At 31.3% G+C, this 72,089-nt stretch overlaps 6 protein-coding genes and 1 non-coding gene across 12 annotated transcripts; 4 read left to right on the top strand and 3 right to left on the bottom strand.

Moving 5' to 3' along the window:
- Positions 1 to 8,343: 8,343 nt before the first annotated feature.
- Positions 8,344 to 14,190, bottom strand: LOC100783504 (receptor-like protein 4). Its single transcript, XM_003555405.5, has 8 exons — positions 12,899 to 14,190; positions 12,663 to 12,813; positions 12,031 to 12,102; positions 11,512 to 11,580; positions 10,986 to 11,054; positions 10,359 to 10,436; positions 9,784 to 9,989; positions 8,344 to 8,963 (listed from the first exon to the last, which is right to left on the bottom strand). Exons 1-8 carry the CDS (start codon positions 14,025 to 14,027, stop codon positions 8,857 to 8,859), a joined length of 1,881 nt encoding a protein of 626 aa, XP_003555453.1. The 5' UTR covers positions 14,028 to 14,190; the 3' UTR covers positions 8,344 to 8,856.
- Positions 14,191 to 20,204: 6,014 nt separating this feature from the next.
- LOC100788481 (30S ribosomal protein S16-like) lies at positions 20,205 to 22,233 on the top strand. 2 transcript variants are annotated; one of them, XM_041013052.1, is made up of 5 exons: positions 20,205 to 20,411; positions 20,613 to 20,658; positions 20,998 to 21,146; positions 21,229 to 21,301; positions 21,983 to 22,233. In XM_041013052.1, the coding sequence occupies exons 1-4, from the start codon at positions 20,279 to 20,281 to the stop codon at positions 21,270 to 21,272; spliced, it is 372 nt and encodes a 123-aa protein (XP_040868986.1). In that variant the 5' UTR covers positions 20,205 to 20,278; the 3' UTR covers positions 21,273 to 21,301; positions 21,983 to 22,233. The 2 variants fall into 2 exon arrangements, with proteins under 2 accessions (XP_040868986.1, NP_001348030.1); NM_001361101.1 differs by lacking the exon at positions 21,983 to 22,233 and having other exon boundaries at positions 20,233 to 20,411; positions 21,229 to 21,536.
- Positions 22,234 to 23,520: 1,287 nt separating this feature from the next.
- On the top strand, positions 23,521 to 23,592 carry TRNAD-GUC (transfer RNA aspartic acid (anticodon GUC)). The gene has a single exon. It is a non-coding gene; the product is annotated as a tRNA-Asp (tRNA).
- A 6,827-nt stretch (positions 23,593 to 30,419) lies between these two features.
- LOC100787944 (uncharacterized) lies at positions 30,420 to 30,958 on the top strand. Its single transcript, XM_006606214.4, has one exon. It carries the CDS (start codon positions 30,555 to 30,557, stop codon positions 30,693 to 30,695), a length of 141 nt encoding a protein of 46 aa, XP_006606277.1. The 5' UTR covers positions 30,420 to 30,554; the 3' UTR covers positions 30,696 to 30,958.
- Positions 30,959 to 37,787: 6,829 nt separating this feature from the next.
- Positions 37,788 to 42,626, bottom strand: LOC100787422 (NAC domain-containing protein 8-like). Of its 5 annotated transcripts, none has more exons than XM_006605280.3 (6): positions 42,533 to 42,626; positions 41,422 to 41,557; positions 39,848 to 40,034; positions 39,280 to 39,764; positions 38,202 to 38,597; positions 37,788 to 38,099 (listed from the first exon to the last, which is right to left on the bottom strand). In XM_006605280.3, exons 1-6 carry the CDS (start codon positions 42,598 to 42,600, stop codon positions 38,043 to 38,045), a joined length of 1,329 nt encoding a protein of 442 aa, XP_006605343.1. In that variant the 5' UTR covers positions 42,601 to 42,626; the 3' UTR covers positions 37,788 to 38,042.
- A 7,251-nt stretch (positions 42,627 to 49,877) lies between these two features.
- LAR1 (leucoanthocyanidin reductase) lies at positions 49,878 to 52,412 on the top strand. Its single transcript, NM_001365121.2, is given in 6 exon segments — positions 49,878 to 50,140; positions 50,296 to 50,359; positions 50,362 to 50,435; positions 50,918 to 51,155; positions 51,272 to 51,475; positions 51,889 to 52,412. Coding segments are annotated over 6 exon segments (1,095 nt in total). The 5' UTR covers positions 49,878 to 49,933; the 3' UTR covers positions 52,197 to 52,412.
- A 2,220-nt stretch (positions 52,413 to 54,632) lies between these two features.
- On the bottom strand, positions 54,633 to 61,921 carry LOC113000756 (uncharacterized). Its single transcript, XM_026127503.2, has 14 exons — positions 61,482 to 61,921; positions 61,000 to 61,090; positions 60,810 to 60,894; positions 60,596 to 60,665; positions 60,145 to 60,214; positions 58,448 to 58,517; positions 57,348 to 57,393; positions 57,007 to 57,259; positions 56,694 to 56,899; positions 56,485 to 56,559; positions 56,011 to 56,071; positions 55,780 to 55,860; positions 55,509 to 55,588; positions 54,633 to 54,989 (listed from the first exon to the last, which is right to left on the bottom strand). Exons 1-14 carry the CDS (start codon positions 61,616 to 61,618, stop codon positions 54,911 to 54,913), a joined length of 1,404 nt encoding a protein of 467 aa, XP_025983288.1. The 5' UTR covers positions 61,619 to 61,921; the 3' UTR covers positions 54,633 to 54,910.
- Between the last annotated feature and the right edge of the window lie 10,168 nt (positions 61,922 to 72,089).

The following is a 72,089-nucleotide window of genomic DNA, read 5'->3' as shown; positions in this document are numbered from 1 at the left end:
CATAAAAAGTGTCTTACTCACATTAAATATACAAAAGAGGTAAGTGTTTGATTAAAAACTAGAGTAAATATATCATTTAAAAAGACTTAGGTTGGTGGGTGTAGTTTTTTCTTTTCTTCTTTTATCTCCCTCTCTTCTTTCTATTCCATGCACCTCATTTACCGTGCTCATGAGATAACACGCTTTTTATTATGATTAAAATTTATTAGATATCACAAAATTATGTGTAATTTCTACATTTTATTTAACCACTTTGGTTCATAATTTTATATATTTTAATAACTTTTAACCAATATGTTATTAACACTTCCCTTTTGAGAACGTCTTAATTAATAATTATAGAGTATTGTTATTTCCTTGTATACAAATCCCCTAATTATCTTGTTAAAAAAACTTTATATTATTTTATAAAGAAAATAACAAATAAAAAAATACATTTAATATCTTGAAATTATAAACACATTCAATACTTATTAAATAAGAAAAATGAAAAGATTTAGAATTATTCATAATAATAATGATTAAGTTTTTAAAAGCATATTAATGCTATTTTATAATTAATATTTTTTAAAATCATAATGAAATAAGTTAATATATAAAAATAATTTTTAATGCAAAATAATTAAATTAATTCATTATGGTTTTTAATTTTAGTTTTAGAAGTAATTAAGAAAATACAAAAAACCTGAGTTAGTCCCAATATGGGATGATAATCTGTACTAATAATGAAATAATTTAATATAAGTAATTCTATTTAGCTTCAGCAAAATTCTCTCTAGTAAAAGATGCATATAATCTATAAAAAAAAAAAACTCAAATTAAATATAACTGGAGGTAAAATGACACTTCCATTTGAAACCTGCAAGAGTCACTTTATCACAAGAATTTTGTCTATATCCGAATAAAAATTAATCTTACAAAAAAAGATATATAAAAACATTTTTATGATCTTATCTTGAAAAGGGTAAGGATAAGAAATTTATATATATGTATATATATATAGCATTACCTCATAAATTGGGCACTATCTCATTAAAGCAGTAAAAGTACAATTTAAATAAGAGAAAAATAATAAGTTACACAACTAAAGGAGGTACATATATTCATGAATATTTTATAGAAACAAGACTTATTTGGTAAATTTATAAAATTTTATCGTGTAGAGAATTGCATGCATGCCTTGGAGTTGTGGGTTGTGTATATGTGAGGAAGGACCCACATGAGGGAGGGGTGTGGACCATGAGTTGGTGAAGTTCATATTACCCAACATGATGGGGTTCACGAGGGTTGTGGACCTTGATTTACTGATGAAGTTCATCCCCCCTAGCTGCTACTGCCATGGACAACCACTCAACATGCCTCTCTCTTCTCTTTTTATATTCTTATCTTAACTCAACTCTTTCTATTTCAAAATATTTACAATAAATACATTAGCTTCATCAAAATCTGCTCTATTATTTGTTGTTTGTTAGGACGATATACAGTGATATATTGAAATTGCAAATTACCAAACAAGAAGGAGATGTAGTGAAATAAGCAGGCAGCACCCAATTATTTGAGTCTAGCTCTCCATTATCGTGCGTAAGGAATTATATATGAGTTCCTTTCCTTTAACTTTTTAACAAGTTTAAAGTAAGGAAAATTATTCTTGGACATTCAATATGGCATTAGATGCTTAGTAAGAAAAACTAAATAATTTAACATAACTGTTTAATTTGTTGAAATCAATATTAAATCATTTGAGTAGGATATCATCGAATATAATCTTTTCATGAAAATAATTCTTAATCAGATTTTATTTATTTGTCTTTAAACTTCAAATCAATTAAAATTTTTTCCTTTAATGAATGGAAGAATTAAGAGAAAAAAAAATTAATAATAGAAATTAAAAAAAAACTATTATAAGAGATAAAGATAAATGATAAATATTAATTAAGAGAGTTTAAAAAAAATTCCAAATATCATTGCTATATAATTTCTCAACGATCTTCTCACACCTAAATAATGTGAGAGTTTATCTTTGAATTTTTTTGAAATACCTAAAACAACTTATACAATAGAGCTGGAGAGGGAATTTATTATTTTATATTTAATTTTTGTTTATCCGTGAGTCATGGATAGACTTTAAAAACACCAGTTTTTTTTTTATTTAATCATTTTTTCTATAAATATTATCATCATCGTTATTAAATAATAATAGATGGGGTATTTATTATTATTATTATTATTAGTGTCCAATTAAATTTTATTTTATTTTTAACCTAAAAGATACATGCTCTCAGCCAAAAACAAATTCTTGCCCATCCATCTGTCCCCACCTAATTTCACATCTCAGTCCTTACCCAGTTTGAGTTTGTCTTTTCGACCAACTTCCCTGAATATTTTTTAACAAAAATAGAAGAAAAAAAAGAATAAAGAAAAAGCACATCGATCCATTGCACAATCCTCCTTTTGCTCACGATAATATTGATGATCCATTTCTCTTGTTTGTCCCATGATTTCTTTATCCAGAATCTTATTTCTTAGAATGACTAGGATTGTGTTAAGACACAGATCATTCAGACAATTATTGCCATGCTCTGTTACTAGCCAGCTCTATATAAATAAATTTTCTCTTTAACTTTTTGGATTATACAATTGCATTACGTACTATCCTTACATCACTCACAATTCTATTCATATAGTTCAAATAATACTAGTGAAAAAAAGCTTAATAAATATATACCTATACTTATTGATTCAACTATTATTAAGAAAGATTTTTATATTTTTCATTATTATTATTATTATTATTATTATAGTAATTAGTATTGGTTTTGGTAATATAGGTATGTGATGAGTTGTGCAAAACATTAATGTAGTCAATCATATATATAACAGCCAGACCCAGACATGCGATGAGCACGGGAACAGTTTCAATCATAGCATGCCACTGTAATGTAAATATATAGTACGTTGATTTTGATAAAAAAAAAAGAATAGAAATCCATGTTAGTAGCATATAGAACAAAGTTCCGTTTATTGGGCATATACATGGTGTACGGAAGAGTCCTTATAGCATTGCATTGGAATGGACCACATATATAGGCAAGTTGATAAAAACCCGAGAGCTCAAGACGGTGGCCCAGTTGTTTTCTTTTTTCATGAATTCTTCTTTGATGGTTTACTACTTCACTGGTTTTGGTTTTCTTCTGTTTTTGTGAACCCTCCTATAATAAGAGAATCCCATAATATTTTTTTAAATGTTATTTGAAATGATATTTTTTAAAATACTAATTTCTAATTTTTTATATTTTTTTCATTTTTATGCTTAATATATTTATTCAATTTTCTAGTTATATTTTTTAAATAAATTATGATTTTATTATTTTTTATCATTTTATACTTTTAAGCTACTTCAATAGTTTATTTTATCAAACATTTATAATTTAATAAATTAATTTTTCAATTTCATATTATCTTTTAACGATCATTTAATTTTTCAGCTTTTGAACTAATTTTTATCTAATTTTAGCAAACATAACTAAGTCCTTACTCACCTCAACTAGGAGCGTTTATTAATTTTAATATGTGGCTATTTCTATCCATTTGGATTTTGCTTGCTTCTATCGGTCTCCAACTTGTGTTTTTTAAATTCCGTTGACACGACGCATCCCAAACCAAAAATAAATTTGAAATAATTTAAAAAGTAAAATAAATAAAGTGTTAATTAATCGATTATTTATTTTATTTCAAAATATGATATAAATATATATTGCAGATGGGATGCCTTCTAAAAGTCTTTGACGATTGCTTGGTTGATTTTATTCCCACGCGGAAACAGATTATTGATGGTCAAACACGAGCATAATGACCTATGCAATGCGCAACACATTAAGCCTTTAATTAATGGAGTTATTATTTTGACACTTATCTTAATTCTTAGCGTAAATCATAGTACTATTATGAGATTAGGCTTTTATGCAGCAAGATACTACTATAATAGTACTGCCTCTGTTGTTTTTAAATTGTTGAATTTCAGGAAAAAAAATTCCATTAACGAATAATACATCGTTTGTAAATTTCAAGCTTACATTAATTAAATTATATAGAGAGACTTAAATGTAATTATGATTTTCTTATTTTATTTAATCCTTTATTTTAGTTCTTTCAATTTAAAATTGATATATTTGTTTCTCTTATTTTTTAAAAATGTGTAATTTTAATCCTTCCATTTAAATTAAAAATATTTGTTTTTTTGTTTTAGAAGATTTATAATTTTAATTAAATTCTCAATTTTATCAATATTTTAATCTTTTCGTTCAATTAAACCCTAAATTAACATATTCATTTAAGGTATTATCTATAAATAATTTAATTATTTACAAAATAAGAAATAAAAGGAATGAAATGTATGCAAAATTAGATATTAAATCAAAATTATAGATTTTCTAAAATATGGAAATTAAAATTGTATTTTTTTAGAATATAGAGACCAAATATTTGTATTTTCAAATAGGAGGATAAAAATTATGAATTTTTTTAAAAAAAATAAAAAACCAAATATCTCAATTTTAAAATAGAGGAATCAAAATTGTGAATTAAATAAAATAGAGGGACTAAAATTACATTTAAGCCATATATATATATATATTACCAAACTACACTATTGCTTTAATTATTTTATGTACATGTCATAATAAATCAATTGTAAATCCTATTATATATAGTGCAAAATACAACCTTCGTTTTTTTTTTTTTATAAAAAAAATTATAGTATAAAATAAACTATCACCTAATTCAGGATATATGAGATAGTAGTTTTTTATAAATGAATTTATCAATATTTTAAAAACTATTATATAATAATTTAAATTATTTATTATAAATTAAAAATATAATTTATATATTCAAATATATTTACTTATTATATTTTAATTATCATTAAAATTATATATTTAAAAATATTTATTTATAATTAAATTTAATTATATAAAACAAACATTTAAAAATAGTTTATTTATGTTTTCTTTATTTCTCTCAATTACTATTATTTAATAATAATTAATCTCAATTTAAATCTCAATTGAATTTTAAATTCTGATACATCATATCAAATGAATATAAGTAGAGAATATGAATCTTAATTAAAAAAAATTCATAATTTGTCTTTGATTTCAAAAGAATTGTCTTTTTTCATTTAGTTATAGAATTAGTTGATAAAATAATATTTTGATCAGTTCAGTGTTTTTTACCAACATTTATATTACTTTATCTAAACTTAATGCTGACCATATAATAATACACAACACACTTATGAACTTAATGCACATCATGCACAAGAAACCTTAGAAAAAAGAAAAGAAAAATTAAGACACAGAGTGTCCTAAAGAAAAGAATAATTTTAAACACTCTTACTATTATATTTTAAAATTTTTACATGGTAAATTTAAATGCATTTTATATTTTTTATCATTAAATATGTTTATTTTTATTTAATACTTTATTGATAACTAGATCAATCTTTACTGATAAAGAAACAATAATATGTAAGTATATAAACTAAAACGTAAAAATTATAGATCTATATTAACAAGTCAAATAGTCAATGCAAGGAGGAGACAAATTACAAGTGGAGTAACATTGGACCCTAAAATTATGTTGCGGACATGACACGCATTCGTACGTGGAATCAAAGTCAAATAAAATTTGGACAAGTGGAAACCGTAGTTAATTGTTGTCGGACACCTTTGTTGTGTGTTTGCTACTTCCACGGACTCACCCAATATAAAACCTTTTATTTTTTTCCGTCAAACGTCGACATATCATTGCTCAAGTTGCCACTAGTCCATTCCAATATTCCATAGGAAATTTTCCGAATATGTGTATAAATTTTATCTTTCAATCCTTATATATATATATATTCTTAAAAATCATTCACTTTTAATCTCTATACGAACACTTTTGAGTGACTTTTGGTTCTATCATTATAAAATAAAAGAATTATAAGATAAAATTTATGTAATGCATTCAAAAGTACAAGAATTAAAAAAATAATTTATAAGTATATATAGACACACTAAAAGGTAAAATTTGAGCGATTATAAAGATTAAATAGTTTTTTTTCAAAAAAATAATAATAACACGTTTAGCAAATAAAACATATGAGAAAGAGCTTTTCAAATAAAACATGTAGATTTTTGTAAGCCGGTGCTTGGACGTAAAATGTTATAAACGCGTAATGATACACATTATGTATAGCTCAGGAATTTGTTGGCATTGTTCTAATATATAATAAGATTAGGTTTGACAATGGTACTTGATATATGTTGACACCATTAAAAACAATGTGTTGCAAAACAAAACAAGCTCTACAAAGTTTATGTTTAGCTGACACACTTGATGGTTTTTAATAACACATATCTTATTACATAATGAAGTAGTACACTTATTGAGTTTGAATCCGTCTTCCGAGTCAAAGCATGGCTGGAAGAGAATATGCATGTTTGGGACAGAGGAATATAAATAAACAAACTATTAACGTATTGCATTGCATCTTAAAAATCAATTTACACTCCATAGTTGGAATCCATCTTTTCAGTCAAAGCATTCCTTGAACGTTTGTTAAAGTCAATTTTCACATTTGTGTTAGTGACTTGAATCTTGATATTGGGCCTGACCAAAAGTTGATGAATACTTAATTAAAATTCTTGTATCTAATTTGTATTGTAACTTCCAAATGTCGTTGTACATACGCTTTTAGGTACACGTACGATAAACTCGGTGGAATGCTATTACCAACTACCAAACTACTTACGCAAAGAAGGTCAAATAGCGATTTCAAAACACGCACATTTAGTTTCCCATGTATCGCAACTCTTGGACAGTGTTCAAAGTTTTATATTGTATGTTTGGTACAGAGGTGGGTTAAAAAATAATTGGGTTTAGTCTCACATTATGAAATATGGTATCTAAAGTTACTAAATATTTATATTCAGAAGTGAACTTTGTAATCTATAATAATTTTACTATCGATTTAAACATGATTGCCTGCTTCCAACAAAGGATATATTTGTCCTATTCCAAAAAAAGTCATTCGGTTCGTTGTTGATAGTTTCATGTTTTTTTACCCAATTTTGGTGCAGCCACAGCCAAACCAAACATGATGATAGTGTATTTGGATTGGCCATAAAAGTTCCCATTCACTATAAAATTATGATGAAATCAACACAAAAACAATTGGAGAATCATGGTGAGTGCAAATTACTGTATTACCAAATATGCTGCAACTAATGTTTATGATTTCGATTCATGTTTTGAGCGCTAGAAAATTTAGATGATAAATAGTTTAGCATTGCAATCAAACATACCAGAAACACAAATTTGTGACTTTAGATGTTTATTACAGATAAGGCATTATTGGATCATTGCAGTAAAACAAAGCGTTCCGGAATAGTCGGGTGATTCACATCTGATAACCATTAAATTACGGAATTTGTATTGTGAGTTGGTGATGGTCGAGAGAATTAGCCGATGAAAGGGCCAACTGAGACAAATCAAGACAGCCCAAAACAAAACAAAAACTGAAGCATGGGCTGGATAGTAAGTACGTGGTCCATTCAAGGAAAGCTCAAAGGCCCACAATTATAATGAGATTTATTATCATTTATATAATATCTAATATAATTTGCAACATGACATTATCTCGTTAGTCAAACATGCAAGAGTATTATGATATACAGCCTACACACAATACAAATTAATTACAGTATTAACAATCTGTCCGACAACTTAGACACACACAACTTATCATTCATTTCTTAAGGGGGCTTTTGTCGGATGAATGGCCCAAAGGAAGGACATTTTTTTTAATAAAAAAAATGATAATTGAGCCAACCATCAAATATTGCATTTATTCCTTGGGAATTCGAGGAAGAAAATGAGGTGTTTACAAGTTTTTTTTTTTTGTTTAAAATATAAGTGATTTAACACTTTAGAAGAATTAAATCTAAGTTTGAAGAAAAAACTTTTTAATTAAGTAGCCCGGCGGATCCAGTTCTCTTCTTTGTAAGTAACAAGTTTTTACTAGTCAAAAGCTTTCAGAAGAATCAACATGATTTACGAAGGACAACAATGATGAAGCATGAAGACAATTGAGTAACCGAAAAATAGCCGTAGTCCTTTTTCCCCCCTTAACAATCAAAAGCAAAAAAAAAAAATCTATAAAAGGGTGTGTTTGTTAGACCTTTACAGGGCAGAAATCGACTAAGGTTGCAGATTAACAGAGCAATATTGCCAGCAATTCTAAATTGTAGTTTAAGGTAAAGCGAACAAATAAAATAGAAGTATTTATGTGACGAAAGGTACGAAAATATCTGTATCATGCTTTACTTGGTAAATGAATGGAAAAGATTCGACGGTACATTGTACAATAAAACTCGCTGATGTTTGGCTATATGAATCAGTATAAAGGTTATGTATGAACCAAGCAGAATTGATGTAACAAGAACAACTGGACACTAAGTTGTGGCTCAAATTGTATACATTGATGGGGTTATTCCTATCAGGTATATTCGTCAAAAGATGGCTAGTGATACAACCAGGTATATTCCTTTTTATGATGATTCAGGAAACTATTGTCACAGTGCATGGCAATAAGTATCCTGCAGAATCCTCGACATGACAAAGTTGTAGAAGAAAAGCAGACCCGCACCCCATAAACCATTTTTTTTCTTTCATTCTAGTGCGGCCTTGCCTCATGGCCGAGCCGGGTGCTGCAAGCCTGTAACATTCTATTACTTTCTCTAAGCAATAATTTTGCATGTTTAGCCTAAACCTATAAAATTCAATCTTCCATTTCTATTAAAAAATAAACAGTTATTGTGGAGTAAAAGGTGAAGGCAATCCCTTGGCATGCTGACTCTCCAGCTCAAGAAGCATCAATGATTTCTGCCTCTGATAGCGATTTCTCTTGGCAGCTAATGCTGCAAAAGAAGCCACAAAATAATCGACAATTAGCATAGGATTTAAATATTCATCAAAGTCCGAACATGACCTTTTAATTTTAAAATTCATATAAAACCGAATATCCTATCATTTAGTGGAATAAGCAGCTCAAATTAAACACTTGCTGGTTGGGAAATTCAGTGAGAGGATCCATTTCTATGAAAAGACAAAACATATTATGGCAGCTGCTATATATGAACAAGGCCACTAAAAAAGCTTTGCTTGGCTTCTACTTCTTTAGTTCATTTGACCCAACCCCAATTTGAGATGTAAAATTGAAGTTATTCATAGAGAGAGAAAAAATAATGATCAATAAAGATATGGTACATCGATTCCAATTTTAACTCATGTTTCCAAATTCCTATTGAACTTGTACGTGGACTAACAAGTTATTTTGCAACCTTCGGAAAAAAAAATGAACATATGGTGAAGATTTGAATAATACACATACACATGACAACCGAAGTAAAATCAGGTTTATTCAATGTTCATGACAGGGGCAGTTAGATATGATTGAAATTTCAACCAGTAAGCGTTTCCCAGTAGAAGAAAAAGTAATATAAATACTGCACAAAAATCATATCCTATTTTTTTTTTATCAGTAATCAAATCTTATGTGTATAAAGTAGTATATTTTTATGGAGTTCAAGAATAACAGAGAAGAGCAACTAGTACTCCGAGAAAGCAAATCAAACAACATTAATTTACGTTAGCCCCAGAAAGTCAATACACGTTGCCAGGAATATTATAGATAAAAAATACACGACAAGCACACAATCTCATTGAAATCATACTTACACATTAGTTCATGAGGCAGAGCGAAATCATAATCGTTCCTTTTCCTCCTGATGTAGATATATGCCACCAGCAGTACCACACAGAAAACAAAGAGACATGACAAGGCTATTGCAATTTTACCCCGAGTGGATAATCTACCATGCTCCCAAAACATAGGACATGATGGAAGAGATGGTACGCCGCACAATCCCTTGTTGCCAGAGAGACTGAAAAAAGAACAAATCAAATTGAATATAGAAAATAGATTATTTCTAATTCGATTATATAATTGTTATAATGTATCACACAAAATTTCTTTTTGTATTGCTACCATAGCAAGTTAATTAGATAACAACTAATTTTAGTGTGTCTAGCATTCAAAGCTGATGAGGATTGAGATGATTGACATTTCATGAGTCTGGATGTGCCTTGTGTGAGAGTTAAATTTAGGTTCTCACACACAAGAGACAAAAATAAGCCAAATAGGGATTAGGGAGTATTATATATACAAGCTAAGTTATCCAACATTTCAATCTGAACAAACCATTATGCAGAACCAGATGATAGAGTAGAGCTAGAAGAGTAAAATGACATACTCAATAGCTCCACCATGCACACCAACCGAATAAAGTTGCTCTGGAACTCGTCCTTCCAATAAATTACCATTCAATAGCCTGGCAAGATTGAATAGATTAGAAAAACAAACAGAAGTATGTAGTATAACTTGTCCAGAGAATAAAAGGGACACCCAGTTAAAACTGCACTAGAGGTCAAGTGTTGCCTATCGTTACCGTCCTAAACATAAAGGAAAATTAGGCTGTTGAAGTGACTAAGTGAGCATTTAGATGCCAAATTGACGAATGAAAGAACAGAATATAAAGGAAAAATATAGTGACAACAACACGATTTTAGGAATTTAATAAAGAAAACAAATTGGCTAGGAAAGATTATTTGAAATCAAATTACAGGACTTCATAACAATACTGACATTTTTCATAAAAGCCCCCAGCATTTTAGCATCCCCATTTCTGACAGAAAAGGATATTTAACTTGAGAGAAAATAACTTGAATAAGTGCTAAAACTAGAGGAAGGACCATACCACTTGCAAAACACTGAAACAGCAAAAGAAAATAACGAGGATTATAGAACCTACTTTTTGTCACGACACTATGCAAGTTAAAGACAGACATATTAATTAATTCACTGGATACTGGATACTTACACAAGCTTCAAATTCGAAGATGCCAAACTATCAGGTATGAATCCCATTAACTGATTGTTGGATAAATCCCTACAGAAAACATTACATAGAAAAATAAATAGAATTTCAATTTTCAAATAAATAATTTAGATTTTCTGTTCGGTAATAACAAGATTCTTCTAGTGAGTTTTGAACCCTTGCACTGTAGGTGAAGTCAGCCCACAAGAGTTTGGTTTACTAATTGAGCCACATTTCATGGTTTAGTTACTTTCAATATAGGTGGTATGGATGCATCATAATATTATTACAAATGACTTCAGAATTTTAAATGGCATGCCTTTTAATCTATCAAAGCATCGTGCAAGAGAAACATATAGAGTCTAACTATATACCGTATTCAGTATATGATGATAAAAGTATTTGACTTTTAAATGGATAAAGATACTGAAAATTGATGAGGAAATAATATAAAAACATGTGGATAACATCGAAAAACAGCACAAGTCTGTGAGAATTTGTAACTAACAGATACAATATCTGATCTTACACTTGTATCAGGGATTTTTGACCTAGTCCCGGTGGTATTTCCCCTCCCAAGGAATTAGAACTCAAATTCCTGTAAAATTAAAGAGAAGTTACCAACAATGGAAACCAATATGAACATGAGAAGCAATAATCTAGGAATACAAAATTGTCGCCTACATTCAAATAGAGAGCAACACTTAATTATTAAAAAAGAATGTGGTATAAGACTGAGTCCTGCACTAGAATTTGTAAGGAAATCCAATGCCAATATCAAGGACAAACAACAAATTTAAAAATAGCCTAAGTATGAAATATTGAAATTCTTGCACTTGCAGAGGCCATAGTGTTCATTCATGGGGTAGAATGCAGAACAGGTGCCGCCTACACTACAACATGATTCTATCTAGATGGTTTAACATATCAGAACATAAAATGCTGTATAGCCACCAAAATGAAAAAGAATAAGCTATGTAGAAAGTACAAAGCTGATCATTGAGTGGTTTAAGTTAGAAGAGACAATGATTTGGCAGCTGATACTTACAGGCTTACCAAGTCGGACAAAAGACTAATCTGGTCACTTATGAACCCTTTCAAGCCTTGACTGCCAAGATCTCTGAAACAAAAACAGGCATCAAGACTCATTCTTGCATAAAACCAAGGCAAATGCTAACCAATATCCTAAGGACATTGATTAAGGAACTTAAAATAGAAATATTTTTATTAGGAGGTGGAAAAGTGCACTGCCCATGATATTTTTTACGCTCTCCTATAATTTACACAATAAATACATTTCCCTTTTAGTTCTTTAATTAATGCCCTTAGGGCATTTGGTTAGCAAGACCCTAAAACCAATTAGCAAAGTAAGGCCTTGTTCTTGTTTGGATAAAGGCATAAAGCAATATGCCCTTGTAAAGAAGAAACAAAAAAAAACAAGTTAACATGAATTCAGCTTCTTCCATAAGTTATTAAAACCAATTTAACTTTTATAGAAGCTCTCATTTAACTTATCCAAAGACTGAAATGCGTAAGTTGATTTTAACTCTATAGGTGAAACTCAATTCATTTTACTTTGTTAATTTCTTCTCCTATAATAATTGCTTGTAGATATAACTTTAATACTTTATCCAAACACAACGCAGAAAAACAGAAGAGTGGAAAGAACAGTTACATTACATCTGACTTATGACATGAGCAGTTTTATCATTAGTCATGCGGCAAGTAACCCCCTCCCAAGCATCCCAATTAGTAGGAGCACAGGGATCACCATTCCAACCCATTCTATCAGGAACACGCAGCGACTCTTTCAACGCCTTCATTGCACTCACTACAAACACATTAGAATTCACACAACTGATTACGTTTTCAAATTGGTACGAATGAAACAAAATTAGAGAGAGCGAGAATGAGACCTTGGAGAGGGAGAGTGGAAGGGTCAACAGGGACCAAGGCGTAATTCTCGATGGCACAAATGAGAGGAGCCCCAACAGCTGGCACGAGCTTGAGTGTCAAGACGTTATCGCTCAAGTTCTTGACGGTGAAATTCAAAGTCAACGCGGCGAAAGCACCGACGTGGTTGTATATGTCAAGCCTGGTGACGTTGTCGTCGTTGATGAAGATATCGAAGACCCTCTCCCCTGCTTTGTTGACGCTGGAATCGATCTCCGCGAAGTGCAGCCACACCGTATAGTCCAATTTCGCGTCCACACTCAATTCGTACCCCAGCGGCCCCTCCGTGGTCACCGCGGACTGATACAACTTCATCGGGAAGTAATTAGGCGCCTCGTCGGCGCCGGAGATTGAGTTATCCGTCGAGAGAGAGCGGACCTCGTCGCGATCTTCCGGTATTGTTCGGAAGTCGTAGTCCGGCTGCCAGGAGCGGGAGAAGCGGTCGGTGTGGTTGGTGAAGCCGGCGCCCCAGGGTTTGGCGGCAGCGCCGCAGGAAATGCGGCCGTAGTTAACGAGAATGAGGTTGTTGGAGTTGGTGTAGGCGGCGGGGTGGACTTGGACGAGTTCAATGGAGGAGACGAGAGGGGAATCGGTGGCGAAGCCGTAGAAGCAGAGATCGAGGGAGGAGGTGTTGGGGAGGGAGGCGAAGAGGTCGGAGTAGGCGCCATTGCGGGCGGTGGACTCCGGCCAGGGGGAGCGCCAGCTGAAGAGGACGGTGGAGGAGAGAGAGACGTCGAAGGAGGGAGGGCGGGACTTGGCGTCGTAGTTGTCGTAGACGGTGAATGTGCGGAGGAGGTAGCGGGAGGGGGAAGGGAGAGAAGGGAAGGTGTAGCAGTTTCTCTTGCCGGAGGAGGAGGGAGGGAAGAAGCGGAGGGTTTTCTCGGAGGGGAGAGGGAAATGGAGAGGCTCGGAGACGAGAGCGGAGGAGCCGGCGGAGAAGAAGCGGTCGGAGAGCCAGGTGGTGTTGAAGGAGTCGGTGGAGTCGGTGGAAGCACCGCAGTTGATGTGGTAGGAGAAGGCTTCCACCTGCGGTGTTGAAGGGGTCATAGTGATGAACACCAAAGAGACGAGGAAAGAGTAGGCTCGAGTCATGCTTGTTTGTTTCAGTCAGAGTGCCATTCTGGACATAATAATACTCATCAAATGCCGAGATTAGCGGGAGAATAGGTACGTCCTTGTCATCTCTGTCAATTCAAAATTCATTTTTCGTGCCAAAATAAACCGTCTTTCGTTTCTGCTGCATATACCACATGACCGTTATTTATTTCTCATGCCCATCTACACTCTGACGTGATGCTCAATAAATTACCTAAGCAAATAATAATTCTAAATTTTATGACCATTTTTTTATATTAAGAGGATTATAATAAAATATAATATTGTTTTTTATGTTTATTAATAAAGCATATGTCATGCAAATTTCATGTGAATAATTTTTATGATGCTTAATCATGAATTTATAATTAACAGATATTGATAAAACTTACCTTATATATCAAATTATTAATTATAAAAGAGTGAATATAACTTATAGCCATAGTTAATATCAACATTTGAGCCATTGATGACATTAATTGATAGCAACACAGTACGTGGACGAAGTTAAGTTTGTGAGAGACCTCTTTATAGTACAAGAAAGCTTCGGAACAATTATTAGTATAGCCAATTTTATTTTTTTTTTACGAGGAAAGTTGATATCATTTCATTCAGAATAATAAATTCAATACAAGGAGAAGCATAATGAAAAAATTGAAGACTAGCGTACAACTGAAACGTCCTAGCTAAATCATAAGCGACTAAATTTGTTTGTCATCAAATTAAACTCGTACAAGAATTATGAATGGAAACAAGTATTAATATGGACATTTTTAAACTATATTAAAAAAATGTCCTTTATCAAATCAGTAAATTAATTCATTCTAATGTGCCAAAGCTTTTCATTGACCAAGAAAAATCGAAAAATAGGAATAGTTTCATCAGTTTATGTGAAACATGCTTAACTTTTTGCTTATTCCCTATTTGTACTGTATTCACATTAGTTCTGAATAAAATGTAGATACAGTTCTTATAATACATTTTGTTATTTTTAATTAAAATTGATTTTTTTAGTTGAATAATTGGAGTAATAAAGATTTAAATCAAAAGTCAGTAATTATAAGTTACTAAAGAAATCCTTAATTCTAATTAAAATAATAATAATAATACTATTACGAAGAATATTTTAATAATTACATCTAATTTTGTTAATTAGTTAGTTAATCAAAATGGTCAATTTCTGCTTTTTATATTAGTAGCAATGTGTACTATATCTGAGTGGGTCGGTAGTGGCTTATGACTTATGAGTTGCGAAGTGTTACTTTTATTGCGGCAAAAGACGTGGTGTCCACTACCATGATAGTGGGCCCACCACCACCTGCATCTAAATAACACAACCACCATTTAGCCAAGGGGTAGGTGTGGCATGTACGACATAAAATATCCGATATCACTTGAAAAATGATATTTTTGTTAATGTGCAGAAATTCTAAATTGTTTGACTAAAATTGTGTTACTACATTAAAATTGGACACGGATCCTCTCAAATTGGCAAAAACTAGAGGTGGCTAGTTTAACTATTGTGTACGTTAGGATTTAAAGGAGTGACTGAGATATATTAATCAAAATGCACCGTTTTATTAATTAAATTCACTAAACTGACCAAAGGGTCCAAATCTAACCCTCAATTCTAACTTTGTCTTCTTTTTTTTTTTTTGGTTTTTCCTTTTCCCAAATCAACGGCAACAGAATACTCAGTCACCCTTCAGGTTCGTACTGTGAATCAAAAGTAGAAATACTACTCAAGATTTTGGAGTGAAGGGATAAGAGAAAATCTTTTTTCGCCCAACAGAAAAGATGTCAACTTGGTTCATAAGGAAATGCAAAAAATACGTTAGAGGAAGAAAGAAGGGACGTATAGATCCCTTAGTAACAAATTATTAATTAACATTTGTTGATAAAAAAAATTATATGTTAATAACTGAAATAAAATTATTACAAATATTTTAAATAGGGAAAGGGAAGAGATGATTGATGAAAGAGGCCAAACCTAAAGAGTAAAGAGTGAGTCGTAGGGTAGAAACAGGGTGAGTAGATTTTCGCTTTGTTAGGGTTTGACTTAAGTTAAGAGTATATGTAATGAGTTTGACTTGTTCATCCAAGATTTTTTAAGGATTTGTACTTGATTTATATAAAAGTTTGTTCTATCTCCAAGTTTATTTAAGAATCCAGTTGTGATAATTTAAAGCTAACATATTTTTAAGGTTTAATAAAACACTGGTAGTAACTTATTTAAAAATCTATTTCACAAGATATTTAAATAAGATAAAATTATTTTCAATAAATTTAATTATAAGTTTTTACGTAAATTAACATGATTAACATTTAAAAAAGATAAATAAATATAAAATTTTAATGTATTATAAAAAATATAATATAATAAGAATATTAGCAATAAATATTTATCTATAATTTTTTAAAATGGATGAGCTTGTTAGATTATTACGACATAGGACCTGATGCATTTTTTGAGGCCCGATATAGGTTAGCAGAATGATCTATTTTCAGGCATAGCGGCGCGTGGCAGTGGGTTCTTCTTCCCTTCCAAATTAATTGGAATGCGTATTTGTTTATGAGGTAGCAGCTGAGTTGGAGTGAGGTGATCAATTCATAATAGGATCCAAAAATACATGTCATTGACAAAGTAACTCATAGACTTGACGTATCAAGCTATTGTGCATGCGCATTTAAACTCTAATACATTTAATTTACTACCTTGTGTATTAGATGAAATCATTGTTTGTTTTCATATTTGGTTTGGGTAAAATGTGTTGACTTGTTTAAAGCATTGAGTTCATTTGTCCTATCTAATGGATGGACTCGTCAAATTCGTAACTGTCTATCCAACGGATCAAAGAGGAAGAAGAACTTCATGGATTTCCTGGTCTATCTGACAATGAAAATGATGACGACAACAATGAGAAACTCCGTGTATATGAATTGAGCAAGATGCGGTAAACAAAACAATCATCAATTTGCAACTCACATTTTGGCTTCAATTCTCATGTGATATGCACATCTCTTCTCTTGTTTCCAGGTACTACTATGCTGTGGTGGTGGAATGTGACTCAATTACCCCAGACAACATGGAATTCAAACATCCGCCTCGGGATGTTGCAACCGAGGTGTTTAACATTTCTATATGTTAATTATCTATATATTTCTGCAACTTGCCACATATATAATTATTGACTCCTATCTCTCTGCTTAGGTTCCTGCAAACTATGAGCCCGTCTTTCTATTCTCCAGCATTAATTTCACCAGAGCAAAGTTCGTCCTACTAGTAATGAGCTTTTTTGTGCAAAGACCTGGAAAAGGAAATTTAATGACGATCAGATCACCATGCTTTCTCCTAACTTACTAACATGACAACTTGTTGATAAATTTCTTTCCTCTTTTGGCGAAAATGTTATGTAGTGTCAAGTGTGAACTTCAAACTTTGGAATTTTCACGTTTTCTTTCTTTTTCTATTTAGTTATTTCCAAATTTTTCTATTTAGTTATTTCCAAATAGTGTTCGTCCTTATAAAATTATTTCAAGTCCTATGCAAAGGAAATGCAGGACTCAAACTAGTGATATGTACTCAATTTTCTATTTCAATAATTAACGTGTACTAATATTATAAGATAATTATACTAGTTAATTATTATTAGTGAGTTATATTTTATATGATCAAATTAAGTGAGCTCGTTAAATAATTAAGTCAGGTATGAACTTAAATGAGCAGATGTCAATGTTGCCCTCTAAAGTTTAAAAAAGGCCAGGGTAAGGAGACGGAGTACGCTATTGAGGGGAAAATTGCATATGATGATCCACGTTTTGCAACTCTTTTATCATCTGACTATGTTCCTAATCCCACAATTTAAAAGGTAGTTTCTGTTTTATCATGCTTTGATGTTCTTTTTCTGTAACGCCCAATAATCCTAACAAAGTAACTGGAGGCGGAGTTGAGCACCAAAAATGTCATCATTGTTAACGGAGGATGCTTAAGCGACTACATTGAGATAAGAAATGAATTATTTATACTTGGGGATTAGAATGAATATGTATAAAGATCCCTACAAGATCAATTTTGGATTATTTTGGGTTGTTTTATGAAATTTAATTATGTTCTTATGCTTTTAATTGCGAATTAATTGTGTTTGACGGATCAATTGATGTCCCAATGTGAAATTGATATATTCTTGTGTTGAGTGTGAACCATAGAAATTGATTTTCTTTTTAATTAGCATGAATTGATAAAATTCAAGGAGGGGTTCATCATAAGGAAGAAGTAGGTTGTTTGTTGCTCTATTAATTCTTGTTATAAGTAATTATTTATTTTCCTTTTTATGTTAATTAAAAATTCAATTAAAGAAATTGTATAATTTCTAATTGACTGGATTTGTTTGCATAATATATCATGCCGAGTGCTACAACCATTATGAACTTTACTATTATTCTTGATAAATTTGTAAGTCATGTGCTTCGTGGTTTTGTTCAATTAAGAATTACTTGTCTTGTATTTTGATCTGTCCCTAATTTGATTTGTTGATTTGTATGTGCATGTTTATGAAGTAAATAAAAATAATAATAATAATAAATTAAATAAATTTATAAAATTATTTCTCAATAATAATTACTTTTGCTACACTTCAATTTAATTGTTGTAGAGACCATTTTTAATTGAGAATAATATGGTTCGATTTAATATATGCATGTTTTGTGTGATGTAAATATACTATTGTGTGATATGTATATGATTCATGAGACGTGATAAATTGTTATATTGAGATCATCAAATTGTGATTGAGATTGTGTGTAAATGATAAATTAATTATGTGGTGAATTGTGAGATACATGTGTATTGAGATGTTGTATGTATTGAGTTGTGAGTTATGAATCGTACAATCGCATAATTGTAAAATCCTTTAAGGGTGATGAGTTAATGCGCGACAAGTTTTGTGATGTGCTCTACTGTGGGAACCTAACAAGTTTAATCACTTGAGGCACGAAAAGTTAAAATGATTAATTGAGATTTTGAAAACAACTGATTAATTATGTGTATTTATAGTTCATAGGTAGAGTCTGTGTATTAAAATATTTTTTAGGTTGAACCTGAATCAAGAGGGAGAGGCTTTGATTGGCTCCTCTAAGTCTTGGGAGTAAATACACTCGGTTTGAGTGTTCCTTTAAGCATGCGCCAATCTCACATGGTTGGAACATTCTCGTAAAACATAGTAACCCTAACTAGTCTCCTTATGATTTCACTTAATGAGAATGATCTGGTTGACCCATTGTGAGGCCTTTCTTGTCATGTACTCCTAAGTGTCCGACGAGATTTTCTACCGAAAATGGTACCACATTGCATGTAGGTTTGAGTCTAGTATATTTGTTGCATAACACTTGTGTTTGACTTTCATTGAGTTAACGATTGAGAATTCGATATTGTTTTCTAGAGCGTGTGAACTTGAATGAGTGTGAATACTTGTGTGTGATTTTGTGAAGTGGTGGTGTTTGTGTACATTCAACTCTATATATTTATATGTTTTGCATGCTCTAGTGTTTTATTATATATGAATGTGATAATTCATTCCCGGTATATGTTTGTGTTTGGGCTGAATGTCATTTTGTTTCAAGTGAGCCAACATATGAGGAGTTCCATGTTGGAGATGGAGAGACCTATCCTTTCTCAGGAAAATGCTTTGATAGATGTGACATTGGGGCATGAGATTTTTATTTCACTAGTTCCATGAACGATATAGTTGTTTTATGTTTTTCATTTATTTAGACAACCTTGTTTTAAGTCGAGATGATTTTATTATTTATTTGGACAAATTCTATTATGATGTTTGACAAGCAAATGTGAACCTTTACCATTTTTAAAATGTTTATATTTAAATGTGTTTTAAAACTTATAATTAATTCACATTTATATTCTTTTTATCATTTGTACATTTACATGTGGAGTAGAGGGTGTCACAATATACTTGTATAACTTTGGAATCACGATTCCGTTGTTAATTTTTTCATCCCCATTTGCACAATAGAAACATATTTTTGTTTTGTTTCATGCCAAGTGACTATTTGGAAATATCACAAAAAGACACCCACATGGATAGTGCCAATAGCAATTTTGGAGTGCCAATAGCAATCCCCTTAACATCCTGATCCTTCCCTCCACTCACTCTTATCTCATTTTTGTTCCTTCTTTTTCACCCCAAACTCTTTGTATTGTGGTGAATGTTTGAGTGCAGAAGGTATAAAAAATGGTGGTGAAGATTCGATTGGCAAGGCTCGGGTGCAGGAACCACCCATTCTATCGCGTGGTTGTTACTGATAGCAAAACAACAAGAGATGGCAAGCAACTTGAAGTTTTAGGTTTCTACAATCCCGTCGCAGGTTATGTATTGTCTTATCCTCCTTAACTTGTTGTTCAAAGGAAACATTTACAAAATCTTATGATTCTAAATAACAATTAAACCATTGCTTTTAATACAGTCATGCAATAGGAAAAGCGGCTGCAAATGTAGTGTGTATTTGTTAGCAGTTAGGAATGAGAAAGATGGTTCGGGTTGGTACTAATTATTTTTTCTGCAACAGGCAAGGATGATGAGAAAAGAATGAGTCTCAAACTGGAAAGAGTCAAGTAAGTAATTTCCTCGTATACCAAGAGGGGAAAAAAATTGTTACTTTGCCCTTGCCGTGATTGTTAACATGTCTTAATTCTTGTAGAGTTCATGAAACAAATGTGAAATACTAAAATACAACAAGCATAGATCTTATTGCCCCCACCAAAGTAACTGTAGCTCCAAATGTTTAGCTACAAGTTTTCATATATTTCTTTAATTCAAAGATTGGGATTAAATTACCTATGTCAAATGTTTCTGGTTGCATTGATGAATTTAATAGGAAACTAGGACAGACATCTCCTTTTTTTTTCTTTTTTTTTTTTTTTATAGCAATTGATTCTCCTTGTGTTCTTTAGGTATTGGCTTTCTGTCGGAGCTAAGCCTTCAGAGCCTGTTGAGCATCTTCTGTTTCGAGCAGGTTTAGGACAATCTCATCAATTCCCTGTTGCTGCTCTAAATGGACATTTCCTCAACCAAGACCAACCAACCAATGCTGATCACAATGGTGAACTGGACTCTCCTCCTTAAAACTATTTCTGTGTTATTCTTGGATTTCTTTCTCTTATTTCTTTTACCCTTTATTCTAGGTGTATCTCCAGAAGCTATATTTTCTATTGGCCTACAAGTTTGAAGAGAATAGCTACCATACATTTGGAGAAGGTGGGTGGTGTTGTGATCAATTTTTTGCACCCTGTTCAATACCACCTAGAAACAAATTGATAGGTTATCTTGCTGTCTAGAAACTGGTTAGATTTGTTTCCTGGGAAGATGTTATCACAGTAGCAAAAGTAGCTTCATTTGATTTTGGCTTATGTATGCATTTCTGACATTGTTGTCAACACACCAGTTGGTTTTTATGCTTATGCAATTTTTCTTGATTCTGACAATTTATTTTGAAATATTTTCCTGTTTGCTTATGTGTGTGTTTGTTATAAAAAGAAATGACGAAAATAATTGTCTCAGAAGATTTTTGATAAGCATGTAAATATTTTATAATTATAAATGAATAGCACCTTGTTCAAAATTCGAGTTTCAGCCACTGCCCACCCACACACTGGAGACTTAGCTTCTGCCCTTTAAGTTTTGAGTTTTGACAAGGAATGATGCTTCAAGGTTCATAAAAAAAACTTCGTACCCTATTGCCTAGAGGCTCTTCGCTATGCGAAGGTATGGGGGAGGTTCATATTGAGCAATTTTTTCTGCACTTTTTTCTATTGTTTGTTTTGACTTTGTATGGACTATGCATCGGATGTCACTTTGGTTTTTCTTCAGAATTAGTAATATTGTTACATATATTGCATTGTTTGTTGATTCTTATAACTTTGATGAGTACTTGTTCAGGTCATCCTTTATTTTCCATTGGAGTTCTTGTTCAGTTTGCTAGAGTAGAGGGTTTGATGTAAGGAGCGTTTATCATGTCCTGAAGCCGTGCAGTTGCCATGCTTCATCTAAAAATATGGAATCACTGGATCTTCAGAATAGTGGTTTACACATTAATCCAGTCCAAGTGTCATAGAAATTAGGCATCTCCTGTCTTAAAACCACAAATGAAATGAGCCTATGTTTCGAGTAAAACTAACAGGATTCTATAATTTGTTCTTTCCTGTATGAGTCTAGGATTTGTTTGTGCAGTGTCCATGTTATAGGGCCTGTTTGGGTAAGCTTCTCTACTTCTAGAGAAACTTACCCAAACAGTGTCTGTAAAAATATCTGTTGATTAAAAACAGTCAATGAAAAACTTCCGCAACTATATGCTTACTATAAAGAGGATAGCAGAGACATCTTGCCACTCTTGATAGCTGAGACAGATCTTCGTGAAAATTTTCTCCCTAACAAGTATGGTTTCCAATGTTGAACATCTAAATCAATGCCAAGAGCTCTTCCTCTTACACTTTAAAGAGGGAAACTTCTGCTAAAGCCTTGCAGAATAAAGCTATAGGCATTTGTCTGAGTGCATAACACCTATAATGGTAAAGGGTAACACACTAACACTCAAGATGTTAATATGTGCATGGCTTTTAAGCAGAACCCAAGTTCAATTGCGACTAGTGAGTGCATTGGTGATGAAAATTTACTATTCCTAGTGAAGTATGTGATCTTCTTGGCTATTTGATAAAAATATTATTTCAGTATGGACGAACCTATATGAGAGAGTACATGGATCTTGTTTAATTTATTTTTTTAACATTATTAAAGTATTAAGTTTTGAGTAAGCTTCATTTTTTTATTTGAGTTTAATTTTCATACATTAAATATTTTTACATTATCAATCAATTCAAAATTATGTTAAATATGACCTTTAAAATAATATTTATAAATATTAATAAACATTTTTTCATGTAATATAAGAGATTTATTTTGTCACCATTACTCAATTTTCTGTATCCGTTGAAATGATAGAATTGTATTTAGGTAAGTGGAATGATGACATGTCAAATTTTTTTTTACGATATCTATCAAATAGTATAACAGTTTATTATAGTTCTTGGTTATTACTAAGAATTAACATTTGTTAAATCTGGATGACATAAAACGGGACTTTATAAATCCAAAATACCGTATGGTATTATGTCTATTATTTTTTTTCAACTGGAAATATTGAAAATATATTTCCTACTAAACTATTTTAATTAGTTAATTGAAATATATGAAATCCATCAAATAAAAAGTGAGATTAACATAAATTCTAATAAATAAATAAATAAATACATTAAAAACAATATTTTATTAATACTAAGCTTTGTTTTTCTATCCGTTCTTGTGATGTTTTTTTCAATTAAACAAGGTTACTTGTTACCATCACATGATTTTCATTTTTATTAACTTTTACATTAATTTTATTTGATGTTAATGACATGATGAATCATTTTAATAAAAAAGTCGTTGTAGTATAGTGGTGAGTATTCCCGCCTGTCACGCGGGTGACCCGGGTTCGATCCCCGGCAACGGCGTTTTACTTTTTTGTTTTTCAGAATAGGGTTTTCAGTACTATTTTTATAGTTGAATTAACTAATGAGTTATGTTTTTATTAAGGTTGTTGTAATATAGTGCTAAACATTCCCGCTTATCACGTGGTTGTCCTGCGTTCGATCCCGGGCAAACTGCGTTTTCATTTTTTCTGAATAGACTTTTTTTTTAGGGTATAATGAAGTATGAAGTAATAATGTAAAATAGGCCATCTCAACAAGAAGACTGCATGTAAAAGTTTTACCCTTAAAAATTGGAATGAAAGCTATCCCTAGCTTATACACGTCTTAACTGCTACCTGTAATCATGCTAACTTCCAATGAATTCTATACAGATACTTAAGTCTGGGTAACTAACAAATAGAAACTAAACTAGAGACCATAGTTACTTAGTCTTCTCCAACATTCTTATATAGGCAATAGTATTTACACTTTGGTAGATTAATTCAGGGTTGCCCTAGAATACTTTTAATTTTGCTGCATTTCTGGACTAGTGATTTATCAATCCTGTATATTCTATGATTGATCAAGCTGGGGTTTCAAAGAGTTCGTGAATTACTATGTCATTTTCTTAATTGTAGGCATTCCCTGGATTAAGCACAGACAAAAGTTCTTTGTTCTGAAATCACTTATATTTTTCAGCACATTTATCACCTAGGTGATAAGTTCTTTTCTTTTTATTTTGTAGAAAATTGAGCCAAGAACAAGAATGATATTGCAGAGAAAAATGCTCTATTCAGTTATTAGGCTATGTTTGGACAAAAGTTGGAAACCTGTTCTTGAGAATTTTAATGCACGTTAATTCCTGGATTCCGAGACACAAAATGTAGAAAAAGAAGAACTAGTTGTTTTGAGTAAAATTGCTTCTGAGCTCCCCAACTGACATTTTTAGACTTCAGAGAGAAATTATATAAGAACCTTGAATGAGACTATCCATGGATGTGCACCTCAACCAATGCAGAAAAAAGTTTTTGTGGAGCAGATGGATCCCCACGGAGGAATGCATTGTAAATACTAAATAATTATTGTACACGTGAGAACTTTGTCTATATTTTAGATATCAAAGTTAATTATGTTGATGAGATAGAACGGCTTTTAATTTGAAAAGAAAAAACAAGCCAAGTATGATAGAGATGTAAGGGGAGAATCTTTTGACCGCACGTGTAAACCTTCTTTTTATAATATATTTTGTTGAGAAGGTGTTGGATGATGGAAATCGTGATAAAAAACATGACATTATCTTTGAATGACACTTTTTTTACGTTCCTTTTGGCCAGCTGTTATCCCATCATGAATAAAAACTCATTGTAGCCTTTAGACTTTAGAGGGCACGAAAAGACCTTGCAACTTCTCCTCTCTTTTATATTTCTTGTTTGAGTTATTTCATTTGTACTTGACTGAGCGAATTATGGTAACTTCTACTAGAGTTTTTTCAATGGATGACCATTTTACTTAAAGATATGATCCAACTCTGGATTTTCAAAAGTTGAGCACTTTAATAATCATGAATTGTTGCATAATTTAGTCCCTCCTCGTACTCTTTCTCCTCAAATTACGGGATAATAATTGCATTACATAATTGAATTCAAAATTTTCTGAATAGTTGAGGTAACACACCTATCACTAGATCTGAGACAACAGTTATTTATAAATGGCCAAAACAAAACTTTGCTAAAGCAAATAGATCAACTAAATTATATGTGTAACTAAAGTAAAACTCACAAATTGTCAATCTCAATATGTGTGTAAGAATCCTCATGAATTAGCTGTGGCTTGAATTCTAAAGTTGCATATGCATCTTGGTAACAGAGTCAATAGATCTGTCATTGTTACATAACCAGCTATGAACCTTGCTGTGCACATAGTAAATTAGCAGTTGGCAACAGACACTTAATGTGCTATAGTATTGTGTCCGTACACAAAGGAAGCTGTACTTATATTACTCAACTAGTAAACCACAATGTCTGATGTCATCATAAAAGATGGAAAAATACTTAATATAATAGTACTTATTTTTTCTTCTATTTTATTCTTATCCCATTTTCTTCTTATCTTTACCTTTTCTATAGTATCAGTGACTACTTATCACATCTATTACTTTTTTTTTACTTTATTCTTATCTTTTTCTTCTTTCCACCCCAGTCCACCTCATTTTGGGGTGTAGATTTATCATTTATCATTACTCTAAAAGAAGCTTTGTGTAAAGAAAATTACATTCCCATTTGTGATATGCTGATAAGAGGGGACAGCAGAAACTCCCTAACCAAATCAAAATTGATCAAAACGAAAATCCTTCACTATTGTTGTACTGAAGAAACATGTGGTGAGTTTGTGCCGTACGAAACAAGCATGAAAGAAGAGGAATGGAAATGGGGTTGAGGCTTAAAGGCTCTGAAAGTACATGTGACTATTAAATTACTATATATGTTGATTATACCGCAGGCAATGGTATTGTGAATCACGAGAACTTCACGTGTAACTCTGACCTCCTTTGTTCAGTACAACCGACCAATTTTTTTTTTTTAAGTTTCAATATATACTGTGGTTGGACCACTTTGATCACAGAGCATTTCAGACATTAATGTTACCACCTCTGTCTCTAATGCTGTTAAGTTCCCACAGTTTCACTTTGTCTCTAATGCTGTTAAGTTCCCACAGTTTCACTTTGTCTCACGCTTTCAATTAACAAATAGTGCACCGATGGCTCAAATGAATATAATAAATTGGATTTCAAAGTTTTATATTTCCATTATGAGGGTCCAATAAGCACATTTAAATGTTTACAAATAATCATTTTTCTTAAAAGCTGAAGTTACCTAGAAAGGGTCACTATTCAATATGCAAGTAAGGTTACTTCAATGGTCTCAGTTCCAATTAAATTAAACTAACACAATTTGGTTTGGATTCCTTATGACATTTAAGCAAAGTGATGCCCATTGAGTCTCAACAATTTTGTGCAGTGAAAGTTGCTTAAGTTTATTATATGTCAGAGGAAAAAATTAGACAAAAAAGTTTGCTGTGTTAACTCTTGATGAAAGTGAAGACCTTATACCTGGTGGTGAAATACAAGAATTGAATTGATGCAAATAAAATTAGGAGGATTATGAGCCCCTCTGTCAATTGTAGTTTGCTAAAATTATATATTTTATTTCTACTTAAACTTGTGCCGATGAACATACGAAATTTGTGATATGACATGAAGATTTACAAGTCTCTGAGATAGGATCAGATAAACTTTCTGTACGGTGTTAACGGAGATTTGTGCGAAACTTCAAGATTAAGAGGAATTTTGTATCAAAGCAACATGACTGAGAAAAGAAAGAACAAATTATTCTAAAATTTAAAGACTAAATTGAAATATGAAGCAAAATTAATGCGGGAATAAAATAGTAGTTTATTAGGTGGAACAAGTGATAAGTAAATTCTGTAGTTATTGATCAAAACGCGAGAGGAAGAAAGAAACATGATCAGATCAAACATATACCTACTTTCTCATAAAAAGTTTGATAAATCATTTCTATACAATGAGTTGTCACAATATATAGGGCATTCATTTCAGTTTTCTGTAAATAGGGACTAAAAAGAAAAGGAAATTAAAGAGCTACTCAATATTATAATTAAATAAACTTGGCAATTAGATGTATCGGGATCCACTTCTTCTAAAGTGAGAAATTTATTTTATAAAGTACTAAAATAAGTAATCACAGTTGTTAGTAAGAAAATCAATCGCTAATATTATTATGAGTACATTAATAAATTATGGATATGTTTAGAAATTGATTATTGATAGTCGTATCTATTTTATCATTTCTTATGTCAGAGGAGTCAAACTATTATGACCAAGTGACTTTTTTTGTGTTAATTAAAGATTTTTTTAATAAATAAAGATTAGACTTAATTACACTTTAGTTTTCCTAACATGATCAATTTATAATTTTTATCCTCTTATTTTCAATTTCTTTTCTTGATCCCATATTTCTAAAATTGCATGATTTTAGTTCACATGATAATTTGTCATCTAATACTTAACAAAAATGTTATTGTGGAGGCTATGTACTAACGTGACGATACACATAAAGCTTGTGTGTTTGTAAGATGGTACAATTAGAACTCATGTGTATTGGTCATGTTAGTGTTTCAACTCCTTGACATCTCATTTAACTCATTTAAGTATTAGATGACAAGGTAACAAATGAACTAAAATCAAATCACGAGGATTAAAATTGTAAATTGACTATCCTAGGAGGATACAAAGTGCTATTAAACCAAAAGATTAGCAGAATGGATTCTGACTCTCTTTAAACAAATTTTTTTGGTGCACTTTTAGTTTCCTACTTTTTTAATTTTGTGAATTTTATTTCCTATTATTTCCTAAAATTTAATCCCTCTCTATTTTAAGTATATAATTTTGATTCATATGTTAACTTAACATCAGATGTTTAATGAAATATTAACATAGCACTCGTGTCAACACATCTATTGCGTTATCACATCAGCACTTTCTTTAAATTTTGGGTAGTAAATCAATCGATAGACCAAAATTAGACAATTAAAGTAACAGGATCAAATTTGCAAAGAAGATGGTAGACAAAATTTTGAAAATTTGAATAAATAGAAGTAAACGCAATTAAACCAAACTTTTTCATAAGTAGGTCGTGCACTCGTGCAAGAAAAACATAAAACATGAACTTTCCACGCCCCGTTTTACACGATAAATATTTTAAACTAAATAATATAACTATTAGTTCTAATTTCAAAATCAATACATCCTATAACTTTTAAAAAATGCTAGGCATAAATGTTAAATAAGTAAAGATAAGTTATAATACAATTAAATTTATAACCCAAAATTTAAAGTTCACGTTTAAATTTATTAACCTTTTTCCAATGACTAAGTTATAATACAATTAAATTTATTAATACCTTAGATAAATATAAAGTTTATCTAGATAAAAAGGTATGAAACTGGACAAAATAATCTAAACCCACGCTTGCTCGATGAAACGGGTTGAGTACTCAGGACAGAAGAAGCTGGTGGAAGCAACAAATTCCTGACAAGCGAATAATTCAATATCAAGTGCTTAAAATTGCATGAAAACTGAAGAAAAGAAAGAATAAAAAAAATAACAGAGAATTGGAAAAAGGTTGGCATCTTAAGTGGTTTGGGGAGAGCACGAGGTAGAGCAAGTGGATTATCATAGTTTAATAATTTAGTCATTCACTTAACTGGTTTTTAATCACACTTAAATAAAATCTCGTGTCCCCTCATATGGAATCTTAGTCAAAAGTTTGAAACTCACGTCCTTGGCTACTTTTCTTTGGCCTCTATGATGCTGCATTGGAAGAAATAACTTTTCTTCCTTTTGATTCATTACATTAAAAAAATTTCATGCCTATGCAAAAGCTACTTTAACTTATAAATATCCTTTTCCGGGGCAAATCGGCAAGAGATACCAACTGGTATTTATTTTGGATTTCATGTAAGGAGAAACAAAAAATACACTGAGAAGGGGCAGAAAATTTCTGGCCTATCATCATGTGTACGAATCTTGTGATTCAAATCCATTGCTCATGCAAATATCTCATTACTGCTTCTATATTCTTGCTGTCTCCTCTAAAGCTGTCAGAGCCCTGTAACGTATTCTGATATTCAGTTGGATTGGATATCCATCATGCAGCTTTTGCCTACACATTTTAAACTAAGCTCAACAAAATCTCCTATCTAATAATTCCTAAGAGAGGCCAAATAATTAAATTAGCGTATGTGATTAAAAGAGAGGCCAAATTTTTAAATCTTCTAACTAACTGATTTTTATTTTGGTTCCAAACCATCTATCGAGCATGTCTTCATCTGTGCTATTATAATTTATTAATAAATATTTACTTCAAACCAGTGAAATTGAAGTTTTCTAGTGTGTTTCAATTGGTGGTAAGGAATCTAAAATCACGGTCACACTAGGAAAAATTAGAAGTACTTTTGTACTGCTTTGCCTTCAATGTAAAAAAATTTAAATTGATTTTGACAAACATGCTTGAGATGTCCGATCTTTGATGTAACGGAAGATGGTGAAAATTTGACAGTGACTATAAGGTCTCACCATACAAGCTGATTTTATAGATTTGAATTTGACCCAAACTCAGAATTCATAAAAACCCAAACTAATTATGCCATTCGTTAGGATGAGGTTAGGTTCACCAGTTTCTGTTTCTTGAGTGATCACCCAAGAGGTTCAATTATTTCTAAATTCTGCGCCATTGGATAAGCATGATAAGCATTTTTTTACCCGTGGAAATGTAAAATTTGATGTTGAAAACGATAGCTGGGGCCCTAATTATGTGCACCTTTTTTAGATCAAGTCAAGGTAGTAATAAGATAGTCCATTATGATCTAATCTAAAACTTTTCTAATGGTTGTTGTTATGAAGAAGGCTTTTTGAGTTTTGTCCTGATGGGCAACCATAAACTCTTCCGTCATGCACATATTAAGGGCAGCTTATAAACTAAGATAAAATGCTACCACATAGTTTTGAAGTGGGAGACCCCATTATGTTGGTGGGTGGTGCCTACACATAGGATTATAGAGTGTGACATAGCAATGCAAGAAAGAGAGGCCTAGCCGAATTGTTTGTGGCTTCTTTTTCTTTTTTTCTTTTTAATCAATTCCCGGTTATTAGGGTAAGGATTCCCAAATGGTGAGGGGTGGGGCCCAATTTCTGTTTGTCTGGTGGGTTTGGAGGCACTGCACGCCCTTACATGCCCCCATCGGTGCCTCTTTACTAGACCAATGTGAGATAGGAGCACAACTCTTCAACTTCTATAAGAACCCCCCAATACCTCAGTAAACAAACTCACTCACAACACAACTTCAATTCAAAGCTTCAAGCTTAAGCCCAACAAAGCTTAAAAAAAGAAGATAAGAAAACCCAATAATTACTAACTCTTGAAAAATGAAGATGGGTAGTCCTAGCATGGGAGGCTCAAAGAGAAGGCTTTCAAGCAGAGGGCTTGGAGGAGCCCTTAGGGAGCAAAGGGCAAGGCTTTACATAATAAGAAGGTGTGTGGTCATGCTCCTCTGCTGGCATGACTAGCTAGTAGTACTAGTTGAGGCCTTCAAAGTTGAAATCCAAAGCTTGCTTCCATCACTATGGAACAAGATTTGGTTATCTTCTCTTCCTTTGTTTTATTCTTTTCTTCTTCCTTCCTTTGATTCATATGGTGGAGTGTATATAGCTGACGGCTGGTTTATTGTGGGAGAGATGCAACAATTTTTTGTATGGATTGCTGGCCTTATAAATACATATATGGCTTGGCTTTATGTACATCAGAAATAACAGTGAATTATTTATAACAATTCCAATTTTTATCATATATTCAAAGTCTATTTCCCTATTAATTCTATTTAATTTATTCTTTAGCTTTCCTTTGATTTATCCTTTCTTTTCTTTCTTTGCTGTTACTGGTTGATTTGGATCATGCTCATGTCCTCCAAGGTAATTGATTGCTTGCTTCTTATTTTGTTTTTCATCTCTCCTGTTCCCTCCCTCTCTCAACACCGGTTGGATTCATGGGGAAATATATTTTTAAAAAATAAAGTATATAAATAAGTTACTTCGTTAACAGCTTGTGCATATTCAGAATCTAGAACAAAATTTGTATCTTAAGCATAGATGCGGTATTTTGATCTTTTATGAGCATACTCATCAGTGATGGTAAATTTGAAGAGTGGTTCTAGTTAAGGAGTTTTAGTCCCCAAAAATCCCTTTCTTAACTGAATTTCAGGTGGTCTTCAGGATTTTTCTTAAAAATTTCATGACAAGAGGCTTTATTTTGCCATGTTCTTATGTTGCTTAATTTCAAGCACATACCTTCCCACAGATATGGAAACCGGGAAAGAATCTTCTAACATGGTGTGTTTTCTTAGATTGCTGGGAATATTCAAGAGAAATAAGAGTTAATTACAATCTTGATTATATATTTGAATTCTTTGAATGCTTCTTTCTACAATTTCACTGAACTGCAGTAGTTGTACAAATGATAAATTAATTTTTTATTTTTCAAAAGTTGTGTCAAGGCTAAGATCTAATTTGTTAAACTTAAAACTAGTCTAGACTCAACTACACAAGTTTTGGCTTATGAATGAATTGCCTTTCAACTGAATGATTTAACAGAAAATAGTAATGTACGTAAAAGATAAAACAAAGTAGACCCGACATATAGACTTTTTGATATAAAATTACGACAAAGGTATTGATTAAGATTACCTGGAGAACAATAATTAGTGGATCAAAATTAAATATTAACGAAAAAAAGAGCTTAAGAAACAAAAAAGATGTTTTATGTGTAAGATTAAGTTAACAGCAAGGGGCATCAATAATTAGGCGCTTGATGTAGGCCCGTTAATCATTTGAAGTGGAGATTGTGTTGACGATTCTAAAATTGAAACTGTTAGCATAGTTGTTACATTTTATATGAATGGCTTTTGGAATCTACCTTTTTTATCTTCTACCCAAAAGAACGGCATCTATAAAGTGTTTGCAGCTTAAACTCAGAGTGACAGAGTTCTTTTTTAAAGTTAAATTGATATGTTAGTTCTTGAATTATTTGAGAATTTGAAAATAAGTTTTTTATATATTAAATTTTTTAATTTAATTCTTAAATTTATAAATTATTTTTAATTGGGTATATAAGAACTTGTTTTTAAAAAAAAAAATCAGAAATTTAATGGATAATCAAACAAGTGATTTGATCCTTCAACTGTTGTTTAAGACTTTTTAAATAGGTGTCGGTATCTTAATGAAGATAAGAAATGTTTTGTCTAATCGAAAAGAATTTTAATTCAAAGATTAGTTAAAAGTGTTTTATAAGTTTAGAGACTTAATTACAAGCTTTTAAAGTATACCTAACTTATTTTAAAATTTCAAATTTAACTAGCATAAAATTTCAAATTTAAGTAGCATATTAATATTAATATGCATGTTGTCAACTAACTCATGAATTAATTGACACATAATTGTTTATCAAATAGTTTGAATTTCATGTTTAAATCTTTAAGATTTAAATATGTTTTTTTTAACCATCACAAAAAAAAATTGTTTACTAATAATATTTTTTGTTAACTTGAAAAGTGCATGTTATTTAATTAATGTATTTAATGATTTAGCCTCTTTCTAAAAGCAAATAAAGCAACCGACTTATGATGGTTAGATACTATTGGGAAACATGAATTGAGTTCAACTAATAGTTAAGACAAAGACCTTTGGTTGGTGTGCACTAACAAGAAGGAAGGTTGACATGAATCGTCTTGTTCTCCCATTTTGATGAAATTGGAAGTGTAATTATTCTCTTGTCTTCAACGTAACAACATTATATTAAGTCTTTAAATGGAAATTTATTAGTTTTCAATTCATTCGGCTTAGTCTACTTGTAAATATAAGAAAAATAAGTGTTTTTTTTTTCTGTCTCAAAGGAAAAGAAGTGTTTTCTTTTTGTCCAGAAGGAAGAAGGTAAAAAAGAAAAAGAAGTGTTCTTATTTTCTTTTTTTTTTGGTCAGAAAAAAAGTGTTTAAAACACTACTAGACACCGCAGTTTTAGCTAAACCAAGCACCAAAAAGCTTGAGTTTATTGTCAAATCTATAAGTGTAGTGGGCCTTACTGAATTATTGGCTTCCAGCCCACTTTCACGTGTGCCACGTATCCAGATGAAGGGGCCTACATCTGTAACTAATGCCCCTAATTCTTTTGTCAGCTTAAGGATGATCAATACTGACCAAAAGAAAAAACAAAGATTTATCAACACAAAAGATAAATGAATGAATACATATCAATAAATGTGTATGATGTGAACTATTGAAGCTATATAAAAGTATTAGTATCTAAAAATTATGTTATAAAGAAATAAGGGTTAATATAGTTCTAAAAACAATAGGACCCAAATAAATAGAGACAGCCCGAAAGTGAAAGGACTTTTATATTCTTGTATAAATTTTTCACTGTATATTCAGATGATTGTGTTAAAAAAAACGTTCCACAAAATTAAAGTCTATGTAAATAAATTGGCTCCAAGTGTACCGGTAATTGAATTAGAAATTTAATTTGCAAAATTATTTTTCCCTTGTGATATAGCTTTATTAATTTAATTTTGTAAAAAAAAATAGTTGTTGAATATATAGAACTTATATCAATTATGTCACTCTACAAAAAAAAAAATATCAACTATGTCATTTTTTAAAATTGAAATGTAAAAAAGATTGAGTTAGATACAATTCACTAATGTACGGACTGACTTATACAGTGATTAAATTTAAATATTAAACTAATAATGAAAAATGATTTAAAAACTAAATTGTCGATTTATTACTTAAACAAAATAATGATAGGGATGCAGGCTTTTGTCGGTGGGTTTTATTAGATCCAGACATGAATGAATGCACACGTGACACTTGAAGAATTGATTTTAATTGCTTTTTACTATTATGATATATATTTAGTTTATAAAATATTATATGTTTTATTTTAACTCTTAGTTATTTTTAATCACTATATTTGATAAAAAAAAAACAGAAATTTTTAGTTTTTCCTATTAAAGTTTAAAAATATATGAGATCTATAGCTTTTAAAGATTGAAATAAAAAATAATTTTGAATACATTATATTTCTGGAAAAATTTAATTCTATTTAATTTGCTTTATCGGGATACGATTCATTTTTTAAAAAAATCTACTAGGTGAATTTAGTAGTGAAAATTTTAAGTAATTATTTAGTCTTATTGTTTAATTAAATTAGATATTATTAAAGAAATTAGGAATATTAATTTAGGACAAAGGGTTTTGATCCAAAGAAATGAACTTAATCCAATATTGTAGGTTCAAACTACAATATAAAAAATTAAATTGTAATAGATTGAATGTAGTCGTTGAGAGTGAAAATGAAAGATAATTTTCTTATTGTTTCGATCTTGAATTTGTTGCATTGTTAGACTCTTTGCATTTAAAGATTTGTTCACCTTAGCTCCCATGGATCTTATGGTTTTGTCCTTAGAAAATACTCTGGAGGTTAAGAGAGAATAATATTTTAAAATAACCTTTAGTTTTGATTCTTAAGCGGCGTAAGACTTTTTATATACTGAAATAATTTTCCTTGTTGAGGCCAAGGGGATAAAGGACCTTGTAGCTTAGGTGTGTGACCTAGTTCTTTTTTCTGACATTAATATTCCGACCTTAAATTTGTTGCATTATTAAGGTTATCATATCAAAGATATTGTCCATTTTGACATTTGTGCGATCATCACAATTTTTTTCCTTAAAAAGACACTTAATATTTCAAAGATTATGTGTCTATCAATGCAATAAACTTGAGATTAGAACATCAGACATCGGGTAGAAGGCCCAAGCCACACACACGAGACATAAAGGCCTTCTAATCCCTTAGCTTTGATAGAGACTACTGCACTAGTACATAAAAAATGTCTCACATAGCTTAGGAATCAAAGTCAATGGTAAATTATAAACCTCCTCATCTCTTAATTAACCCATCAAAATACCTTTTAAAGACAAAATTATAAAGACTCATGCAAGTCAAAATAGACAATGTCTCAAATATGACGAGCCTAATGATACAATGAACTCGAGGTAAAAACACTTATAATAAATAAAAATAGCATGTGATATGATCATAAATTGTTTTGAATATCAGTAAACATAACTTATGAAAACATGTTATAGTTTTTACAAAAACAATTAACCCTATTTCATATTCATTTATAAAAACAACTAAGTATTTATAGAACAAGCATGTATTTGATACACTTAATTAAGTTCTTTACTCAAACACACCCTAATTATATTATTCTATTTATGCTTTCCTTTTTAGCCGATCAAATAAGTAAAGAGAGAGCTCAATTCTTACTTTTAACTTAAACAGCTTAAAAATCTACTCCTTTTCTGTCTCCTATTTTATCTCAATCCAAATATTAATATTCGACTATAAAAACATGAGTATAAAAAACTTACATTATGAATACAAAAAATATATTGCTTATATTAACTTGAAGAACACAATGAGAAACAATGAAAACTAACAAATATGATGAGTCAAAGTGTTGTGTTGTGTCTGTGGATGACATAGACCGGGGAGAGAGAATGGTGTGGCCAAATTGCAGGCTTAGGGCACCCACGTGCGCCTCCCTTATCCTAAAGCCCCACCACGTCCTTTTGATTCTTTTCCAGTCATACCTTGTCTTGGTCCCCTCTCGTTTCGTTTCCATTTTTGATACATCCCCCTCTACTCATTTTACATTTCTCTCTTACCCCTTTTATAACAACTATTAGCATCATTCCACAAGTGAATGAATGTTGCACTCATTTTGTCAATATATAAACTAATATATTAATGACTACGTGTATGCTTGGTTTACAATTAAAATTATTGCGACACATTCTAATGCAATCTAATGAATAAAAATAAAATAAAAACAAAAACAAGAATCTTGATTCTTTTATAAAAAATACTTTGATCTTAAACATATTTTTGCACATGATTTTCAAATATGCATCTTAAAGTACCCAAATAAAAGTGTCTTTAGATTAAAAACCCGTGCTTCATTCAATTCATTGTTTCCCCTGAAAGCAGGGAGGGAGAGAAAAAATGTGTAACAAAAAGTGTGGTGTCTTACCAGTTTAGAATATACGTGTTCTCGGTTAATTCGTCAACATAAATTAGATTAGATGCTGTTAAAGAAGACACCAACAATTTTGCATGGTGTTGATGAGTCAGACCCCTAACGGAATGACATTCCCTGCAACTATTGCCTGACACAATAACAATAAAATACCCAAGAATCATGAATAGTATGTGATTAGATAAAGGAAGTTTATTAGAATCTTGAGACATTGCTTTAGAAGTTGATATAAAATATTGATCTTGTAGATATTTTCTTCCAAATGTTCGGGATCGATAGCAAAATCCACCTTAATGTTCACATTAAGACCAAGATTTATAAGTCCATAGGTCATAGCCAAGATATATGATGCAATGTTTGCAATTGGTGACAAAGCCATTATAAAAAAAAAAACACTAACGCATTGCTGTTCCTTTTGTCCAACAAGCGTATTCGGACGTTAGAGCTGTTGTGCAATATGGGAAGAAAAAGTATTTTTGCACCATAAATTCCAAAGAAAGTAATATGATTGGATTGACTTATCTTCCCCAATGAACTGAACCAAAAACAAGTTTAATTTTGTAGCTGGTCGTTGTCTAAGCTAGATCATTTGTCTGTGAATAACATCACAGCTAGCATTGTCTTTGGTCCAATAGCCAGATATTTTGAACACTATGAACTGACCATGGCCGGTTTATGTTGCCTCGTGAAAGATTGCACTAGAATGAGAGACATAGTTTCATTATGATTTGGATTGTCTCATGTTAGATGACCCACAATTTTCTTGTAGAATGACACATTAAGATGAAGGAATCCAAAGCTGGGGGGAAGGGTTTTCAAATGTTTCTAGATTTACAATTGCATTGGAGATAAATCAAGACAAAGGCAAGGCAAGAAGATAAGGTAATTAACTCATAATTGCATGATATATTATTATACATCATGAAAATACAGCTGTTCTTACCTCTCCAAAACTAGTAACATGATGTCAATAAAGAGTAGAAACAAACTTGAATAGCATGCCATACACTATGTTCTTATTAAATACACATTATTCCATTTCTTTTAATTTTTCTTGGGTCAAAGTAAAAAAAAAAAAATACAAATGGGAAGATTAGCCAGGATGTTTAGGTTACTGTTTATTTTTTCACAACAGCAAAGCCAGCATTAAACCTTAGTAATTTTATTATCACTTTATGACAAGCCTTGGCCAATTTTTAAAGAATGATTAAAAAGGGTTTGGTCTCTGCTCTTGCGGGGCACTCTCCATCCCAAAAGGCATTAATGCTAACCCTGAAAATGAAAGCATGCTTGCGGGTAGCTCTCACAAGTTACAAGCCAACACAACCTGGAATAAACTGTAACACTCTTAATGTTCATGAATCTGGCACCACTACACATTTTTTTTAAAGTGTTTAATGGTAGACAATGCATTTGACTATAGGGACATTATACTTCAAAGGTTTTAAAAACAGTAATAAACAAGTGTATCTTTCACTTTCAGAGCGAGAAACATGTGTCTGTGTACATGTGGGCAAGTCAGGTCCACATCCCAGATCTGAGAACCTGGAAGGGACATACTATAATTTCACCACAACAAAAAGCAAGGATGGTTCAGCATGGTTAGTCAAAGTATCAAAACACAAGTTCACTGTTTTCTATTACATCCCAGTTAATCAAGCAAAGCAACAATTCAATTAAGTCCTGATCCTAAACTGAGAAGTTCTAAAAAAAAAATATTACAAAAAACTTTACTTCTCATCTGAGGTGAAGAACCATATTAGTCGATTGCTTTGTTGGCACACCAGGAAACAAAGCTATCCTGTGAACTGAAATCCTACAGAAACAAAAAAATGTATTACCAATGAAGAAAATTAGGTAGTAGTGACAACTAAAATGAATTCAATGTAATGCTAAATCATTGACAACATGAATATACCAGCTGACTTAGTCGAAATTCTGAAGGTGGTGTCTCAGGCACTACATTTGCAGGGTCAAGGACAAGATTTTGACACTCTTCGATATCTTTCTTCAGATGCTCTGGTCCTAGATCAGCATAAACAGAAAGACTGGGTCGTTTCTTGTGTTCATTTTCCTCATCCCTCTTGGGAGATTGACTTTGAAGGAGATCATCACACAAGAACAATGCTTCGACAAGTTGTTGTGAGCTCAACAGATTCTGTGACTCACTATCCCACCATTTTGAGTCTTCCTCAGCATTGTTTTCTATATTATCTATCGCTTCATTATTTTGAGTTTCTACTATCAATAGATCATCTTTTGCAAGATCTTCACAAACAGCCTGAAGGTCATCTAAATAATCTGTCTGAGGATGCTTTGGAATAATTATAGTGCAGAAGACCAAAACAGAAGAACAAGAATTATCAACTTCTGTAGGTACTATTTTTCACATTTCCCACAAGTGACAGCTATCAAAATTAGTCTCACAAAATTTTCATATCACTGTCATTAAGGTCTTAAAGAAATGACATCAAGAATCTTAGCAAAGTGGTCAGCTGATTTCAGTATTAAACTATTAATAACCAAGAACGATTATAAGTGTATGAAATTATTTTGGAGAAGGGGCAACAAGTAAGCATGCATTTATTGGGAACAAAACCACATGAAATAAATATCTACTCTAAAAAAAGCCAGATCATAGCACATCCTTTAATCATATTAGCCTAATTCACTATTACCGGAGCAAATTAGATATTTGGTGGCATAGAAATAAAACCACAAATAGACCTTTTACATTAGATTAATAGCAACTTTCATTTTGATTTTGACATCTTAGCAAAAGACATGCCAAAGATTAAATCCAGATTCAATGCTTAAAATGATTTTGTGTGAAGAAAAAAGGGGTCCAACATATGATTGCAAAGGACCAGTTACATTCTCATTATGTGATACATTCTCTTCCTAAAACAATGTAAAACACACAAGAAGAAAATGTCTGTGGCATACGATAAAAAAAAAAATTACATTTGCTAAGAAAATGAAGATTGAGGTTTTACCTGAGGAATGTGATGTGATTCTTGTCCTAGGTCTAGATTTGAACATCGCTTTTCAATACGAGGAGGTTCAGGAGTCACAGATTTGGGAGTGGCTGGATCCACTTTAACTGTAGTTGCTTCAGTGATTTCAGGAATATCCTGGTCATCTTTTTCACCAAATTTGACTTGCTGCTGCTGGTAAAACACTTTAGAGATGACATACTCTCCATCCTTTTCATCCTCTTCTGTTCCTAAATGATATTGATGCATAACCCAATTAGTTTTCTCAGATTTTCCTCCTCTCACTGGGCTTATATACAGGACCATAATCTTTTTACAGCCTTTCTGGATCCCATTCAAGATGACAGGTTTAGTCCTTCCAGTCTTGTGCCAGCGGACATCACCAAAATCCTGACCACATATTTTTCGACGCTTTCGACTGCCAGTATTATACGCCTTGATTACTCGATGGAAAAAGTGAGAAGAACTTCCATCTTGCTTGACACCTAAATTTTATAATCATATAACTATTTACATTGATTGAAAAATAATCCAGTATTAAGATTTGAATAAAACTCATGCTATCCACCTGGTAAATGTTGAGGATGAGTATAACAAATCCCATCATCCACTTCAAGAGTAGTAATAAATTCATCAATGAAAGGGTGGGGTTTTGAATTTCCAGCACCAACTTTTGCAAGCAAGTGCCAAATTATCTCTTGATCAGATGGATCAAATTTAACACCAATAGGTAGTCCAGGCCATTCTTGTGCTACCTAACAGCATGAAGTTTCAAATGTAAGAGAACACCTACAACTATAAATGTAATACTTGGGGACAAAAGAATGAAGTTTTGAACTAGTATATGTTTAAACGAACTCAATAATGCCAATAAACTTTTAGGACACATTTCTGTGACTCCAGAAGTATGGCAAGTAGCACAGTTAAAAAATAAGAAAAGCAGACACTCAAGTAACAAACATTTGAGATCATGAAAATGGTACTTGGACAATGCCTGTAGCCCTCTAGTTGGTGTCAAATTTTGTGGATAAAGATCGGGAGACCCAGTAAGAAACTGATGGTTTCCTTCTCCAGAAGTTTAATAACATATTACTAAGACACAAGACCCTGTTACTTCTCCAGTGTAGTTGAAAATTCATGTACACATGATATGAATATTAGGAATGAACTACTTGGTGCTACATAATCTGAAACTGAATATTTTCAATATCTTATAAAGCAATTATACTTCAAAGAAAAATATATTTGTGCGTGTTGAGCAAGTGTTTGCAAAATTGATTTTGAAGTGAAATGATTTATGTTTATATGTTTTTATCCTAAAAGCAAGTTAGTAGTAAAACCTGATTAATTTTTTTATCCAAAGCAAAAGCTACTTGTAGTTGCTTCAAATCAATTCCTCAACACAAGACCAAACATATGAACATTTATTTACAATCTGGTTAGCTAGTATTTCAATGTGATTTTAGAAGATCCAACATGAATCCAAACACATACTATATGTAGTTGAGAATAGCAGCAACTACATAACTTATATATTCAAAAGTAAAGAGTAAGTCATTCATCTCTTGTCAATTCATAAGTGGTAGTTAAGCCAAAAAAAGTCATAGCTAGCCTTAACCTAAGGTTAAACTGACTTTGCCATATGATTACAAACTAGCATCCAAGTACAAAATGATGAGACTATCTCCTATAGTGTAGAGACAAACATAAAGAAAAGTAACAAGTTATTTCCTAAATGTAAATATTTAAATGTTTTCTCATTATTACATTACATTTGATCCAGTTAGGATAAATTATTTCCCTCATTTTTTTCCCTTTAAGTTTATAGTAGCTCTAACTAAGGCATAACTGAAAAACATTTTCTTTTTCATATACAATCACTCTCATAGAAGATCACTGTCAAAACTCTGCAAAGAACCAAAAATACTATCAAGACTAGCATAATTATGATAAAATGTAATAATGAATTGAAAAGTAAACAAACACACAAGTACAAAACTAGAGGTGAAGGAGGCTGAGGACAAACATTTTACATGAAATAAACCTTACATGCACAATTGCAATATCTATATCTGTGAAGAAAAAATGTTCCTATGAAATATACTCTGAAACAAAAAAGCTAGATTAAAAAGATACACATACATCACTGTTGTCAATAACATGGTGACAGCTTGGGCAAGCTCTGGAAGGATTGCTTTTCCATATAACTTTACCACATGTTCCAGAGGCACTCTTTATTTTGGTTGCAATTCTACTTTTGTCCACCAACCACGATGGTCTGCATATACAAGTAGAAACACAATTTTAACAGTCTGAGACCATGCATCACTTCAGAAGATAAATCATAATAAACAAATGGTCCAAAAACTAAGATCAAAATAACAAGAGTCCTGTAGCTTGAGCTTCCAAAGGATAATGCATACCAAGAAAGAACAAATAAAAAGATGAAGTTACAAATGCAAGTGATGGAATTAATAAAAGACTAATTCAAACAAAGGAAAAACACTTGGCCCTCTAAACTTAGAACAAAGATGGCTTAGAAACTCAGAAAGACATGCAATCTAAGAGGCACATCAGAATAAATTCTTTATTATTTGACTGGAACTACCTAGGTCAACCAAGTAAACTTTGAAATTTTTAACAAGTTTTGACTAACTTTCAGATAAACTTATGATCAAGGTTTTAAATTGCAGCCTTGCGGTCGTGGTTTCATCACAATCCTTGATATTGCAGGAAATTGCAGACAAATGCGACCGATGTGACCACAATCGCACTTGCAGATACTCCAAAAAACCTTGACATTGCAGCCAAAATTGTGGTCGTGGACCATTTTTTAAAACCTTGCTTATGATCAACATGATTGATCACAGAGAAAATTATCCTGAAAAGCTATTTTACTGTAAAAATTAAGCAAAGCCAAACCACTAGCATAATCCAAACTCAGGTAACACTAAACTAAAGAAGGGGCATTCCACTACTAAACGCATCATCAGAAAAAGTGTGAAGAATAGAGGAAACAAAAATCTAAACTTTCAATCGCTTAGGGTGATCTTCTATTTAGTTCTCGCTAATAGAACAATGAACAGAGCCGGAAAAAAAGCCAACTCAGAAAAACTCAACAGAAATCCCCAAAAAGGTGTGATCTTTACATGAAAGTAGCAAACCCCATTTGCAATATAGAAAAAGAAGCACAAGGCAACAGTGTTCTTGTTTGATGATGTTTGAAAGTGAAGCAGAGAAGGAAAATACATACCCTGCCATAGGAAAGAGGTCGGAGAATGATGCAATCAAGTGTGAGAGATTCAAAATCGTCTTTAGCATTCTCTTTCCCTCTCTTTGATTTTTATTATTTTATTTTTCTCCTTCTAATTTTTTTGTTTTTAAATGCAATTTTGTATTATTATTTCTTATCAAAATCTTTGTTATTTATAAATGACGTTTTTCTATGTTTTAAAAAAAATGAAAATTAAAAGTTATTAATACAAATAATTTAATACTTGAATCTCTTGATCAGTATTGAATTCGATCTTCAGTTTAAACATAAAGTGATAACTGTATTTTACAAATAAATCAATCTTCTTAGTTATATTAAAAATAATTTTCTTAAAATGAGTAAAAAGTAATTTATTAAGAGATTTTGACTTCATTTCTTTAAACTTTTAAAACAGTTTTAAAATATATATTATCTATTGTATCCTTTATATATATATATATATATATATATATATATATATATATATATATATATTATAGGATAAATAAATATTTTTATATAAATAAAATTTATTATGAATTAAGTTTTTAATATATAAACTATATTTTTAATTTATGATAAAAATAAATGCCATTTTTTATTGAAATTTCTTTTAAAAATAAAGATGAAAATAGTAAATTGAAAGAGATGAATAAATAGTTAAAAAAAATATAAAGATAAGGAAAAGTGGTTTGGAATAATCGATATATAAATGTTTTAGACTAATAATTAAATCAAATAAAATTTGAAATTAAAATTAAGAAGTATATTTAAAAGAAATAAATATTAAAAAATAAAATTAAATAAATATATACAATATAATATGTAGATGAAATTCTGTCTTATCTTGTACTCTATACAAGTTAGAATAATCTCAAATCGCAACATCTATCAGAATTTGTTTTTACTTAACAATATCATTATGCTTCTTTCCATTTTTGTCATGACACACAAATTAATTTATGGATAATTTATGACACACAAATCATTTTGTAACCCAAATTAGAATAATAACTTGTAAGAGTATTGGAGCCATGAATGACAATTGTCTTTTAATTTGGTGTAGAATGCTTGTCCACCTGAGCTTAGATTTCATTTGTTTTCTGATGCAATAGGATCTTATATCCTCATAAACGGTTTTTTTCTTCTTCTTATATTTCTGATGCATCAAAGCAATGATAATTTGTAATAATTTTATTTTTTTTCTCTACCTAATTACTCTCTTTTGACTGAATTATAAACAAAAAAACAAACTTAAATATAAACAAAATGTAAATATTTTATCCTATTTAATAAAACTATCCTAAAAACACCTTTAAATTAATTTTGATCCTATTTCAATTTTTTTATTTTTGATATCAAATTCTAACGAATAAATGATACTTTAGGAGAAAAATTAGAATATATTTAGTAGAATTAAATGACATTAGTCAACTTTTTAAAGTTATATTATTTTGCTTATATGTTAGTCCAAAAAGAATAATTAACATCCCTTAGGTGGCGTTTTGTATAAGAAAAAATTTAAGTTTTTCTGAAAATATGATATTGGATTCTTCACCCATCTTATTATTCCCAAACCCCGAAAGCACGACTGCAGCCTTGCGAAGCCCTTCTTCACCCCACGTTTCGAGATAGGTATTCCAGAAATTATGTATTTTGAAATAACTATTCTATAGTACCATTTTTTTTTTGAAATAGTTATTTCCTAATAGAAAAAATCCTATTTTAAAATAGTTATTTCTAAACACATACATTTCTAGAATAACTATTTCGAAATATAATTTTTTTCCCAAAATAATTTCTCTACAATAGAAAAAAAAATCTTATTTTAGAATAACTATTCAGAATGCATATATTACTTTTAGAATAGAAAAATATTTTTCAAAATAATTATTCCATGATAGAAAAATTCTATTATACATATACAATTCCATAATAGATATTATATAATAGGAAAATAAATCATTTCCAAAATAGTTATCCGCTTCCAAAATGACCATTTTCAAAATAGACATCACTTGACGTCGAAAGAAACAAACGCTTCTCCACTCAAGGTACTACCATTTTTGAATTTGTTTCCTCTCATTCGTATTTGATTCTCTCCATTGCAGCTACATGCCTCTGTAACGTGAAATTTTTCCTTTAGGTTATTAACTTTAAGGATCCCAGTCCTCGCGGCAATGGAAGGTATTTAGATCGCTTGCTACTTGAAGTTGAGGTGAAGGACTTTAGAAAGGATGGTTTGGGAATATTTTAAAATTGAGAGGTGCAGGATTCAAAATGCCTCGGATAGAATAAGCTTGCCATTTTTTGGGCCTGAATTTTGTAGGTCCATTTAGATAATTGATACGTGTTTAAATATCGGGCCGAATACAAAGTCGAACAAGGCACTGCTATGCGCACCCAGCGAAATTGCTGATACACTCAGAAATTTCACATTTTTCTCATTTTACCCTTTTGTAAATGGATGGATCAGCTGATCCATATGAAGTTGATCTGTATGAGGCGCACGGCTTATGGATCAGCACATACGGATCAAAGGCTTACGGGTCAGCTGATTCGTATAAGCCCAATTCAAAAGTTTTATTTTTTATTTTTTTTTCAAACAAAAAATTTTCAGGTTATTAACACAACATTCTAACAAGCTAACCTAATGAACCAATTACATTATAAAATAAATAATGTTATTATACATAACATTAAAATTTTTAATGTATATTTAATATGCGTGTAAATTTAAATAATAAATTTTGTGATAATTAATTTTGATATAACTCATATAAATTATTTAATTCGTATATTTTTTTATAAATAAAAAATATTTATTATTAAAAAATTTAATATATTAATAAATTAATTTATTAAAAAATGTAATATATTAAATTTTTTATAAAAAATATGGATTAAATAATTAGTATGAGTTATATCAAAATTAATTATCACAAAATTTATTATTTAAATTACATTAAAATTTTTAATGTTATGTATAACAACATTATTTATTTTATAATGTAATTGGTTTATTAGCTCAATTGATTACAGTGTTGTGCTAATAATCTAAAAGTCACACGTTTAATTGTTGTTTGGGCCATTAATTTTAAATTAATTCGTTACAAATATTTAAAAAAAAACTTTCGGATTGAAGATCAGCTGGTGCGCGTAGCAGTGCCCAGTCAATTAAATTGGATTCATGGCAAGGTGTGATAAATAACAAGGACTTAGTTAATGGAAAAGATTTTGAAAGAGTATGAAATAGAATTCGTCATTTCTACTATTGGGAGCCAGGTCTAACAATGTACAAAAAGAAGAGATTGATTAGGCGTGGCAATGCCAAAGGTATAAGTATTAACAACTACTCTTCCTTACATGTCCTATTCCTGGAATCAACTATCACTATACAATAAACTCTGACAAATTTTTTCATGTAAGCACCTCTGTTGATGGCTTTGATATTGTAAAGTTCACAATGAAGGTTGTTGATGATGTCAGAACAGTCAACAAAAGTGTTCATTTTCGACCATCTGTTACAGGATCAATGAGCAGCAGCCGTAGGTTCAATCATTCATCAATTCCTCCTCCTTTTTTTTTTTATTATTTCTCAAGATCTTTTGACCATATTTTATGATTCATGTTAATTTAAAGAGAGAGCCGGACCACCACTTTGGTCCTTGCAAATGTAAGTAATGATTCCTTTAGTCTCTACTCTCTAATTTTAACAAACTTTGATTTTACAAAATTAAGAGATTAAAGTGAATGATGTTTATAAAGTAAGCGACTGAAGTACGAAAAGTTTTGTAAAGCAAAAAGTAACATGACCTGCAATTAATCTCACGTTCTAAAGTGGGGTCTATTTACTCATTCCACTGCATGGCTATCACTTTGGATGTGTGCAAGTGCAGAGAATCGTGTATCAGAAAGTATTGTGGCATCTTTCACCCATGATATATTCATCAAATTAAGGTTGTGAAGTTAACTATAACATAGATGGATTCAATGATGCTGAGATTAGAACCCTTTATCTTGATGAATCATGCAGGTGGAAATCCTGTGGAGAAGAGTCACCTAGAAAATGTTCTAAATTCGTCATTAACAATTACTAGACTTGGGTGATCAGGTGGAAATTAATGCATGTGTCAGATATGAACCTTTTATGTTGATGTTATTTCGATGACTGTTTTGCCTAAAATATTTTATTATATTCCTAGAGTACGTTCTGAGGTGCAACAAATTCATGTAATAAAACCATGATTTAAGCAAAATGAGAGTAATTTGTTTAAATTTAGGGGGGTAGGGGAACTCCAGGCTATATTGTATGGGAAGTAATAGCTGTACAAAATATGCAAAGATTACAAAGAATCTATGTAGTTGGCCCCCACAAGTACTGTGATTTGTGCTGTTTATGGATATATAATAATGTAATTTACTGTGATGGGCACTGTTCAGTAGAAGCTAGAAGAAGCATCCTGCCTTTGCAGCCACAAAGAACTAGAGTATAACAAATTTTGCCACCTTAGATGCTTGCCATCTGTTAGTCAAATAGTAGGATTAGAAACAAGAAATTAGTTTAGAGTGAGAAGTTGCAAGTTGCATAAATAAGCTAACTCAACGCACATGACTTGCCATTATATTATTTCAGATGCATATATAAACGTTTAAGAAAAGTTGCAACATTCCAAAATTAATGTAACAAGTAATGTGTTTCTGTGACTGAATGACATATGGTGAGCAAAATCCATATGGCTACACCACTAGAAAATTGATAGGAAGAGGACGATAGTCCAACAACCCCACAGTGAGTGGTGTCGTTTAGTACCTATGTTAGCTATATATCGGGCCTTTGCCTTGTATGAAGGCAGCAAGAGAATAACTATCAGACTTTTTTTCTTCATTCTTCTTCTTGGATTCATAACATTTTAAGGGGTTTATCTCTGCATTCATAACATTTTGGTATTTTCATTGAGCATGAATGACCAACTCCACTATGGAGAGGTCATTGTCGAACTCACCTCCAATCAACTCAACCTCATGGCTGTCCAGTACCTCCAATCAACTCAACCTCATGGCTGTCCAAACTGGACGAACTTCTTCTGAGGTTGGTCCTTCTCGATACCACTCAACACTAACGAAATGATTCTAACAAACAAGAGGCTAGAGGCTGCCAGCTATTCCTTCCATAACTGATTGCAGGATCTTCTCACACGTAATCTTTTAGGTGCCTTGGTGGTTGGGATTTTCCTTTTGGGCCTATCACTGTGGGGTTGTTGGACTATCGTCCTCTTCCTATAAAAAATGCTGCCTAGCTACCATAACTGCATACAACCAAATACCTCAAATTAATGTAACAAGTAATGGAGTACTGTATGCTCTATGATTGAATTACAATTGACAAGGCATGCATGTGAGAGTTGTTTGTAATGGCATCTGATCACTTGGTGTGTGTGTTCTTCTGTCTTTGACAAATACCAAGGCTAGCTTTTCACTTGTACAAAATAAATTATGTTTCTTGTGAATATTACCCATTTGAAGATCGAGGTTGTTCAAATATTGAAAAAACAAATGTACTTGTTATGACAGAATGATAGGTGACGATGAGATGAGAGGAAGCAATCGTGAGCTTAGTGTTTTGCAATGGATTGTGTTATGCACCTCTCCTCTCCCATGAAAAGACAGACTTGTCTAAAACCAAAAATTAATTTACTCTAACTTACTTTGCCTAATACTATTTTATAAGATCAAATTTTCTTAATTCAATCTTTAAATTTATAAAAATTAGTATAATTTAGATGAAAAGAGATACATATTGATAAGGTGAATTCTTTCAAGAAAGAAAAGAAGACCGAGATGTGTCTGAAACACACACCAACGTGTTGCTCACAATTGAAACGGTTACACAAACATGGCGTAAGTCTTTGTCTTACTTTTTTGTGGCGCATACCTCCAGAATGCTAAATGCCACTTTATGTTTGATCAGACGGACACAAATTTAACTCTCGTGTGTGCTTACCCCACCATCTTTGGTCGATAACGGAAGGTCTCAACAAAATGGATGATCTCTTCATATCATTAATTCTCTTATTCTTGTTTACATAAAAACGCTTTAGGATTTGGATTTTGATGTTTGTAACAAGGAGTCTTAATCAATTGAGAGTGGTTTCCAAGCAGATAACATAAGAAATCATAGTTAAGAACAGATATGCATTTTAAATGAATATTTAATTTTTTTAAAAATAGAGTATTTTTTTAGGATCGTCGTGAGATTAGTGCAGAATATACTCTCGAACCAACATTATATTGATCAAATAATATGTATTTAGTTTAATTATAAAAAATATTTTTCAAAATTTAATTTATATGTACTATTAAAATATTTTTAAATAAACATGCACTAATTTGTATCACCAATATATAATAAATAGAACGACATAACAAAATGATCAATTTCTATTAGTTATTTGTGTTAAAAAATATACTGATAATACATATAAATTTAATTTATTATTTTATAAGGTCTTTAAAAATTAGAAAAAAAAAATATTTTCCATACTAACACTTCAATTCGCTAATTATATTGATTTTGTATCCAATTTTTATCAGATATATATATGGTTTGTAAGCATCCACTAATTATAGAGCATCATAATTCGAATCCAAATTTATTTATTATTTTAAAACTAATCTATTGTAAATTTACAAAATTACGTGTCAGAAGCTATTGGGCTTCGTTTGTGTAATAAGAATTTCCAGAAAAAAAATATTTTATGATATAATTTATTGTTTTCAACTTATAAGAAATATTGATAATTTTAATTTAAAGTTTTAAAAAGTTAGACACTGTCATAAATTTTTAAAACATATATTTGTTTAAAATGACAATTTTATATAATAAAAAGGACATAGATAAATGGACCTTAAATTCAAGCAGCCGTGCAATGATTTTGATAAAATAATTCATTATTTTCTCCTTCTATATTTTTTTTAGTTTCCACATCATTTGTGGACGAATGATGCAACTATCTATCAGTCAAAGAAGGCATATAGTAAGGGCGAGGCGAAGTCTCACTATTAAGTTTATATCTTTGGGTATATATTTATATAAACCTTTAATATAAGTAGTAGTGATATAAAAGTAAAACCCTGGCACTTGTAAAATTTGATATGACAACCTAGGCGGAACTGCCACATAAATTTTCAGTATGAAGTTAAAGGGTCATGTGTGTTGAAGAGTAGATGAAAAACATTTAGAGCACCACTACATTACACTACACGTAACGTAACTATTGCTTTTTCTAGCTCTAGTAACGTTCATTTGTCCTATATAAACCACCAATCACCCTTTTGGTATTGCATGCCCAAATTGTCATCATCATAACATAACTCTTTCAATATTCCCATCCAAAAAGCATGGTAACTTCACCACCAGCCATTCCCACCACCACCAAGGATCGTGTTCTCATCATCGGAGCAACAGGTTTCATAGGCAAGTTTGTGGCTGAGGCAAGCCTCACCTCAGAACACCCCACTTGTTTGCTTGTTCGGCCAGGACCTCTTGTCCCTTCCAAGGATGCCATTGTTAAAACCTTCCAAGACAAAGGTGCCATTGTCATTCACGTGAGTGATCATCCATATTATATAATATATATATTTTTTTTATCGGTAAATATTAGTTTGGTAACTTTGTTAGAAATAATAATATGTTTAGAAGAATGTGGTAAGTTTCATTTCTTTTCATAGATACTAATCTGTTGTGTTGTATTTTGTGGCAGGGTGTGATAAATAACAAGGATTTCGTGGAAAAGATTTTGAAAGAGTATGAAATAGACATTGTCATTCTGCTATTGGGGCTAAGAGCTTGCTGGATCAGCTTATACTGGTGGAGGCCATGAAATCTGTTAAGACTATTAAGGTATTATTTTACTCTTTTCTAATTTACTAATTTATTAAATGGCAAATTCCTCTTCTTTTTTTTACATTTTAAAAAAATAAAAACAGTTAGTTCGTGCACTGACACAAATATACGTTTCATTTTGTACGTGAATGTTTTTTCTTTATTATATTGTAACTATCGAAACAAATGAATGACAAAAACCGTTCATGTAGCAAGAATTGTGTACATTTTTTTATGATGCAAGAGTTATGTATATAAACTTTATATTTAAAAAAAAAGTCCATTTACTGTGTGGTTTATCCCACTGAAGAGTACAAATTGGCGTAGTGAATAGTGGTATTGATGAACGGTGGTTTTCAAATGGAGAGACCCTACCAAATATTATGTTCAACGGCATCCAAACAGAACAAAGTCACTTCACTAATAAATCATTACTATTCATCAAATGATATTCAATGTTAAGTGTAGAATTTCTTACGTGTTATAATGTAATGTTGCAGAGGTTTTTGCCTTCAGAGTTTGGGCACGATGTGGACAAAGCAGATCCTGTGGAGCCAGGCCTAACAATGTACAAGGAGAAGCGATTGGTTAGGCGTGTGGTTGAGGAATCTGGGGTTCCATTCACCAATATATGTTGCAATTCCATTGCTTCTTGGCCTTACCATGACAATTGCCACCCCTCACAGCTTCCTCCACCTTTGGATCAATTGCAGATATATGGTCATGGCAATGTCAAAGGTATAAGTAAACAAAAACAACCACTATTCCATACATGTATTGAACAAATTGACCTATTCATGAAATCAACTATCACTAAACAATAAACCGTGACAATTTTTTTTTCATGTGTGCAGCTTACTTTGTTGATGGCATTGATATTGGAAAGTTCACAATGAAAGTTATTGATGATGTAAGGACAGTGAACAAAAATGTTCATTTTCGACCATCTAACAATTGTTACAGCGTCAACGAGCTTGCTTCTTTGTGGGAAAAGAAAATTGGCCGTACAATCCCCAGAGTGACCATTTCAGAAGATGATCTTCTAGCAGTAGCTGCAGGTTCAATCATTCACCAATTCCTCCTTTTTTGTGTCTCAAAACTTTGTCCATATTTAATGATTTATGTTTATAAAGAGGGAACATACCCCTATTTTAGTCCCTATTAATTACTTTAGTCTCCAACTTTACAAAAGTTTGATTTTACAAAATATCATTAACTAAAAGATTAATTTGTAAAGTCAAGACTTAAAATGATCTACAATTATAATCTCAAGTACTAATGCAGGATATGTGTACTCATTAAAAGCATTCCTCACTCACACTGCATGAGGGTATGTTTGTTTACACGTTGCAACCAATTTTCACTCTTTTGATGGTGTCTTTTGCGTCTTATACCTTGGGATGATGCAAAGTCCCTTGGAAAAGTTTAAACAAACGTGCACGAGTATTACTTTTGATCTGTTCATGTGCAGAAAATTGCATACCACGAAGCATTGTGGCATCTTTCACTCATGACATATTCATCAAAGGTTGTCAAGTTAACTTCAACATAGATGGACTTGGTGATGTTGAGATTAGCACTCTCTATCCTGAAGAAGCATTCAGAAGCTTGGAGGATTGCTTCGACGCCTTTGCTATTATGATCGATGACAAGATTCATAAAGGGGAAAATAAAATTGCCGGCACAGAGTCTGTAGTGGAAGCAGTGCCATTCAAAGCTTCCTGTGGAGAAGAGCCACCTCCTAAAAAATGTTCCAAATTTGTTGTTACCAATTACTAGGCTTTGGTGAGGAGGAAATGTATCTGAGTCATTAGATGTTGATGTTATTTTGAAGGCTGTTTCATCTAAAATGTTTTATTGTATTCCTAGAGTATGATCTTAGGTGCAACAAATTCTGTTAGTTGTCACTCTGCTTTGGTGTCAAATCTTCGTGTAATTGGGTAATATTTTAAGATTTACTATTCACCGTCTTGAAGCCCTGAACCTGGAATACATAGTCTATAGATGTTCTTGAAAAACTTACTCCTATTTTCTCTCTGACAAAGATAAAAGTAGATAAATTATTTTGTAATAAAACAAAAGTTTAAGCAAAAAGAGTAATCTACTTTATAGTCGCAGAAAATATACAAAGATTATAAAGAATCTAAGTAACGCCCCCACGAGTACTGTGATTTGAGCAGTGTATGGATAAAAAAAGTAAAATATTGTGATGGACACTGTTCAGTTGAAGCATCCGTTGCAGCTATAAGAAGAACAATAACAGATTTGACCTGCTTGCTATCCGTCAGTCAAGTAGTAGAATTAGAAAACGATAAATTAGTTTAGAGTGAGTTTATAACTCAATCCGACATGGACTAGGCTGACATGTTGGAATTTAATCATTGATCATAAGTCTAGGACTAAGTTCTGGTTGATGTGACTCTGAATGCTCCAAGGGAATCCTAGATATTGTGAAATAAAAAAAATGGGTAGCTATAAAGTCACTCTACACTCAAGTCAGTAGTCAACCAAGGAGAGACTGATTTTTTTTTTTTTTTTGCATTTTAATTTTCTAGCGAATAAATATTTAATAAACAATAATTTTTATTAAATTATTTAATTTATTAATTTTACATGTAAAACTAAAATTGATTTTTATTTCGAATGATACAGGAAGAAAATAATTCATACTAATTTTTTTTAAAGTTTTTAAATATTTTTTGGTCTCATAAGGACAATAGTAATCAAACAAATAATAATTAAGGTAAAACATGTTTTTAGTCTCTTATACTTTCATTAGAATCTTATTTTTAATTCTGTGAATTTTTATATGTTACAATTTAGTCACTGACATTTATAAAAAAAAAATTATTTTAGTCTTAGGGCTTCTCAATTTTTACACTTTTTTAACTTAAGTTTTGAGGGAGACTAAAAACACACTTTTTATAAAATTTAGGGACTAAATTGTTTGATATGAAAGTTTAGGAATTAAAAAGATTGAATGAAAGTATAGAAACTAAAAATATATTTTACCCAATGTCATCAAATTTTTAACAATTATATATAAATATGTTTATAATATAATCCTAATAATTAGATATATAAATAGGTAAATACGACTTATAATAATATACAAAGAATAATTAGCCTAATTAATAACAATAACAATTGATAAAAAGGCATAGGGAGAGGGGGTGAAGTCCCTGCTAGTCCCTGTATATTTATTTGTCCTTGACTCAAGTCACTTTAGTGTAATAAGTATACAAGATTTCTTATTTGACTTTGAACTAACCCCCTCTCACCTAGCACTTAAGGTTATAGACTTAATACATCAATAGTAAACCAACATTACAATGATTTGAGTAAAATTGAACGGATAAAAAAATATTGTTAGAAGGACAAATCCTACTAAAAATAATTAGTCAATTAGTCAAGTTCTTCTATAAAATTTAATCATCAACAAATTAATAAATATTTTACTCTTATAATATGATAACAAAACATAAACATCAATAGTGACTAAAAAAGACAAGGATAATCTACCTGTACCTCAACCTACATTCAGCCTTCAAAGAATTAAATGCTTCATCTAATATCTTCATATGGTCCAGTTCTAGAAGCAAGTCACAATTCATGGCCCAGATCCTTACAATTCTAAGTGAAAGCCAATGACAAGGGCAAATTTAGCAGAAAAGGACGCTTTGTTAGACTAAGAAATGATTGACGCAACCCCCAACAAACATTCAAGAGGTCCTGTTTGACTATCACGTATTTATTTTAGTATTTACGTATCATTTTTTCCTTTGCTCCGTGTGTAAAGAAATGTTTCCAATGGCAGGTCATCCAAAGGGGCGCATGTCCCTACCTACAACCATACTTATCCGAGTTTTGTTTAAGTTTAGTCTGTAAAATACGATCACCTTATTCTTTTTTTTCTTTCAGACTACATTATAGTCTACATTCTACAAGTATAATAGATGTGCGTGAATAAAAATTTATTAGTAACAATTGTAGGTAACCAAAAGTAGCTTATGTTGTGCATAGGTGGTTCAAACAAATAATAGACCTTTAAATCCAACAATGGTGAATGGATATTGTTCCGGTACAACATCCTTAGGAGTCGAGACAAAAATTAATTTATAAACATCTCTTCTTAACCTATGGAAACACCATATTAAAGATAAAACCATAAGGCTTAGACCAACGTCAAAATAGACAATATTAAAGATAAAACCATACCTCAAATATGCCATCTTTCGTTTTTGGTGTAGATAAATCCTTACGATACCAAAATTCAAGACAATGCAACTATTGGCAATCCCTTCAGAATTGCAAAAATGCACTATGGAAGAAAAATTAGGAGGGAGGGGGAGTAACACGTTTAAAATTCTATACAACTTCTGATGTTCATCATATCTATGAGAAGAGAAATTGATAATTCTCAGCGCTTGCCTCATCTAAAATCACAAGCTGGATGATCAGTAAGATACCTATACATCTTCATTGAACTCGGTCTATACATCATATACAGGCATCCTTTCTTCAATGGATCCACGGCAGACAGGGCACCTTTTACATTTTTCGCAGCAAGTGCTAATATCCACATTGCAAGTCCGAAGAAAAGGGAAAAAAAGAAACAACCAATTTCTTTAAACACAAGTCCCTGATAACATATTTGCAAGCAATTGAATGAATAGATTCTTTACAAAAGCAGCATAGTGCTGGAAATTTCCTCACTAAAACAAAAGGTGATACTGCCACTATTTTCCTGCTTCAAACATAGCACATGGGACCATTTGGTTTCAGAAAACGTTTTCAGTTCTTACTTGATTACCTTTAATTGTAAAAATGTCACCTTATTTTTATTTTGTTTCCCGTATTCAAAAGCTTGTAGAGGAAACAGTGAAAATATTTTTTTTATTTTCGGTCTTCATTGTTTGTTATACAAACTTTTTAAAACAGAAAATAAAGTGATTATTAAAAATAAAAGAAGAAAATATTCTCTCAAACCAAACTGCCCCTTAGAGTTCCCTCTTTGGGGCTCGAGTTTAGAAAAGTTAATTGGGATAATGACAGAAAAGTATCAGACTGGAGCAAAGCAAGGGCTCTTACCTACAAAGAATGTGATGCCTGCAGGGAAGTAGGACCACGTTGATCTGCTCCTCAAAGCAAATTCTGCATAAGATCTTCTCCTGATAGATTTAACGTTCAATTTGAAGTGTTAGATTCTGATACACTTGACAGGCATTCAAGCACAAACAATGAACCAAAATAACCTACAAACTAATAACAAGAATGTTTGTACAAGATTATGTAAACTAGTTTTAATAATAAAAGGGTTGCAAAATGCCAAAAATAATCCAATCAAAGTTGAGAATGCTACATTTTGAAGTCTTTCATACTCCTCCTGGCTAAATTTTGTAACGTGTGTCTGCTCACCCAGTGCAGCTTGTAGTCTCCAAATCTGTGAGTTACAAGGGTGATTATTGAAATGTATTTAAAAGGTTAAACCTGCTCGAGTAATTGGTTTAACTAAGGTAATCTTAAATAAGGAAACCATATCGTATTAAATCATGTGGTAGCTACATATTTTGATATAAGGAAACATCTTTACCTCCTCAACCAGATCTGTTCTAGGCATTTTCTTCACCGTCTCAGGGGTGAAAGTATTATACCTAAATAGTAAATCAAATCACATATAATTAGAGAAAAGTTTGATTAGCATTTACATAAGGGGAAAATACTTAATGTTGTAAGAGCCACTTGAGAGCATAAAGAGAAAGAACAAAGCTCGTCTTATTGCAAGCACACTCCAATTGTTAACATGACATAGTAACAACCATCACTGAAAAATCAGAATTGAACAAGATCTCCACAATTCTATTTTCAAAACAGACATAGAAAACTTTGCTAAATTTAGAAGAAGAAAAATAATCATTGCACTACACAACTTGGGAATTCCAAGAGAAGGATACGAAAGTGATAACCAGGTTCCAGGATTTAAAAAGCTCTCAAGCATGGGGGAAAATGGCTAATGACATTAAAGATATGCAATATAAAGAGCCATAATGTAGGGTGGAGTACTGACCCAGGACTCCCAGCACAAAAAAGTCTAGCTTCTTCCTCTCTACTTCCTTCATCTATTGACCACCAACCAAGCAACCTGTTAAGAGGGAAAGTGCAGGCAATGACAAACAGTCCATGTCAGTTCAGAAACTTGAGAAGTTTTTCTAAGTTCAGTAGAGAATCTACTGAAGACAAATTCCTTTTTCTAGCCAATCACATCTAAACTGATACCTTGACCCACGTCGAAAGAACCCAAAGCACTCACGGGATTTTGATGCTATAGCTGAGTATCTTTCAGGAATATCTCCAATGTAGAGTAAAAGAACTATCTTCTCTATTAATCTATAAGCTGCAAATAAAACCCCAGCTCCTTGCAACAAAAATAGTGGGGAAATAATGACCCAGTGTGGCAGATTTTTTGCACTGGATGGTGTTCCCTAAAATTTAAATGAAAAAAAATAGAGGAAAGAAAATTAAAAAAAATTGAAGAAACCTACAAACTCTGAGAACATAATGACAGCATTTTTGTTAGCAATTATCCTACCTCTAAATGCATAAAAAGAAGTATTTGGAAACCAATGAATGGAATTTTCATAATATGGCTGCCGATATCCTGCAGATTGCAGAACCCATTTTGCTGTCTATCTTCATCTGTGTAAACAACTAAGCCTCCTGTCCTCAAGTCTAGGTATCTTATGGTATTTGATGATGAACACGGTTCTGTAATATGACAGCCTCCATGAATAGTTGGATTGTGCCACTTTGTACAAACAAGAAACGCAAAGCACTGTGCAATGCTGCAAAAGAATACAAGGATTCTATGAAGGAAAAGGCACAAGATTAAGGCCAAATACTAAACAATCTACCATAAGATATTGATCATACCCGAAGTTAATAAACAAGTCCCACCACCCTAGAGCTGCAACATCACCTGGAGGTAATTGAAATAAAGTTAGTAACAAAAAGTTTGAGTATCAATCACCGTCAAACAGTGAAATTTGTAAGGAATGCGATCAAAGTAACACAAAACAGCACAAAACCATACTGTGAGCAAATCAGGCAAAGATAGTATATATCCGGTTACACATATTTAACGACTTGTTTTCCTAAGCCATCTTGATCAATCCTCATTATTGGAGGAATAGACCAAAAAAGAAAATACAGCTCACCTTCATAGATGCATGCAGATGTGATAGAAACACATGGTAAATGACTATTTATTCTTTTCAGTTCTGTAAATAAAAACTGTTCTAATATATGCGCTGACTCCAGGATGTTGTATTTATTAGTATCTGTATTTTATCGAAGTATTTCACAGAACACAACCTACTCTAGATACTTGAGGGGTTAGGAAGTCCCACATCGCCTATCTCAATTCTTGGGGTGTAGCCTATATATCTGTTAGGCAACTTCACTTAGAGCCAATTGGTTTTAAGTTGAAATCTAACAAATATGAGTACAGCTTATATCACAACTATATAATTGACTTTCAGAATATGGAAGATTGATTTCTTAATGCTCAACCACTATTGAGTTTAAATGTAAGAACACCTCCCGAGAATATTGCAGGCAGCTAATGTCTGTATATTTAAAAGAGTCAGTTTCATAAATCATAGTGAGATGTTGTGGAAAATTAATCAACCAAGGTTGTCAAACTCAAGAATCTATTTACATGAGTTTAAAGAGTTTGCCCGAGTTTACATGAGTTAAAAGAGTTTACCCGGGTTCATCCATAAAAAAGTATGACAGCGAGTTAACTCGTTTCCTCCACCATAAAAATGTAAGAGTTTACTAGTTAACTCGAGAGTTTGACAACCTTGTGGCCAACATCACAAACACAATAGATATAAAGAGATAAAAAAAATGGGGAATGATAAAGTCATATTTCAATAGTAAGAAGCAGCTCCAAGTTAACCATGAAATTATACAGAATAGAAGCTCATTATATGATCAACAATTGTTTTCAAGAGACATTTAAAACTTACCACATATCTTTAGAAGGGTGAACACTGTGGCAGCAATAAAGAAGACCATGGATATTGAAACCCAGAAGTGCTAGAAAAGAGAATTACACAATTTAGTATAGAACTTTTGGAAAATACAAACAAATGAAAGATTACATAATCAACTGAGTAAAACACTTAAAATGTTCTCTTTGTAGTAGACAAGTCTTGAATAAGGTATTATCAATTATTAAAATGAGAACAAAAGATATTCATAATAAATCCTCCCTTTCCTCCCTGCACATGATTACTTGTAATGTAGGAAGGAGAAATGAAATGCAGAGAAGTCACATGAATATTAGAAGATCACCTCAATGAAAGGAAATTATCAACATCATACACATTACAGATAAATTAGAGTTATCAGCTTATATGATGTATAAAAAGGTTAAATATAACAACTGTTGATGCCCAGGATGAGATGTGCAACTGGTAGTTGTAAGGCTCCCAGTGCCTGGAAACAACCATTGACATTGTGATGAAATTGAGCACACCAAAATGCAATGGTTAAGGTTTTATACATCATACCAGTGTGCAACCCTACTCTTAGGATATAAAGACACCAACACTTACTAACTACCTTGTAGAATGTGCATGTGCATTGTACAAGTGCCAATAAGCCATAATGCAGTGGCTATCCATTTCAACCAGATAGCACTCTTACATAACAAAAATTATAAAACACCCCTCAAAACCCTGGCCAGTGGCTTTGCATATAACGCACACACAAACACAGGGCATACCATGTTCCTAAAGCATGCCACATACGGCAAATTATAAGAATGAAATGTGAAATATTATTCAACTTGAGTGTTGGTCATCAGACATCAAAGTGAATGCCAAAAAGGTAGTCAACTGCCAACAAATAAATGAGTCATTAAAATGGGAGTCAGTAAGTCACACTTGATACATAAAAGGATAATTTTCAATTCAGTGCAAAACAAGGACAGAATAAAAAGAAAAGGGGAGTTGCAATTTTTTTTTATATTGTATAGTGCTTGAAGGTTCTTTTTTTTTTTTTTTTTACTTTCCATAAAGCAAAAAAAGAGACTTGAATTTTGAGTACTAATGCATTTCAACAAAAATTAAGTGCTCCCTCCATCCCTAATTATAAGACTCTTTTTAAAAATTTATTTGTCCCTTTTTATAAGAACTTTTTTTAATATAAAGATGCATTAATTATTTTTTTCCCTACATCCCCTTAATTATTCTCTCTCCAAACATTAATGAGAAGCAATTAAGTGGATAGAGATAAGAAAAAGGGTAATTTTCGAATGATAGTACAATTAATTGACAAATTTAATGTGATTAACTAAATTAACTACTTTTCTTAAGGAGCATGAATTAATTGAAAGAGTCTTATATTTAGGGACGAAGGGAGTATAATCTACAACCATAGTACCATATACATCAATGCATTTTAAATTGTGGATAATCACAATCTTGTAGCTGTTTAGCATTCCTCATTCCTCAATAGACTATAATAATAACACTCGGAAATTCACCAAGGATTTGAATAAATATTACTTAAAAATCATAAAATCTGGGAATTTTAAATTGCCAAGTAAATTCCAGTAGAGATGCCAATTTCATTTGTTTCATTGAGGGACCTTATTTTAGTCTATTACAAATCATATCACTGATTAAATTAATTAATCAACTAATGAATAATATCCTACCGGAAGAGTTTCCCATACTGCTTCGTCGGTCAAATTTTCATCATCTCCAGGCATCAAAGCCCTACACATCCTATGAAATAGGCATTGTTGTCAATAAAGCATCCATTTGTTATAAGAGAATGTATTGCAGCTTGTATAATTTATTAACATTGAGCAGAAGCATGCCTAGCCATACAGTTCAGTTATTAAAAGCTTTTAAGTTGTGAAACTTCTCAACAATCAAAATGATTTGTTCAAAGCATACCCCAAAATGCAGGTTACTTTATAAATCAGTGGATAAAGTTTAATGTTTGTGGTGATTCTGTTGCCAAGTTTTATTTTATTTCAGACAGTTCCAGCTAATATTAAAGAAGATGGAGGACTATGAATGGGTTATAATATATCTGCAAACTCCTTATGAACTACTTGAACACAAATTTTGGTAAGCTTATAAATGGAACAAGACAATTACCTGACATTATCAAACAAAATCGCCATTTCAAGAAATATCAGGGGCATGAAGACAATTCTTAAATTCATCACTGCAACATTACAATAAATACTATTTAATTTGATATCATCTTACAATTGATAACTTATAAAAGAAGTATCACAGTTTATCTTGGTGTGAAGATACAGTGGTCAATAAAATCCATATGGCTGCACCACAAGAAAATGTTGCCTACCATAACTGCTCCCGAGATGCATACAAAGAAGTAGCTCAAATGCAACAAGTAGAGGAGTTGCTACGAGTGAATGAAAAGGAGCCCACTGCCCATAAACAATTTATTTTTAGTTCAGTCACAAAAACCTACTACAAGATAAATTTCTAATTTTCCACAAAACAGGGAAGATTTTCCAAGAAGCATATCTCACTCGGCGATCATGAGGCATCGAAGGAGCGGGCAAGGAAAACCTGCCTCGTGCTACCACAGCATGAAAAACCCATAGAGGAAAAAATACCTTCCTGCCAAAAAAGACATGTTACAATATAGCTATAATAGGGAAGAATATGCTCTATCTTCTTTGCAATGATATTTTAAGACATGATTATCATGAAGGACTTGCGCATGATTTACATAAACTCATATTCCCCTTAATGAATGCCCATTTTTTTTCCAAAATTACAACAACAACAACAACAACAAAAAGGAAACATCTGCATGCATTGAAAATCAAAAGGGGGGAAACAAATTAGCACCGAGCCGGGGCGCTAGATATGGTAATTGGAAACAAAAATCATAGAAAGCTAGAATTTTGCAGTGACCCTTTGATTCATTTCCACTGTTTCTAAATTGGGCAACCAAAAAGAAAGTGCGTGAATGATCAGTGAAGAGAAAGAGAAAGAGAAAACTAACCACCATGAGTGACGAATGACATGGTCAAGCTTGAGAGCAAGGGAAATAGTGAAGGAGAAAAGTAAGACATGAGCTACCAGAGCCTGAAGGGCCTTCGCCACCCTTCTCCAACTCATCACCCTCCTCCGAACCAGCATTTTCTTCTTCCCACAGAAAAAAAAAATGGGCAAAAGAGAAGCACTTACTGACACACAGAAACAGAAACCGAAACAACTCACTTCTCTCTCTCACTCACTTTTATCACAAAACTGAAACTGATGACAAAATATTGCAGAGGATACTACCAAAATTCCTCGGAGGTTGCAAAGAGAGAGACTTGGGAACAGCCTCAGCTTCTTGCGTTACATAAATCTTTGCCTTTTTTTAAAACATTTCCTACTCTCTCCCCGTCTCTTCTACGCTAAAGAAACGTTTCTATCGACTATTCATTTATTAAGATATCTTTGATATCTTTATATCTTTATGTTGAGTGCGACAGTGAATGGACGAAAATACCCATTTTTATATCAAATGGAATCAACTTCAGAGTTCGAAAAGAAAAGTAGGAGACTCAACCAGGAATCTTATACAAAGATGAATTCCACTAAATAGTTATAAATTGTATTTATATTTTTAAATAATAAATTGCTTGTGAAGGAAAAGGAAGAGACTTAAATTAAACCTACGACTTTTTTTTTATAAAGAAAAGTGTTTCAATCTAGAGTTTTTTATACAGCAAAAATGTTTTAATCTTGTCTAGAAACAATAAGATAAAACGGTAAACATAATTAGGAATATTTGATTTTCCTTTTTTAATAATTTCGGTTCTTTTTTCTTTTGACCAGACTATTATGACAACTCTCTACCAAAAAAAAAGACTATTATGACAACTCGGTCAAAATTTGACTCAATTAAATGCAAATTTACTTCCGCAAGAGTGGTTTTTTTTCCTTCAAAAATGACTTGATTCTATTGTTTCGGCCAATTCTAGTTTGAGCAATTGAACTGTTAAAGCTATTCAATATTGGAGCAGCACAAATATGGAGTTCAATCTGTTTAACCAGTTGATATAAACCAGTTGAGATGAAACATTGACTCGTGAAATGAAGAGTGGGGATAAGTTGATAGAGATAGAGAAACTTTGAATTCGAGGACAAGAGACATTTCTGATATTTTGTATTCTTTATTTTTTATTTCATGCTTATATAGGCTTTTGTGCTAATCAGAATCACATTCTACTACTAACAGAATCAACGTACCACTATTAACAAATTATGTCACTAATAACTATTAACATTGGCATTTTGTTAAATAGAAAGCTATGTTGTTGTCCAACATTCACGAAAGTCACGCATAATTCTCAAGGTATGTTTGTTTGTGCTTCTTTGGGGTCTGCTATCTTGGGCTTCTGTTGTATCCTTCCTTCTATCATTCATTGTCCCATCAAAAATACCTTGTCCTCAAGGTATTGAGACTTCAAACCATGACTTCAAAATAGGTTATGAACTTATAACAAAAAATATACCAAAAGTAATTGGATTGCCAAAAATTAAAATAAAGTTTGAGAATTGGAATTGGGAGTTATTGTAAAGGTATGTGAGACTTGGACTGACTTTTTTTTTTTTTGACATTCTGCAATAGCACCAAGGTTCGTGTAGCTGACATTGCTTGATAAGGTTGATTGTTGTTTGGGCTCCAACCAAAGGACTGGATTGACATAGTAGACATTTTAGGTGTACTACATGACATGAAAAAGTTATCCTTTTTTCCAGAAAAGGTGCAGGAGAAATGAAAGGACATGCACTAACGTGTTATCAAATTAAAGTGGGTATGAAGTAATGTAGATGGGACTTTGGAAAGTTGATGCACATTGAAGAATGTGTGTTACGTTGGGAAAAAAAACGTGTAAGTGGGATTAGAATTGACGTGTCAAATAATGAGTGGAGGATTTGAGATTGGAAGATTGACATAGGAAATAATGTTCAGTTATGGCTTGCACCCACACTCGTTAATACCAACAACAAACATGGGGCAAAAATAATACCCTTCATAATTTTCATGGCTTCCCTTTGTAATCTTCATGCCAACAAAATCGATGATTCTGTTCTTTCTCTTTGTGAACACTCGTGCAAGGAACTAAGCACTTGAGTGTGTCCCAACCATCGATTCTTGGATGACTCTGACTACCTCGACGATTTGAAGGCCAACAACGACGTTGAAGACGGGGTCAGAGAGCACAACATAGAAATGGTGATAGCTTATCGAGTCGGATACGACGGTGTCAAAATACCTCCGACAAAACCTCTTGTGCTACAACTTTTTTGTCACAAGAGGGGGCACCGTTGACGAGAACTTTGGCTCCGATATTGGTCGCGATGGCATTGGAGTGAGGGTTGTCGTCAACTGCTTCTCTGGAGATATCAACGGTATGGCTTTTGGGTTGTGTTGCATCATCGATGTTGTTATCGTTGCGAAGTCCATAGAGCTATTTGTTGATGGGGACTTTGCAGGGCGGGGGTCAGAGGAGGATGTAAAGGGTTGGTTAGGGAGGTGCCATGGGAAGGGGAGGCGGCATGATTTCAACTGGTGCTGGTGACTTCGCAGAGGAAGAAGATGGAGAGGGTTGGTTGGGTACCATGGTATTAAGTTTCAGGAGAATGACATCCAATTTGGATTCCATGGAAGCATGGTCTCAGCAAAGTGAAGTTGATCTGCAGCGAGTTTAGCCATGGTGGCCTCAAGGCGGTCCAAGCTAGCGAAAGAAGGTTCGGCATCTGCCATTGGAGGGCAGTAAGTCCGACCAATTGATAGTAGCAAAGGGGAAGATAACGGAAAGAAACCTTGAATTCGAGAACAAGAGACCTCCTTACTACACTAAAGGTAATTTCTAAAATTATCTTTTGTATTCCTTGCTTTTTATTTCATGCTTATATATGCTTTTGTGTTATCAGAATCGCATTCCATTACTAACAGAATCCACGTTCCACCACTAACAAACTATGTCACTAATAACTACTAACAAACTTTGGTATTTTGTTAAACAAAAAGTTATGTTGTTGTCTAACATTCACGGAAGTCATGCATAATCCTCAAGGTATGATGGTTTGTGCTTCTCTTGGGCCTGTTATCTTAGGCTTCTATTGTTTTTGTTGTATCCTTCCTCCTATCAATGTCTTGTCCACTTATTCATTATTGGAATTTGATTTTTTTTTTGGGTGTCAACTAGTGAAATTTGATTCCATGTTAATATTTTATTTCATTTCTCTATTCAACTTTTATTCTATTGGCCTTTTTTGAAATTGAAATGCCATTTTTTACTATAACATTTTCTATTGCTTCAAAGTCATCCATGTAATATCATATTATTTTGTGAAATGGATTTGTAGGAGTTGGTACGAAGAATAACCTAAGAGAGGTGCCTTATTTATTCGCGCAGTTATTGTTTAATTTTTTTTTAAAGGAAATTGTTCAACATCTTAGCCATACATACACGTTACTATAAATGAATAAAAAATACACGTTACTATAAAATTGTAGTACGGCCGAATTGGAACATTATTATTATGAAAAGTATACACGATTGGTTGAGAGGATCGAATTTATCAAGATAAACCATGTCCTTGTCTCATTTTCTGGTATTTTTCTAAATCTCCCCACCCCTTCTTTTATTACCAAGGTTTAAGTAGAAAATTTTCTTTTAAATTTTAGAAACATTTCTTGTTGTATAAGTTAGAAAGTTATTGTACTCCAATGAAAAATATAATCCAGAGTCCATATCCAATTTAATATATGGGGTATTTTTGTTGAGATTATTGCTAATAATGGCCACAGAAGAAGATACGTACATCACGTCAGGATTGTTTTATAAAGGTGTGGACCCCAAAACGAAATTTGCCTAGTTTCACACTTCTAATTAGCCTCATGGGATAGTTCACTGGATGTTTAATTAGTAAACTATATTCTATATTTATTTGAATGACCGAATTTAACTAATAATATGCGTGATTTTTTTTAGAAATGTAAATTATATTAAACCTAAAATGATACAACAATAAAGGAGACATACATGGCCGCTAGAAAAAATCAAAAGTCTCCCTAATACAAAAAGACCTATATCAAGATATTAAAATAAATATAAAAATATGTTTGTCTATATATAAAAAACTTAATTTTATTAATAACCTCTATTACAGAAAATTGATAATCTTAAACAAATTTTTATTTGTCACTGTTTATATTAGAATCATAATTATAATTAAAACTTCATTATCTCGAGTCTTTACTACGTGAATAACAGTCCACTCCAGTAGTTTTTCCATTTTTTTGGAATGAAAGGTAAAAGTCCACTCGAGTATAGTCTCCACCCAAATCATTTAAAAATTAAAATAAACCCACTCTAGTGTGTAAAGACGCGGTTTATTCCACATACAGTCAAATAATACAGACTTATCCGAACTGTTAAAATGACTAGTAACTTGTGGGTTGATCTGATTAATTGAGGCTTATAAGTGAGTCAAAGTTTTAAAAAAGATGACTCCCACACTGTTTTTTCAATTTAATGTCCATTGATTAATGTTCATTGGTTGTCAATTTCAATGGAATTTCTTTTTCTCAATCATGTTTTTACCATTCATGAAAATTTAACTCAAGATTTTGTTTAAGAAAATAAAATCTCAACAATTTATTGGTAAATTTCAGCTACTCTAGAATTTTTTTCTTAAATTTACTTAATTAATCAGAACAGTCATGGTTTGATACCTGTAGCTTAATACTTTGTATCACTCATGCATAGTGGATGGTACACTCCTGGTTACATCTGTTATGCTTCTCTTTATCACTAATAATGTTTTTTCTGTTAAAAAAAAAGTCATAGTTCAAAAAAATAAATTATTTCTCGGTTGCAATTAAATTTCAAACTTCATATACATTCTCAAAATTCGCATTTTAATTATTCGTCAAAATCATTATTACTAATATTATCATTAACATAACATTGATTTTGATAAATTTTAATCTTGTAAGACATGGAGATTGTTTTTTCTTACAAATTATCTTTAATTTTAACAAAGATTGAGCTTTAACATCATTGATAAATTTATTTCATTAGGATTTTAGTTAATTTTCTTTTCACTTAAATTACATTGTTCATTGTGAATGACCTTGATATTTTTAATTTTTCAAGAACGTACAAAGTTTTTTTTTTTAATGGAAACTATACATTTGACAAGTTAAGTTATTGTGTGATAACCAAGTTCGGTTGATTTAAGAACATGTCAAAGATCATGGGTAGTTTCATTGGTGGAAAGAGTACGATGCAAAAGGAAGGTTCCTCGCCATTTAAAAAGGTTAAGCAAGTAAGGTCAGAATCCACGATATATAGTTTACAATTGTACATAAAAGGAGAAAGTTTATCAATTGTAATTGTATAGAGAGAGATATGTTAGTAAATATTGAATGAAACTTACGTTCATTTATTAAATAAAAATATGATTTATTAATGAAAATAATCAAATTTTCTTAACAATAAATGAATAATAATATTAATTCTTTTGTTTATTAAATTAATTTGTATTCTAAAATATAATTTCTAAAATATGGAGGGAAGGGTATTTTGGAAATATGAAAGAATGGTGTGAAGAGGAAAAAAGAGGAGCAAATAGAATTCCATTTCATGGAGTTTCTTTTGCAATTTTTTTCTCTTTACACCTTTTTTATTTGTAAACTTCAAAATTCATGTTTAGGATAGAAAAAAGAAATAAAAACTAATTTCTCAAAAATAGAAGAAAAAAATGCAAAGACATTTAAAAAGTTCTAAAAAGTAATCACCCTTAAGAAATTCTTGACGCCGCTAGTGTATTGGGCTACTTTTGAGTTTTGGGCTCATATTATCTACATTTTATTTGGGCCCTTTCTATTTCTATTTTGTTGACCAAAAAAATAAGGGAGTTTCTATTTGTATCCTTTTCCCCTCTTTGCATTCCTCCCCCTTTTTTATTTTTTTTAATAAAAGTACTCTTCCAAAAAAAATGTTTTTTAAGTTTATTTTTGAAAGTTATGATCCAACACAACACTGCAAAAACTAGTTTTCAAAATGTAGTCATGTTAAACTAGTTTTCTAATGTTGGACTCCATTACAGAAATTAATATCTGTTGGATATGCAGAAAGTACAAAAAATAGTGTTCCTGGTGGCCTTAGAGAGAAGGAAATGAGAATAAAGGTGTGTGGTTAGTTTAGATATTTCAAAATGTGCAAAGAAAAAAAAAGTAGTAAAAAGGGGGTGTAGTTATGAAAGAAAGAACAGAAAATTATTTGACATTGCTAAAATATGGATTAAATGGCCTATCACAACTTCAAATATGTACTTCAAATTTGGGCTTTATCAATGCCAAGGTGATATAGGCTATTGCTATATTCACTCTCGCTTTTGCTGTACACTCCTTTTCTTTTTTCAAAAATCAAATTACTTAAAGAACATTTTTCCTTGAAGCCTTCTTCTCTCCCTCTCGTACTCCTTTTTCAGTGCATCAATACACTCCCTTTTTTTTTTTTTTTTTTATAGCAACAACATTATTTTCTCTTTCATCAGACCCCTTCATTCTTTTCACTCCATTCACCCCTTCAATCTCTTGTTCTGGTCTATCTTTGTTATTATTTGCTCAATCTCTTGCTTTAGTGTTAGTGTTTTTTCATCCTTCATACTTCAAGTTGTTCCAACCAAAAATATCTCTTAAAGTTATCTAGATTGAATGACCAATATCAATTACTCCCATCATCTCATAATAATCATCATGAAAGAAGAAAAAAAGTGTTTTAAAATAATTATCATTTTAATTTTTTAATATAATATTAATTATTTTTTTCCCTTATACCCTTTATAATAATATTAATGATTATGGGTTAAAAAACAAAAAAAACTAAATTAATGATGATAAGGTTAATTTTATAAAATTATTATTCTTTTTTATTTATTCATTAATTTTTTTGTGTAAAATAAACTAAGATGATAATTATAAAAAGACGAATGAAGTATTTATTTTCTCCACTTCAATTACTTCACTATTGTACATTTTTTATTTTTAATAGTCCTACTGTTTTGCTTAAATTTTTTGTTTGGGATATATTTGGTGTTTCTTCCATCAATCATCCGAATCTACGCCGTAGATCGACAAATTGTTGGTTTGGAGGGTCGTTCATTGCGAAAAGACCTCTCCTCTGAGTGGGTATGTAGACATACTAGTTGGTTATCCAGCTAAGATTTGTGGGGTGGAGAGAAAAACTATCTTTTGATAGAGGATGATGTTTTTCTTTTAACTTTCTGGAACACAAAATATTATTTTGAAAAACACTTTTTAGCATGTTAAGAAAAATAAATTATTCTAAAAATTCTTTATAGAACACCTTTTATTTCTTAACATTCAAAATGTACTTTCTAGATCACAAAATAATATTCTAGAAAGTACTTTTTAGAATATAAAAATAAAATTTGTGCTTTGAAAAGTAATTTATGAAAGGTTACCATAAAAAAATTGTTACTGAAAATACATTTCAAAATACTAATTTTGTAACAATGATATGAGTATGAAAAATGAAAAAAATAAAATGGGATTGTGCTTAAAAAAGTGGGAGTAAATATAGAAAAAGTCGATAATATATTTGAAGTAGTCCGTGTAACAAATACAAGCCGCCTCAGTGAATCCCAAAGACTTGGGGGGAACTTACAAATGTTATAAAAAAAAAGATGAAAATTTACAAAATATTATAGAAAAAAGTGAAAACTTACACTACCTTTACAAGGGAGCATCTATCTATATAGAATAATATTAAATTTCTTCTATTAAAATGGTACATGACATTTTATTTTTAAAATCTCTTAATTTGTTTTTATAAATTATACATATATTTCCTGACCTTTTGCATTTTTATCCTTTGCAGTCTGGTTATTTTTGAAAGAAAAAAAATCACACAAACAGCAACAAGGAATGCAATATTTATTAGTGAAATAAAAAAAATCTCATATTATATATAGAGATAACTTAAATAGAGAAAAGTATATATATTATTATCAAAACCCATTTAGAGTTATTTTCTTACTTGGTTGTAAATATACCTTTATAAGACCTAAAAAATATTATTATAATAAGATTATACAATTTGTTATTACTTCAAAATTTTAATTTATATTTATATTTTTAGTACAAGAAATGTCTAAACTCTTTTTTTTAACAAAAATATATGAAAATTCATCTGATTTATCTTTTGTATGTTTTATCAATAATAATGCATTTGAGTTTGTTTATATATACTAATCGTTTTAAAAAATAAAACTTATAAAAAACGCATAGAAATTTAAGTAGCGATAATATGAGGAAAAATCTTTATTTAATTTTTAACACAGGATGAATCATTTTATTAAATGGAATAATAAAAATCACAATGCAATAGCTAAAAACATAGCAAAGTTTAAGTATTAGAAGTTAATTGAATTGCTATCTTTATTGGAACATATTTAGAACTGCCTAATCATCATAATTTAAAAAAGATTGTTAAAGTAATAGAGAGCTTAAAAGTATAAATAAATTAAATGAATTGTAAAATAAATTTATTTTATTTTGTTTGAATCGACTTTATTATGATAAATGAAATAACTTTATTTAATAATTTTTAATAATAATTATTTGAGTAATCAATTTGTTGATGGATATATTTTTTAGTCCAATAAAGCCTATATTATTATTTCAAGTATTTATAATATTGATTTTTAAATTATTATTTTACTTTTAAATGACACAATTTTATGAATAAACATTTGTATAAGTTATGACTTAAAACCCCTTTCAATTTTATTTTAATGGTAATTAAATTATAAGTTTTTCACTAGATTTTATATTTCGTGCTAAAAGAATCAATTAGACCGAGTACATATTATGAACCAACACTTTTTTAAGATATGCCAATGTAATTTATTATATTAATTTATTTTTGTTAACCAAACAAGTGATTAATTTAAGTGATACTAAGCTCACTTTTCTTATGTAAGGTCTTAAATTGAAGTTTATGGATGAAAAATATAATTGGGAGGGGAGACCCAATAAAAATTATTAATCAAATTTTTTAATGAAGATGATTTATCATTAGTAAAACTAATGAATACTTTGCATCGTAAAAAAAAGGTGATTATCCTAATATGAAAAAATATATTATATACAAAAAAAGCTTTATAAATTAGACCTTAATAATTTAACCTTTTTAAATATCAATAATTTATTCTTTCAAATATTTACTTAACATTAATATATTTTTAAAATATTTATGATATTTAGTCCTTCTGAAAGACAGAAAAACAGTTCATATTCTAAATAACTTTGAATATTTTGACGCAATTTGAATGACTTAATTGATTCATAAATTATTTAATAAGAAAACTGATATCAACAAATTTTTTTAATTAAACAAATAAATAATATTTTCTTTATTAATTAAGTTATCATAATTTTATTTAAAATATATTACATTAATGTAAACAAAAATTATTTAACACTATTATTAAAATATTATGAATTACTACTAATAATATAGAAAAAATATATTATATATTTTATAAATTCGTTCATTGCATGAATATGAAACCTAATTGGCATCGTTTTCACACTAATTCTGATTCATGCAATTTTGTTGAGGCAAAAAATAGATTAAATGAGATAAAGCTAAAGATATGAAAATCTAAACAGTACAGTAATTGAATAGATTTAAAGGTTTTTTTTTTTAAGGTTTCAAATAAGTTTATATTATTTTATAAATAAGGATAGCATTCATACAAGGAGGAATTGTATTAAAGATTTGGTGATTAGCATAAAATCAAGATGTTCAAGCAAAAGTATGAACAATTTAATTTACTTGTCTTCGAATGAAACTAATTGAATGATTTTGAACCGGAATCAATACATCTTGTAATAATTTATCTAGACTCAACTCTGAAATGTTGTTCCTTTCGATTTGAAGTTTTGAATCAACAAATATTGTTGCAATTTTCGTTCCTCTCGCTTATTATCAAAACGAGCAATGCTAATTGGTATGAAAATTTTCACACGAACAGGTACGAAAGTCACATGTTTAGGTTTGATAAAAATAATAGATCAAAATGTAAAATAAAGAAGTGAAACAGAAATCACAGTGATAATTATAATTCGCACATATATGATTCCTTGTTTATCTTTTCGTAACAATAAGCATTTCCTATCAAAATTAACCACTCTATTATGTCACGTAATTAACTTAATTGGCTCAGTAAATTCTCGCACAAAAAAAAAAACCTGTTAACTACTAAGAAAAAGTTTCTTGAGAAGCATAGCAATAAGATCCCTGTTGATGTTTGGCCTGGTTTTCTTTTAGGTCAAGATGACAACATATATGCTTGGTCAGTTGGTCGGAATTTGAAATGATGACTTAGGACAAGATGACAAGTCTCATTTTCCCTGTTACAAATATTTGGTGAAAGAAGAAGAAAAAAGATTAACATATATATGTTCGGATCAATTGTAATTTACGATATGTTTTGTCAAGAATTTAACTTTAGTTACCATAACTAAGAAAATGTCACTTTTCATATTAGTGCAATTCTCCATTGTCGT

This window comes from Glycine max, chromosome 20 (assembly GCF_000004515.6).
Source record: "Glycine max cultivar Williams 82 chromosome 20, Glycine_max_v4.0, whole genome shotgun sequence".
In the NCBI taxonomy this organism is placed as follows: Eukaryota; Viridiplantae; Streptophyta; class Magnoliopsida; order Fabales; family Fabaceae; genus Glycine; species Glycine max.
Note: the sequence above shows the minus strand (reverse complement) of the source record. Positions and strands in the feature narration are given on the sequence as shown.

Excerpts from the sequence above, each read along its gene's own strand:
- LOC100783504 (XM_003555405.5), bottom strand. The coding sequence starts at position 14,027 with ATGACTCGAGCCTACTCTTTCCTCGTCTCTTTGGTGTTCATCACTATG. Across the intron at positions 11,581-12,030 it reads TTGTCCGACTTGGTAAGCCT|GAATTTGAGTTCTAATTCCT; the intron begins GTAAGTATCAGC and ends TTAATTTTACAG. Across the intron at positions 11,055-11,511 it reads CAAAAATCCCTGATACAAGT|GGATTTATCCAACAATCAGT; the intron begins GTAAGATCAGAT and ends TGTTTTCTGTAG.
- LOC100788481 (XM_041013052.1), top strand. The coding sequence starts at position 20,279 with ATGGTGGTGAAGATTCGATTGGCAAGGCTCGGGTGCAGGAACCACCCA. Across the intron at positions 20,412-20,612 it reads TTTCTACAATCCCGTCGCAG|GCAAGGATGATGAGAAAAGA; the intron begins GTTATGTATTGT and ends TTTCTGCAACAG. Across the intron at positions 20,659-20,997 it reads CTCAAACTGGAAAGAGTCAA|GTATTGGCTTTCTGTCGGAG; the intron begins GTAAGTAATTTC and ends TGTGTTCTTTAG.
- LOC100787944 (XM_006606214.4), top strand. The coding sequence starts at position 30,555 with ATGAAGATGGGTAGTCCTAGCATGGGAGGCTCAAAGAGAAGGCTTTCA.
- LOC100787422 (XM_006605280.3), bottom strand. The coding sequence starts at position 42,600 with ATGCTAAAGACGATTTTGAATCTCTCACACTTGATTGCATCATTCTCC. Across the intron at positions 41,558-42,532 it reads GACCTCTTTCCTATGGCAGG|ACCATCGTGGTTGGTGGACA; the intron begins GTATGTATTTTC and ends TTGTATATGCAG. Across the intron at positions 40,035-41,421 it reads ATGTTATTGACAACAGTGAT|GTAGCACAAGAATGGCCTGG; the intron begins GTATGTGTATCT and ends TCATGCTGTTAG.
- LOC113000756 (XM_026127503.2), bottom strand. The coding sequence starts at position 61,618 with ATGCTGGTTCGGAGGAGGGTGATGAGTTGGAGAAGGGTGGCGAAGGCC. Across the intron at positions 60,666-60,809 it reads GCATCTCGGGAGCAGTTATG|TGATGAATTTAAGAATTGTC; the intron begins GTAGGCAACATT and ends GTAATGTTGCAG. Across the intron at positions 56,560-56,693 it reads TTCTTTCGACGTGGGTCAAG|GTTGCTTGGTTGGTGGTCAA; the intron begins GTATCAGTTTAG and ends CCCTCTTAACAG.